Here is a 72,089-nt window from a genome sequence, read left to right as displayed (position 1 = left end):
GTTTTCAGTTTTCTTGGGTACATACACTTATTTGAATCCTGTGAGAACAGTAGTCTGGTGGTGCAGGGGAGAATGGAAGCACCCATATCAATCCCTTCACGGGTATAGGGAGAGGCTCCTACACCCTCCCCACTGCCTGGGGCTTCTCTCCCCAGGCACAGGAGCTCTGCTCAGATGACAGTGTCAAATCATCACTCACTCCGGAAAGAGTTTGGAATTTCCAGCCTCGGTGTCATTTGATGTAAACACCATACAGTCATGCATTCTTTAGAAGCCCAATTGAGATAAGTGGTCTGAGGTTTCTGAACTGTCATATTTTTGAGTAAAATAAGGAAAAAGATTTGCAAGCAAAACTTTTGTCCCTGGTGGCCTCCCACTAGCGCACCCCGACGCTCCCTTGTGCCAGCTCGGCTTTAAATTTCTCCTGAGACTGAGTTCTGGGCAAGTTGCTATGCCACTTTTATTTCATGTTCTCAGTGTGACCAGCATAGTGTACAATCACACACTATATATTTGGCAATATTATATTGAATTATGACTGAATAGTGTCAAAACACACCATTAAAAAATCACATTGATTTAATAATCACTTGAAGCACAGTCTGTAATGTACATATTTTTGTACCTGTCGTGTGGAAGTCCCATATCGAAGTCACCTTAAAATCTGCTGCAAAGCTGACCTTACTTTTTCTGAGTTTTACCTTATTTTCTATATAATGGGACTTTCGTATTTTTATCTTAATATCATGAATCTATTTCAGTTGGCCTATTAATCTACTAACCTAAATTCCTCATCTTAGATGCACACATTGGCCATAATTTTATTTGAAAAAGCAAAATTGTTTTCTGTGGTGTGATGTAAGGAGCACCTATACCATACTGGAAAGATATATTGAAGTTGTTTCTGCCTTACTATTCAGGGCTTTCTATAGAGCATTGCTTCCCAAAGGAGCAGAGAGGAGCAGTCACTCTATGGTATTAGCAGCCAGATGCATCAGACAGCTTTGAAATGTATGCATCAATATCGAACGCAACCCAAGTGAAATCACAGGCAAAACTCCTTATGATAGAATACAGCAACCTTTTTCTAAGTAAGTGCTATATAGTACTTTCACTTTTAAAAAAAGAACCAGGATATAAGGCATTCAAGAGTCAGCTAATGTTGTGTACAGATGGGCATTATGGGGATGATGTTTCTGTTGAATAATTTCTTGGTTTATCAAAGCCAGAAACCTAAAGTCGATGAGTGATCTTTGCACTCCTCAACCCCACCTCATTGCTCGTGCCCATAGAACCAAAGATTTACCAATGACTTCCAGACATTGTGCAGTTGGTGGTGCAGTTAGACCCACTTGGGGTGCTAAAGCAGATTGCACTCCTTTGATGATGGATTTACAGAAAATCTTTGACATCAAGAAATCATTTTCTTCATTACTCAGTTTTGAAAATAAAGTACTTTTAAAAAATTTGTTTGATGTGGACCATTTTTTAAAGTCTTTATTGAATTTGTTACAATGTTGCTTCTGTTTCATGTTTTGTTTTTTGTTTTGTTTTGTTTTGGTTTTTTTGGCCGCAAGGGATGTGGGATCTTAGCTCCCTGACCAGAGATCAAACCTCCACCTCCAGCACTGGGAGACGAAGTCTTAATCCCTGGACCACCAGGGAAGTCCCTGAAAATAAAGTATTATAACAGTAAATAGAATGTGGAATAAACTGGACCTCCATTTTTGTCCTGACTTCCAAGCTTCTGAGGAAGTGTATAATAAAACACAAACAGTATTGTAAGGGCAGCTCTCTTGAAGTGCACAGTAAAAATGAACAAATTTAAGCATTATACAGCAAAGAATATACTCTCAAGTAGCTCTTTAAACTTGGCATCTTATCATTGTTCAGAAAATAGGGAAAAATGAAGATCACAAATACTCATTGGATAATTATTACTCTAAATCCTTATATTTTATTTTTTATAAAGAAAGAAAAAAACATTTTAATTAACAATTATACACTCCTTGGAGAGTTTTAGATATTTTAGAAAAAAAGGGTTGTTTTTTATATTTTTGTGTGTGTTAGGAATGAATTACTCTTTTTCTAATTTAAATTAACCTATCGATGACTTCTACTATCTAAAGATTCACTATACAATAAATATTTGGGAAAATATTAGATTCAGGTAAGTGACTTTATTAGATCCTATTTTAATCATATTTAATCACTTCAATAATCATTCAAGCCAATTTCTCAAAAACAATCTTTGAATGTATAGAATTAACTGATGGTTGTGTTGGAAATGGAAGTTGAAAGCTAAACTCATTTTATTTCAGGTTTCTTATCATGGTTTCTCCAAAATCAGTTACTAAAGCAAAGGAATATTAAGTTTCTAAGTTTCTAATCCAAGTCCATACATTTAATAAGGACCAAGATAGAAATGGAATTCAGATTAGCTGATTTCTAACTCAGTGCTCTTAATAATCAGTCCTTAGGAACATTTTTATCTAATTGAAGGAAAATATATTACAACTAATAACAGTTATCCCTGCTCTTTGTAATTAATTGGTAGCCCTGTTGAAGTCAATGCCTCTAGAAGTCATTGAAATCCACAGTGTAGTTATATGTTAGAGTTTCAGAAGACTTAGGTAAGAAGACATTAAAAAATTTGTTATGCAAACCAAGAAAATAAGGTTATCCCAATCTCACAATTTAGTGCTCACTTGAGACCCAGGGAGACAAAGCATTTGTCACCAGGGAGATCAGAGGAGTGTACTTACAAATTAATGTTTTCACAATATTCATGTAAATAAGACAATGCCTCCTCAGACATTTGGTTACGTATATTGGGGTGAATTTATAGTTGTCTAGGACAGACTGTTTAATGAAGTTTACACAGACAAGTGGTAACACATAATCATTAATATTAAAGATTTTAAAGATATTTGCAATAACAGAGGATAAAAATTTTCCCTCATTCCAAAGTAATTGCTTTGAGCCTGTGCTCCTTTTGGGATAATTGTTGGTATGTTGCTTCTTATTAGAAGCCTATCACTTGTTTTTCTGATCTTTCTGACACATTTTATGACATTCAGGTAATGCTTGAAACAGATGTACACAAAAATATTTCCTTATGAAATTGACTTCCTTAGATTAAATATTTAAATTGCAGCTCCATTTTGGAATAAACAGTTTTAGAAAAGTAATGTGCAGACATTAATAATATTAAAAAACAGAAATGTGAAATAAAAATAATTACAGAAAAGTACCTCCCCACCTCATTAATCCCGCTTCACAGTAGTAATTACAGGTAAACACTTGGTGTATATCCTTCTAATTTCATGACAGTCTATCCATCCAACATTTTGTGCATCAATGAGATAGATTCTGTACTGTAACCTGTTGCATTTTGTTGTTTTGGCGGAGTAGGGTTGGTATGTGTGCTGCTATTGTTTTTCCTTTCACCTCAAAGCTTCTTTTGGACATATATTAGTGTAGGTTCACATACAACTATTTGTATTTTCTTTAGAGATCGTTGCAACACATTTTGGCATACATTTCCTTCAGGTGTATGTCCTTTACTATTGATAATTTGCCCTTGGTTACTTTTATTTTGTTGTACTCTATTATCAGGATAGAAAATCTTCAAATTCAATTTGAGTAGCTTTAAGGCTGCAATAATGTCAATACATAAAATTGCAGAGCCACATATATTTTTTATTCCTGGTTTTCGGTGCAGTCATCATAGGAGGGTTACATGAATATCGGCCTACAGTGGTTTTCCAAGATGACTTGAAAGAAAAGACATCTGATCTGAAATGTAGAGGACTCAAATTCTTAGCCCTGTCATTAAATTATCTTTGTGAGCTTAAGCCTTGATTATCTCATGTGTAAATTAAGGGTATTAAACTAGATGATACCTAAAATAATATTATTCTATGATTGTGTTTCATACAGCTAATCATTAATTTTCTCTTTTTTTAAAGTAATCCTTTTGCAGATGTGCTTCTGCAATGCCAGATTGTATATAATTTTCTTTACTAAGGCACTCTGATTGTTGAGAAAGAATATAATATTATGTATTCAAATAGATAAGCTTATTAAAATACATATGCAGTAGAGATTTAGATTCATTATCTTTAATTCAAAATGTTCTTTTATTTCTAAAGCAACAAAAGCTGTCTGGTTTACTAGAGCATATTCTATATATACCTAACTCTTCCTGAAAATAAGGTTAGCAAAGTTTATCAAAAATAGTATTTAATCGTGGCTTCCCTGGTGGCGCAGTGGTTGAGAGTCTGCCTGCCGATGCAGGGGACACAGGTTCGTGTCCCAGTCCGGGAAGATCCCACATGCCGTGGAGCAGCTGGGCCCGTGAGCCATGGCCGCTGAGCCTGCGCGTCCAGAGCATGTGTTCCGCAACGGGAGAGGCCACAACAGTGAGAGGCCCGCGTACCGAAAAAAAAAAAAAGTATTTAATCTAATCACAGTCAAAGGTTTCAGTGCCATCTTTACCATCTGTGATCATTCGGTGTGATGTCCAGGACTTCATTATGATCTGCTCTCAGGATGCTTGATTCAGCAGAATCTGCCTTGATCATAAGCCTGACACCTCACTGATTTTGGAAAGATGCTATGTTATATAAGTTGATCTTAAATCTGCAAGTGTTACTTAATCTTTCATTATTCATCTATATACCACAGATGTTTTTGAATGGGTTAAGCAGTAAGATACAAAAAGACAAATTCTCAATGGTTTTATTAGCCATAGAGAGTATTTCCAGGAATTCTTTTAAAATATGTTAGAATCTGGATAAATTCATAAAGGAAAGTTATGAGGGCCTCCTTTGGGATGAGGCAGAGACAACTTTATCTGCTATAATTATTTGTTGCCCATTTATCTATGCCAACTGGTAACTCCCAAGAGTCAAGAATCAATGCATTACATCTATTCTGGATATCATGCCAGCTGCTCACAGGATGGAATGCATGACATATTAGCCAAGAAATGTTGTGTGAAAAAAGAATGATGAACACAACTGCTTAGAGAAAAGTGTTAGAACTGATTTTATCATGATGGTCCTAGTTGTCACACAAAATTAATAAAATCTAGGAAACCCAACTCAAGCATGTCCTATGTGCAAGGCCCTTTAGCAAGCAGTGTGGTTAGGAAAAAAATTCAATAGAGCATTATCCAGCCACAAGAGATTACAGTCAAGTAAGTCCAATAAAGCTTATACACACAGAAATATTAGACAGCACTTTGTAATCCTACATAAACGGCACTTAGAGAAATACTTGATAACTGAGAGAGGTGAAGCCTTTGAATGACACATTGTGTCAGATGTCTGTAATTTAACATATTATGTAAGGACATGCTCAAGTGTTTTTCAAATAATTCCCAGTGGAGGTGGTAAATATCCTCTGTGTTTACGCTATTGTGTGTTTAGTTTTATTTATTTTGCAGCATGGTATCAGTAAATTTTCTGTCTTTGCATACCAGTACACTGAATAAAAGCACTGGAGAATGACTTTTTCCAAGAAAGCTGTCATTGAGAACCATTAATCCTAATTGTACCTCACCCTCAAACTGTGAAAGTAAGTGATAGTCGGGGATGGTTGTTTATAAGCAGTTGTTTTACCATAATATGAAATGCAGTGTGTTTTACGTGTACATTATCTTTCTCTTTCAAAAGAATTTCCAATTTCCTTTTTCCCTGTGAAGAATATTGTAAGGATATGCAAAAATATTAAAATGTATTTATCACCCAGGTTCAGAATTATTATTTCTTTTATGTCTCAGACTTGACCCTTTGATGTGTACACTGTGGCCATTTTAGCAAGTACACTTACTGTATCAAATATGTATTTTTTTAAAAACTAAAGAATACATCTATATCCATATCTAGAATTAGATCTAGATCCACATCTGTATCTAGAACTGGATCCATATTATTTAAAGGAAATACATATCCTAAAATTATATGAACCTAACTAAAAAGCTTCAAAACACATGTAGCAAAATCTTATAGACTTGAAAAGAGAAACAAATCCACAACTATATTTGGAGGCTGTCGGCACTTGTTCATAATTGATAAAACAAGCCCGTAAAAAAATCAGGAAATGTCTACAAGGTTTAGAGAAAATTATCAACAAATCTGACTTAATTTATATACGTAGAACTAGCCAAGAAACACAGAACGTTATAGTCGTTCTTTCCAAGGGTACATGGGACATTCACCAAGGTAGACTATATGCTGTACAACAAAACACCTTCAAGACATGTAAAATATCAATATTATCCAAGCGTATTCTCTGACCACAACAGAATTTCGTCAGTTATCAATAATATGAATACATTTGAAAGATCCTCAAATATTTGAAAATTACAGTAAAAAATAACAACCACTCTGAGTAAGCCAGGAATTAAAAAGAAATAAGGAAAATTAGAACATTTTGGAATTGAATAAAAACATATCATACCAAAAACTTGAGATATGTTTTAAGGTTAATTTACTGTTTTACAAGCTTATATCAAGAATGAAAACATATATATATATATATATATATATATATAATATATATATATATATATATATTTTTTTTTTTTTTTTTTTTTTTTTTTTTTGCGGTACGCGGGCCTCTCACTGTTGTGGCCTCTCCCGCTGCGGAGCACAGGCTCTGGACGTGCAGGTCCAGCGGCCATGGCTCACGGGCCCAGCTACTCGGCAGCACATGGGTTCCTCCCGGACCGGGTCACAAACCTGTGTCCCCTGCATCTGCATGTGGACTTTCAACCACTGTGCCACCAGGGAAGCCCGAAAACATATTTTAAAGCAACGATACAATCTTCCACAGTTAGAAGCTAAGAAAGAGCAGCAAATTGAACCTAAAGTAAATAGAAGTTTAGATATAACAGCTGAAAATATTGAAACAGTAAATAGATAATAACAGAGAAAATTAATGAAATGTAAAATGAATTCTTATAGAATACCAATATAGAAATAAAACTTTAGCAAGAACATTAAGAGCAAAAATTAGAAAAGAATTACCAATATTAGGGATAAGAGATGAATAGAATAATGCATTCATTAGAATAATAAAGAATATTAATAGAATAATAAGAACTAATGGAGTAATCAGAGAATATTATAGCCATTAATGGAGCAATAAAAGAATATTATTTAAAAAACTTCATGCAGCAAATTTGAAGACAGATGAAATGGACAGATTCCTTAACAACAGTTTACCAGAACAACTCAAGAAGAAAAAGAAAAGTGAAATATCTTTATATATATTTAAAACATTAAAAATAATCAAAAACCTTGTGATAAAGAAAATTTCAGGGCCCCATGGCTTCACTGTTTTTTTCTACCAAATGTTTAAAGGGAAAATAAAATGATAGCTACAGAAAATCTTTCAGAAAATAGGTTCTGAGGTCAGTATTATTCTAAAACTATAAATTTACAGAGAGACAACAAATCTGAATTTTTATAAATGTAGACAAAAGATCCTTAGTAAGATATGAGCAAATTGATTCCTGTTATTTATTATAAGATCATACATCATTCCAAGTTCAGCTTGGGGCCATCTAACATTAACATTATCTATCCTAGATACATCAAAGGAAGTTGAATGGAGAACTAAAATTTACCTCAAGTGAAAATTAAATATTCAACCTCGAATTCATACTGCTAAGTCTAATTGCTACTTAGCAAAACATTGTGGATTAGAAAACTGAATTTTGGTGAACTCCCTTAATTTTGTTTCCTCCCATCCATGACTGTTTCAGCCATTAGTATGGGCCCTCTATAACCCTTCAACACTGGGAGTTTGTTCAGGGAACGGTCTTCACTTCCAGAGCCTTCATGATCTTAGCCCCCTCCTCCTGGATGTGAGCTGAACATAATTCTGTATGGGCTGAAGAGTACAAATACAAGAGGAGCAATCTCCACATGTTGTATTAATGTCCTTGGCAAGCACATGCATTAGTGGTTTTAATAGATCTGCTCACATCATTCAATATTAGTTTTAAAAGAACTTCTAGATCTTTGTTTTGAAGCCAAGATACCTCCAATCAAAAGAGCTTTTGATTTTGATCTTTTGAAACTTAGAGCCTATTAAATTTTATCCTGCTATATGAGAGTATTGTTATACTTGATCAATGTATTTTGCATTATAGCCTCATATCTGTAATAACTATCCCTACCAACACTATACTGTTTATTCTATGCCAAGTTTGAGAAAAATGGAAGTGATTTTCTTCTAAGTTAGAAATGATTCATCAATCTACACACTTTGAGTATAGCTGTTCAACCAGATTTATATATATATATTCAATTTGATATACAAATACATCACGAGGCATGGTGCTAAATGGCTTAGTACAATTAAGATAAACCATAATGGCCACAGTTGGGAGCTGTATAAGCTACATAAACAATTCTTTCCAAAAATAGGCATCTGCTAATAGTTATTTTGGTATTTCCATGGTGAATTTCATGTTATAAATAATAAGCGTATTTATCTTTGCCAGCTTCTGAAAAATTTGGGAAATTCCCATCACTTGTTATGGACCATTCCAAAGGCACTAAAATTGTCTAATGATATAGCTTGGAATGAGTTGAAATTCACCAGTGTTCAGTTATATGCATGTTAGACAAATACAGAATGATTTTCTTTCCATTTTAATTTTGTTATGAAGTTGAAATAGCTGCCTTTAACACTTCTCAGGAAGATGTTAATTGCTTTGTGATCAACCTTTTAACTGGTTTCAATCTTGCTTTGCCTCTTGTTCCAAATTCTTTTTCTATTATTTCATATAGAGCCTGGGTCTCAAGTCATCATTCTTGGGATTTACTGGAAAGTGTCAGCCAACTGGATTTCTGTGAAAATCAATGTCTCAGTCACAGCTGAAGCCAGGAAAAGAGTTGGGAAGAAGAGAGTGACCAAGGTCTAAAGATGGAAGCCATTCAAAGGAGACAAATTCCTGCAGAGACATCTCCTCCTCACCCCATGGACTCTCCACTGTGTCATCAGAGAATGTGTGACATGATTGGCATTTGACCTAGATTCAACTATTGCTGAAAAATAGCTCTGGCACAAAGTAAAGAGTGTACAATAAAATGTGATATTTGCAGCTGACATTTGACTTTGTTCTCTTGTTATTTTATGTGTCAGATTTAATCATTCTCTGGTACTTTGCAATTGCAGTAACCAGAAGTGGTAGATCTTACTAGCCTTTAGGGTTGACATCATGTCGTATTAATACTGGGTTCTACCATCACATGAACAACTGTGTGTATTCCCAGAAAGTTTTGTATATACACAACTTTATTCTTTGGGCTTAAGTTTATTTTTAAGTGATAATCCAAGGTCATTTGCTTCAACTAAATTGTTCCAAATATTCCTGGGTACTAAGACTGATTTTTTTGTTAATTCATCAGCTGTATCTTCATAATCTTAAGAATCTGGAACTGTGCTGTTCAATACAGTAGCCAGTATCTACCTGTGATATTTAAATTTAACTTAATTAGAATTAAATAAATTTTAAAGTTCAGTTTCCCAGTATCCACATGTGAATAGCAACTATTTATTGAAAATAATATTTATATCACCATGGAAAGTTCTATTGTACAACACTGGTCCAGAATACTTCTTGGTATGTAGAAATTAATGGACCTTATTCCCATCTTATTATTTATTTTAATTGTAAAAAGAATGAATGGAATCCTTGCCATTGGGGATAGAGTTCTCTTTAGCTAAATCCTATCAACTGCATTATTCAGTGAAAAGGTATGGAAGCAGAAGAACAGGTTTCAAGTCAATATCTCCCACCTGAAAAAGTCCCTTAACCTGTCTGAGCCTCGCTTCTGTCTAAGGAATTAATATTATCTGCCCTGCCTACTTCATAGAATTCTCAGGAAGACTTAAGTATCCTAAATGACAATCAGTGATGAAGAAGAGGAAGCTAGAAACAGGTAGCCATTTCTCTAGCAAAGTACAGGACTAGCTGGAGTATAGACTCCAAGGCAGTTATCTGGCAATACAGCTTCACTTTCCAACTGGAAGCCAAATCTTCCTGATTTGTTACAGATTTACTCCTTAAGATGTCTGATCTTTTTCACTGAACAGGTATCTCCAGGTGGAAGAAAATGGCATCTCCAAGTGATCTTAAGTCATCCATCTGTTTGGGTAGATCCCAGCCAGTACTAAATAAAAGGACAGTCAGACATGGAATGTTGGAGCCATGGTCAAGTGGACTCTACTGCAAAGCAGATCTCCTGGTTTGTGTCAGTAGGTATCAGTCAGAAATCTAGGCACACAGACAGGCAGAGCAAAAACAAAGGTGGTGGAAGAGGAGAGCACATTTCTGGAGACATGCAGTTCCAAAGATTACTCAGACACATCAAATATTTGTATGTAAGTATATATATATGTCACATACCTATGATCAGGCCACCCAAGATGGCTGTTCTCTGGCTTTCTGTACATCCCCTGCCCGACCAGTCCCTGCTTCACCTACACCTGCTCACATGATTGACCTTCCCTCTTAGTCATAGCACCTAATCAGTAACTGCCTACATAACTTGCTCCTGGTCCCATCTGTAATTATTCTGATTTTTAGACATGTAAAGGGTGTTGCTCCAGGAACTGGCTTCAGACCTTTAAGCTCCCCCATCCATTAAACCATTAGTGTCTCTGTTGCTGACTACAGGCTCTTTCTTAGGTCTTGAGGCTGGGCAAGTACAGGGCTTGCAGGCCTGTGGCGTGCAGTCTAACAACATGCAAGTGTGTGTGTGTGTGTGTGTGTGTATACATATATATGTAAATATATATTCACATACAAATATATATAAAGTAAAAAATCTTTTAGAATTCTAAATAAAGGGGTAATAATAATTTTACTACAAGACTTTTTAGTGTTTGCAATACATTACTATGCTAATATGCTCTGTATATCTTCAAGAAAAGGAGAATATTTATAATGTTTCCCAAATACTTTTTGAACCTAGAATCCTTTTTTATCACAATGATCCATAACACATACCTTGCTACACACTTAGCACTTATTTAAAACAATAGACTAATTTCTTATGAACTTCTGTTATTATTGAGGCTTTTCAAATAAACGTTCAATGACTCATTCATTAAGGGATAGACACATTATTAGAATAAAGGCCATAGGAGAAGCAGAATAAAGTGGTTCAAAACAGTGCAATAGATCAAACCAAGCAAATGAAAACCTAGTCACTTTACAGACTTTCAGAGAAGGAAACGATACATATTACCCCTTGAAGGTGGTAGAACAGAACAACATAAAACCAAATTAAATAAAGTAAAAACTACTTATTAATCTATAGTAGTAAAAAATGGAGGGGAGAGAGAGGAGATAGAAGGAAAACAGGGAAAACACTAGCAAGGAATATATGAGTAAGTCAGAAAGAAAGACTTTTGTTTTATTAAAAACAGAGAAGGAAGGAGGGAAAGAAAGACATATGTACAAAAATTGAGGATAAATGCAGAGAAACCTATATAAAATGTGTAGTTTTTTAAAAAAAATTATAAAACTGTATAGTGGGCTATAAAAAGATAGAGATTAATATAATCTGTTTAATTCTGAAGATAACAGTTTTGCTGCAGTTTCAGTCAAAATCTCTATGAAGACTGTTTTGTTGTTTAGTTTTGGAACTTGATGAAAAATTTAAAGTTAATTGAAAAGAATAAAAAGTTAATAATAGCCTTTTCTTTCTCTTATTCTTTTTAATGAAGAACAAGGTATGGGGACATTTCTTTTCAGACAAAAAAATTATTATAATTTTGATTACATGCAAATAGTCTTGATAAAATAGTCAAGAAATGTACCAGAGATCCAGTAACAGTTTAAGAATTTACAACATGATAAAGGTGTGATGATAAATCACTGGAAAAACAGTGGTCTTATTCAGTAAATACTTCGTCAAAATTATGTTGTATCTGAAGTATAATTAATCCTTAAGTTGCAAAAGAGATAAAATACATTCAAAAAGGATGTACTTAAAAAACACCTTATAACAATTAAAAGATATCAGTAATCTGTATTTAAGAATGGGGGGCTTTCTAATGATAAAAATTATGGAATAATATATAAAAAAGGAATACACAATACTTAGTGGTTTTAATATTCTAAATGTTAAAATGCTTTTACCAATTTAAAGGACAAATAACTCACTGAAATTTTTTTCAAGACATTTCACAGTGAAATGATTCATTTCTTAATATGTAATACATGCATAGGAAAAGAGAACCAGAGAAAAACTTATATAGGACTCAGGAAAAGACACGCAACTTAACGGAAAAATGAACAAATGACACAGACAAAAGAAGAGATACAGATGACTAATAAATGTGAAAATAGGTTCAATCTTACTTCTTAATAAAAATGTAAAACAAAACAATAAGGATCCAGGGAAATGTAGAAAATTTATGAAGTATAATTTCCAAGTAGGTTTCAAGAATTAGAAAAATCATCCTATACACTGACCCAGCCATCCTGCCACATGAGAGTCTGCTAATGGGTCTCAGGTCCACTGTCCCAACTCCCTTTTTATAGCAGAATCACCCACCAGCAGGGCCAGTTTCAACAGGGCACACGGCCACCACCCATAGACTGCATTCCCCAGCCTCACTTGGGTGGTGTGGCCATAAAACTAAATTCTGGCTCATTGGATGGAAACAGAAATGGCATATGAAAATTACGGGACACATTCTTAGGAAAGGAAGACCTGGGTCCTCCATGCCCGCTTACCATGTGATGTGATGACAAACGGAACAGCCAGTGAGGACACAGAACAGGAAAACTGTGCTGACAGATCTGCCTGCCACTCTAGAGCCACCATCTCTGCACGCAGCTGAGAGAGAAGTAAACTTTTATCTCGTTTAAGGCACTGTACTTTGGGGAGTTTTTTTTTACACAAGCTTAGTCAGTACCCTAATACAACATCCTAGAAGATATATTGTAAGGAAAAATAGAGTATTAATAAAAAATATTGACACAAACATTACTATAATAGAAAAAATGGTGGGGCAGGGAGAAACTGAATCAAATTACAAGAGAATGTTTAAAAAGTGTTTTGTTTCCATAGAATAAAATTTAAGAAATTGAGATTTTTAATTCTTAAAAATAAGATAAAGGGTCAATATAATATTAAGGGAAAACTCCAAATAAAGCTATATATTTCTTATAATCCTTACTTACTAGCAGAATTATACATACATATTACAAGCAATTTGTATGATTGGAAGACAACACACCAAAATAGTAAAAAGGATTGAGGGTACGTGATAGGATTGTGGGAACCCTTTTTTTTTTTTTTTTTGTGGCCTCTCCCGTTGCAGAGCCCAGGGTCCAGACGCGCAGGCTCAGCGGCCATGGCTCACGGGCCCAGCCGCTCCGCAGCATGTGGGATCCTCCTGGACCGGGGCATGAACCCGTGTCCCCTGCATCGGCAGGCGGACTCTCAATCACTGCGCCACCAGGGAAGCCCAGGACTGTGGGAACTCTTGATCTTCCCGTTCACTCTTGCCTTTATTTTGTATATTTTCCCTAATGAACTTGTGCTTGTTTACTATCAGTGATGTAATTTTTTTGGCCTTCCTCTGTGTCTTGTAGTTAAAAAAATGCAGAAGCAGAAAAATAATGTGCTTAAGAGCGAGCCTCAGGGCACCTGCCAGGAGAGAGCAATGTCTCCCTTTAGTAAAGCACCTGATGCACCAAGAGCTGGATGGGCTGGGAGTGAGAGGAAGAGACAGTTAAACTGCTCCTGGTGGAAAATGGTAACCACGCTGGGGACTGGGGGTTTAGGGGTCTTGCAAACTAACAAGGGGAGGTCCAAGAAGGGAAAAATGAGAGCTTGGCAACATGGTGGCAGCCGGGCACGGTAGCAGGACCAGTGAGCAGCTCCTGGAGTGGCAAGCAAGAAAGGGCCACTGAGAGGCAGTGCCCCTGACTCAGGGCATGATTCTGCTGAGCTGCAAGGCCTGCGGCCCAACCCCCAGCCACCTCACCCCTCAAAATCAAGGTGGTGGCACTTGAGCGACCCCATAGGTGTTCAATGCCTGACGACTCATGTAAAAATGGTCAGTACTTGCAGAAGATGAACTGCAAAAGGGGAAAATTCTGTAGAAGAAGATAAAGAGAAATACGACGGCTGGGAGAAACAAGTTTGCCCACTCCCACCTTGGCCCTCAGCCCCTGCCTGGAGTCCGACAAATGTCAGGAAGACTTTCCTCACCCCATCTGGGAACTCTGTGAGAACAGGCAGGGGATTTGCCTGCCTCTGTGTGAGCTGACACTTCAAATAGAGGACTTGGAGACTGTTGGAGATGATGTATGTAAATGCTTTACAGAAATATATCCCAGGCACCACTGCGCATTGAGTCCTGTGCCAGGGACTGCAGTAACAAAAGGAAGATGTAGATATTTCCTCTGAACAAGTTGCTCACAAGCAAGCAGAGACAATAACAATGAGATTCATAAAGCAATTAGCACATGTTTAAATGCTATGTTCCCACATGCCAAAAAAAAGAAAAAATCTTTTTAGTTACCTTGGTACACAGACACTGTAAGATCCACCTTCAAACAACAGGGACAAGGTTATAGATGCCACAGGATGTTGCCTCTCTGAGTTTATTTTAAAATGTGCCTTCCCCTACCTTTTATTAAGATCATCTCCCTCTTCCTCTCAGGTTAGATGTCTTTTTGCCTGGTCTGGTAATTGGATCACATTAGGCCAGGGGTTGAAATTACTGCTAGAAATATGGGAGTCTGTTAGGTCAATTTTCTACTGGACAAGCTGAACTTGGGGGCTCTTTTGCACATCCCCATAAGCTGCAGGTGCAAATAGTGTCTTCATCTCCGCCAAGATTCTGCTGAGTCCTTCCCAGTGTGGGCACAGGGAGGCCCAGAGCTAAGGCACCCCAGGCTGACCTGGGCAACCAGCACAGAGGACGCATCACCCCGGGGCCTCCTTGCAGAAGGAGCTTCTGAGCACTCACGCGGCAGTAATATTTAGCCCATTTGATTGCAGCTGCCAACCCTGTGGCAGGTTTCAAACGGAGGGGGACCGATTGTGAGGGTAAGGAGGGCGACTTCAAATGGAAAGTCTCTTTTCATTAAAAAATAGTGCCGTACGCGGAGGTGTAAGGCAGGAAAGGATATTTTCCATCCCTTTTCTGTGTCATCCCCTCTTCCTCTGCCTTATTCACTCCTGGATGGTAATAGGAAAAGAAAAGGGCATAGAGGAAGCAATTCTTTGCCTGACAATAGAAATGAGATCTGGGAAATTGTTCTAAAATTAACATTCCTAATAAGAAATAAGGAAGGCTAATTATGTTACTCCTGTTTTATTAAAATTGTGTAACTTTTGAACCTCAAGTAAAATTTTCAAGTTTAGAGAAAATGCTTGTTCTACATTAAATGTGCAGAGAAAGTGAGTTAATTAATATAATCAGGGAGAGAGGCCACTGCCAGCTCTTATTACTCACGGGCCAGTTAAGTCAGTGAAAAGATTTTGGAAAAAATTCAATCTAATATTGTATTCATTACTTGATTACCTAAAAATAGAGTTTCTAAGATTAAAAATGGGGCTGTTTCAATGACATTGGGCCTCCTACAGAGGGAAAAAATAAAGACTAAAAATAAAAGAATAAATAAGAAAGGGTTATTTTGCCTCAACATTTACTATGATAAAAACAGCTCAAGAGTTGCATCAAAACAGACTTGCTAAGGATTGCTGCACTGAGATATTTATATGTTTTTAAAGTTAATACTCATAAGTTAAGATACTGATAACTCTGCTGGGTATTTTAAAAGGTGGTTTCAGTCTCCATGCGTAGATCTGCTGTGAAGTGTGTCACAAGTGTTGTCATAGACACAGATATTTGGAAATGATTGATGCATGAAGTTATACATTAGAACAGATTCAGATTTTTAAGTGATCTCAAAAACATTCTGATAAGCTTTCTGAAATGGGAGAAAATGGATAATATTAGCACCAAGGTGGCCAGGAATTGCCTGCAGGGGAGGGGTGTCACCTGTACCAGGGAGACTTCCTCAGAGGTGCAGTTGCTGAGAGATTAGGAGCTGTGGCTGCACTTGGTTGATTTACCTGGATATCAATTCTTCTCACATTATTCTCGCTGCACTTATCTGTAGTGACTATATGGGAAACTCTCTGCCATGGGAAGCTCATATTGTACATCACACATGTTTTACATTGATCTAGGGAACAGAGAAGGCCCCTGAACGGGTAGTGTCTCGTTACTGACATCCACAGGACGCGCCAATATCCATCGAGGGTCCAGTGTGTGTTATCCAATCTCCTAGGCACTGGATATGCGTCATTTTTCGGCACAGAGATGTGTTCTTTGTTCACTGGAATCACCTTTGCTTTGTAATGGAGACAGACCAACATAAACAAAACGAACAATCAGACCCCCTAAGAATGGTGCCCAGAATGTATTAGAACTGCTGGTAAGCATAATAAAGAAACACCAGGGGCCTGGAGACGGAGAGAAATATAAACACAGTTTCGTAGTTTGGGCAGCTTCTCTGAGAGATAGCACTTTGTAAAGTGTGAGTTGTCAGTGACTTGGTCAAGAGGGGGGATGTCAAGTAGACAACTGAATATACAAATCTGGAATCACCAGCATACAAATGCTAATAAAGTCCTATGAACCGATAAGTATCCTCCAAGAAATTAAATATAAAAATAGCAGAGAAATGGGTCCATAATTAAACTCCAAGAAATGCCATCATTTGAAGGATAAGAATTGGCAGAAAAGGGTGAGAAGAAAATACCCAGAGAGGGAAGGAGAGGAAAATAGATGACTGTGATTTCTTATAAGCACCAAGGAAAGATTGGGTGTCCGGGCAGAAGAGGGCTCAGCTCAGTCCTGCCAAGAGAACAAAGTGAGGCCAGTCAAAGTACCCTCTAGACAGGGTCCCATGGACGATGTGGTGATCTTGGCAGAAGTGTGCTTGTGTGCGTGCCTGTGTTTGTATATGTGTATGCATGTGTGTGGTGTGTGGTATATGTGTATTTGTGTGTGGATATTTGGCTGTGAAAGCAAGCAGAAAAATCGGTGGTGGCTGTACATGGATTGGAGCAGAGGAAGAATTTTATTTAAGATGAGGCATAACCGTAACATTTTGCATAACGACAATAGGATCCTCCAGAGATGTAGAAACTGCTGGTGTCATAAATATGGGAGCCATTTAAAGGTGAGAAGATGTTGGGGAGGATGGGGGATGGGGCGTACTTGAAGGGTTTGATCTTTCCAGGAGGAGTGATGCTCCATTTAACAAGAAGCAGAAAGGAGCTTCTTGGTGTATGTACAGGGGGAGTGTGTGTTTGTGGGTGGAAACATATGGGTGTTGGCTGTTATCCTCTGATGGCTGCTCTTCCTATTTCTTTGCTGAGCATGTTGGGCTGTGTTGAGTGTAAACTCTGAGGCTTGAGGAGTCCTTGCAGCCTGTGGGAGCACAAAATAATTGAAACATACTGAAAGTTTGCCAAGCAGGGCTGAGTTCCCATTTCAGATGTAAATCATAAATTACAGCCCCATTCATGTGCATAAATGTGTAGTTTTCTCTGCAATGCTGCAGATCCCAAGAAAGTGAATAGTTTGGTCTTACCAAGAAGAGAGAATCTTGAAAAAAAAAAAAAAGTTGTGATAGAAATCCTGTGATTTCCTGAAAAATTAAAGTGCACATTTTGCAGAAACGAATAAAATCGAGATTTCACTAAGTCTTTTGTTGAGGATCCTACATCTGTGAGTGGCGGATGTGAAGCTAGAGCCCGGCTTGTTATCCTGCTTCCGGAGCAGTGCTCATGGGGGGCGGTGTGGCAGTGTCTTATCTGTAAAGGAAGTATCACAGAGACAGGGGTAGAACATGCTTCCCATTAAGTTGTTGATGGAAAACAAAATATTCAAAATTGGATGAGGACACTGAGAGGGGAAAAGAATAGAAAACTTGAGGCATTTTCTCATCAGACAATGACAGGTCAAAAAAGTAGTTGTTTCCTAATGGGATGGAAGTAGGGTTAAAAAAGGGGCCTTCCTTATGGACTGGACTAGAGCTTAGCTGCAAGTTTGATTTTCTTTTTTCCTGACAGGCCTCATGTAAATTCATCTTTCTCCTCATAAATTGAGCTGAAATAGCAATAGCTGGAATAGCAGTGAGGTGCTAAGCTTGATAGTTTCTTTCCACTGGGTGAACAGAAGAGATGTGGGGAGATTTTACACACCGTGTTTATTCTAAATGATCTCTGGAGCTGAAGTCTCCCCTGCTCTTCAGGCTTCTAAATTCTACTTCAAGGAAAGGAAGAGGAAGTCTGTGGCTTTTAGATATGAGACCTAAGGTAACTGGTTAGGAATGTCTGCAGTGACTGATTTGACCCACTGAGTAATCAGCAGGGACCAGGGAGTTGAATAATTATTTGTACCGTGCCGTGAACTGAGAAGGAATTCTTCAAATGTGTGAGAGTTGAATCCACTCCAGTCAAACCTTACATATGCCTAATGGCCCTTTCCACTTAAGTGCGTTGCTCTCACCTCAAGAATGAATCTAAAACCAAATGATGTGCTCCCTCCACACCTTCTTCCAGTCACTTCTTCCTGATTTCACATTTACTGTCATCGGTACCACCTTTCTCCAAGCCTCCCAAAGGCACAATTTCAGATATTAGAATTATGCCCGGCACTGCTCTCCCAGAAGATCACTCCAACATTGTGGTAATTCTTTCTGTCTTTTTTTTTTTTTCAAATTCACCATTTTTTTCACTCCTATTGCCAGATTTTTAATTCATGTCTCCTAACAATCCCGTTGTTCCCGTGTTATCCTCTCTACCCACACTGGCATTATTTCTCAAACTTGAATTTCGTCAGGTGACTCCTGTGTCTCAGAAACCTTCAGGGCATCTCTAACTGTCCACAGGGGAGAGTCAAATCTTTTTAGACTAGAAAAGCAGGTCTGTCCTATTCTCATTTTCAAACTGATGGCCTGTGAGTTCCACAAAGAACTCTCAGATCTGCTCAGGCCTGCTTTCCTATCCACAGAGCATGCTCTATGTTTTTTCACCTCTGCTTGCATGCTTTCCACCAGCAGAATGACCTCTCTGGGTCTCTTCCCTATTGATGCAAACCTTTTTTTGTTTTGTTTTGTTTTTTGCGGTACGCAGGCCTCTCACTGTTGTGACCTCTCCCGTTGCGGAGGACAGGCTCCGGACGCGCAGGCTCAGTGGCTCATGGCTCACGGGCCCAGCAACTCCACGGCATGTGGGATCCTCCCGGACCGGGGCACGAACCCGTGTCTCCTGTATCAGCAGGCGGACTCTCAACCACTGCACCACCAGGGAAGCCCCTTGAAACGTTTTCTGAATACTCCAGTCAAGAGGGTCTCCTCTGCCTCTGATTTCTTTCAAATATGGTATGTTTCTTTTATATAATACTGCCCCATCTAATATTTTTATTAATTTTCATCATATGTACATCTTTTTTTAAACCCAGGTTTTAAACTTCATAATATTAGTGACTGCATCTTTTGAGTTCCACAGAATTTAGTACCCATAAGAGTTTAAAATATGTGGTCATATTTTTATAAGCCAATGAACTCTTCTTTTGTAATATACAATTGAGACTGAAATTTAAGTCTCCATAAAAAAAAAAAAAAAGATTTTAGCAAAAAATGTGGTCACTTGCAACAGGAAATTTCAGGGAAAACCATCCTCAGACCTTGGGTGAGATACCAACATTTAAGTTGTTTCTCAGTGTTGGCATTCCTACAAACTCTTGCTTTTCAGATTTACCCTTTCATTGCATCGTATCAGAGGACAAGGTCATTTTGCTTTTCCCTGGTAGATCTGAAAAAAAACTTATATAAAATCTGACTGAGACTCTATGAATTCTCATAAAGGTTGTGAAAATGAGTTCACCTGATCTCCCTCAACCAACACCGTGACTAAAAACAGCATATGCTGTAAAGGAAGACCTGGTAAACTTTGGCCAAAGTTCAACAGCTGTCACACAAAGAATATAGGAGAGAATAAAAGTGAGAAAATTGAGAGGATGAATCCAACCATCCTGGACCTTCTGTTCCATGTTAATGATCAGAATGTTTAGCAGAGCTCTGTTTTCCTAAGTTAATGGAATGGCTCACTGTGATTGTGATGAAAATTACTATATCCACGAGTCTTAATTGTACTACACTAGAACTGAATAAATGCCCTGTGTAATGTTATACTTGAAATGTTATGCACATAGTCTTTATTTATGGAATGTGAACATCTTACTGAACTAAATCTTATGCATGAGTGTAAAACAAACACAAAAACCTCAGGCAATGCATTAATAAAGTTGGAAAAATTCGTTCCACAGCGAAGTATAGAGTTTGCTGTAATTAATATTTATGACCCTCAATAACTAAAATTTTTATTTCCTTTTATTTTCTTATGCACTATAATTTAAAAATTATATCATTCTAATTATTATTCCCCTGCTAATTGACATTCTATGGGCATGTGTTAATTTTCTTCAAATCTGCCTCTCAGATGGATTTCTTGACTGTGTCAGTTTGGTGGAGTGATGACATATATATGTGTGCAATGCCAAACTTTTTTCATATACAGGATATGTCAGGGAGATTTAAGATAGGACCTCTTGAGTAACTACAAATAAGAGATACCCAAAATTGTGCTTTTAGAGTACAGTATTTAAAATAACTAGAAAGAAAGAGAAGATATAAAATATTTAACAGTCACGCTTAATTGGTTCACACCAAATTAAATATTTCAAGTGTAGAATTCAAATGACCATATCCTTACAGCTGAAATACCCACCAAAACAGGCTTCACTGACATAAGGTGGTTCATATAACACAATTAAAAAGCATTGAACTCTTTATAGAAATTTCTAAAGGGACATGGAACCATGCAGAAGGAAGTGAATCATCTAATTGGTAGTAAATTATAGGAAAAGGATGTCAGAAAAGACAACTAAAAAGTCTAAATTTACCGTGTTCTTCAAATCATTGCTTCAAGTCTATGTTTCTGCCCCACAAAATGAAACATCACCACTGCTTTTTAATATCGAGGTTCTATACTTAAATTGTAGAATATTTGGAACAAGAGCTTAGAAAGCAGGTTACTGTTTTTATTTTTTATTTTTCTCCTGAACATAAACACTGCATCAGCTTTGGCAAATTAGAGTAAAGTGAACTTTACAATGGAGGGTATAATTTAAGCAGCCAATCGAAAGTGTAAAAGAATATTTCTGAAATATTTGCTATGCAGTATTCCCCTGGCAGGTCCCAAAGATGAACTCCCCACAATCAATGGAAGATATAGATCATTATATGGACAGAAAGAGGAATGCTGGTATCATAATCAACATAAACGCATACTTGAAATTTTTCTGGGTTCTCAAAAAACAAAAAAAGATGTATTGTTCTTCACTGATTTTAAGCTTTCAAGATGGACATAAATTGGTCTGTTTCAGCTACTTCAAAATTAATCAGGGGTAAGTGAAAGAAGCCAGTAGGAAAGGGCTGTATGGTATAGAAGTCCAACTATATGACATTCTGGAAAAGGAGACATCGAAAAGATCAGTTGTTGCCAGGGACGATGAAGGAGGGAGGAATAAATAGACAAAGCACAGAAGAATTTTAAGGCAACAGAACTATTCTGTATGATAATTATAATGGTGGATACAGACCATTATGCATTTGTCCAAACCCACAGAATGTACAACACCTATAGTGAACGCTAATGTAAACTATGGACTTTGGGTGTTAACGACATGCCAGTATAGGTTTCATCAGCCCTAACAAATGCACCCTCTGATGGGGGATGTTGATAACTGGGGAGGCTGTGCATTTGTGAGGTGGAGGGTATATGGGAAATCTCTATTCCTTACTCGGAATTTTTCAGTGAAATCTGTTAAAAAAATTAATTGGGGGCATTGTGCCGCCACAGCTGTCCTAGGAATCCGTAGATGTCCCTCTGGTCAGGCTCTCCCTGACATCGTGGCCCAAATATTCCATTTCTCTCAGAAGACTTTGTATTCCTGTCAACAATGAGAATGTTTTCCGTTCATTTGGAAAAACCACTCATCAGCTTTATTAGCCTTTATTTATTTCACCACCTTGACTGCAGACCTCATATATGTTCTCCACAGTGCCCCACTTGCGTTTATATTTTAGAAGTGTTTTTTTTTATACTTCTTGGCTTTTCAAAACTTCCCCCACACTCTCCTCATGAATTCCTTGACCTAAACTCAGTTGAAGAAACAGTAACAAAAGATTGCTTTACCTTTAAGCCAACAAAACTATAATTCATCTGCATTGGTCCTCTTTCTCTTGGGATAATGAAGGAAGTGCCTTTCTCTCATCAAAACTTATCTTCACTCATGTGCCCCAGATTCCATCCCTGTACCTATTTAATGCCCTCTGTTCTATGCATCTTCAATTTTTAACCTCTCCTCAAGATTATTCCTTTCAGTAATCATATATGCTCTAGTTTTCCCATCCCCAAAATATCAAATAAAACAACTCATTTCTTGACCTTATATCTTTGTCCAGCTACCTACCTTCTTATAGTTAAGTGATTCAAAATTGTTGTATATACATAGTGATTCTACTTTTCACCTCCCATTATTCTGCAAGGCATCTGTACAGTTTTGTTTTTTTCCTGTTGTGTTTACCATTGTCAATTGCTGGGTCCCCCAGATATCACCAAAGCAACCTACTGCTCAAACAAAGCTGAATCTTTTTCTAACCACGGTAAGGAAGAACACTGTCTTCAGACTTACTAACATCCCTGGGAGAGGGGTGACCACAGTTGGGACATTCACGGACACTTTGCTGTGTGGTAGTCTTTCAGTGTAGAAGCTTTGTTAGGATCAACTAAGCATCATGATATAATAGGATCGGTGAACAGAGCAAGGCAAGTTTTGGGGGTAAGGAGTTCAAAGAATCTTGGGGTATGATTCATTCTATGTTTTCTTGAAGGTTGATGGATCTGTCAAGAAATTTATGGAATAACCAGTGAAGTTATTTGCAACTTTTATCTTCCTGGGAAAAGTTTCCTGGAATAGCCAAGCCATGTTGTTGAAGAGAGTGATATATTAAAATCATGTTAATGTATGCAGTTAGCCACATAGAAGATTTAAATTCTCACCATAGTTGCCTTCCATCATTCATCCTTCACATTAGCAAGGGCAATGAATACTTACTCTCCTCATCTATTCAACGTATCAATGTCTTTAAAATTAGTTAACCATTGACTTACTGAAATCCTTTCATCTTTGGGCTTTTATGGTGGAATATTCCCCTCATTGTCCTTGTACCTTCCTGGTTATTCCTTCTTATCTTTCTTTTCTGGATTCTTCTTCTCTATTTTATCTCTAAATTTTGGAGTTCTTTTGCATGCAGTCATGGGACCACTTCTTTTTCCTTCTGCATCTTTTCACTGAGCAATCTTACCTATTCCATTAACTTTAAATAAAATCAATCTGAATTGATGTCCAGAGTCAGATCAGGAGAAACAACTGAATTTCATTTCCATCTTATAGCTTCTTTCGATTTAATATGTTCAAAGTAGAATTATTAAACCTGTGCAAATCTTTTCCTTCCCAAATTTTTATCTCAGTATATTTTATTACAGTGTACCCTGTTGCACTAGCCACTACATTACACAACTCCCAGAGGTATCATTCATATTGTATTCTAGTATTGTGAATGATAAATGGTATCTTTTGGTCTTCGGCCACGTCTTTGGTCAACTATGTGTCGTTGCACAGTTAAGGTTATGTGTCTGTTGCTAAGTTCATTGTTAATTTTGTGAAAGATGAATCTATCTTTGCAGTCTCAATTTTTTCACTTCTCCTTTCCTTCTAAATTACTACAATCAAACCTATATCCTGGTAACTCTACTGATAATATATGGAATTCTGGCAAACAGCATCAGCGACATTCTTGGTAAATCCATTAGATATGTTTCATTCACTCTCTTATTTAATGACTTTGAATTATTCAGTGTCATTGAAAACTCAGTATTTTTAGAATTCTCTCTTCTCTGGGTTTTTATCCATAGTGGGCTACACTTTGCCCTAAATGTTGGTCTTCCATAGGCTCTCTCTTTTTACCTTTCCTTTTTTAAAGACACCATTTATTTTGAGCAGTTTTGGGTTCATAGAAAAATTGAGGAGAAGGTACAGAGATGCCCTTTATAATCCTCACCCCACAAGTGTATAACCTCCCCCATTATCAACATTCCCCACCAGAGTGGGACATTTGTTATGAATGATGAACCTATATATCATTATCACCTAAATTCCATAGTTTATATTAGGTTTCACTCTTGGTGTTGTACCTGTTATGGGTTTGGAAAAATAGATAATGACATATACCACTATTATAATTTCATACAGAATAGTTTCATTGCCCTAACTTCCCCTCTCCAACCCCTGGCAACCAGTGTTCTTTTCACTGTCTTTATAGTTTTGCCTTTTTCCAGAATTTCATATGTACTGGAGTCATAGAGTATGTAGCCTTTACAGATTGGTTTCTTTCACTTAGTAATATGCCTTCTTGGTTCCTCCACATCTTTTCATGGCTTGACAACTTATTTCTCTTTATTGCTGAATAATAGTCCCTTGTGTAAATGTATCACAGTTTTTTTTATTCATTCACCTACTGAAGGACATCTTGGTTGCTTCCAAATTTTGGCAGATATGGCTCTTTTCTTTTTCTAATTATCCATCTCTTTTTCTGACATAGTATGCCCTCCCTCAGCTTCAACTACCATCACTGTAGTGCTTGTCAAATCTTGATCTTTAGTTGAGAAAGCATTAAAGCCATAATTTTATCTTATTGCTAGACAAATTATCTAACAGCAGCAAAAAATTTCAAACACAGAATGTACCAAACCAAATTATTATTTTTTCCTTCAAACCCAAAACCAATTCTTTTTTGCTGAGTTTATCTTATATCATTTCATTATCTTTGACTTTGTTTACCAGTCTAGAAGGTGACAGTCATAATCAATTGTTCCATATTCTTCCTCAGGTGTCATATTTGAGTAGCCATTGAGTCCCATAAAAATATTTCAGAATTATCTCAGGATATTTTCCTCTTCTCTAGTAAACCAGCCACTCCAGTGATTACCTCTCTCATAGAGGCAAAAAAAAGTGATTTCAATCCCTTTTAACTAGAATCTCTGCTTTTAGTTATTACTTTTTCTGGCCAGTCTTCTATTCTACTTACTGCTTTATTTTATAAAATACAAATCTGACCATAAAATTCCTCAATTTGAGGACCTTTGATGGTTCCCAACATGAGATTCCTGTCTAGTTGTAATGTTCTTCCACAGGCTTATTTCTGACCACTCCTTCCCCAGACACATACTATAGTATGTGTATAGACACATACTATATAGACACATATATAGACACATACTATATATACACATAGTATAGACACAATCTATAGTCATGCTATGGATCATTTCCTGAACTTGGCATATGGCTTAATGCTTCCAAATTTTGCTCACTATTTCTTTCCTTCTTAAATACAATTCTGCTCCTTATCTGTTTGATAAACTCCTACTCATTGTTAACAGCTCATCTAATATATGTTCTCTGGGAACTTACCCTCTACTCATCTAGGTTTTCTCGTTCTTAATGCTCTCATGTGACTTTTTCCTCTATGTCAGTGCCCATTTCATTGTGTTAGAAGTATCTATTCACATATCTCTATCCCCTATTGACTGTGAGCTCATATGTTCACTAATCAGGTTGGTAATTTTCTCAAAGGATATATTGGTGCTCAGTAAGTGCAGGATGATAATAATAATACAGGTAATAAGTTTAAAGTAATGGATAATAAGGATTTCCCTGGCAGTCCAGTGCTTAAGACTCCATGTTCCCAATGCTGAGGCATGGGTTTGCTTTCTGGTTGGAGAACTAAGATCCCGCATGCATCACGGAGCGGCCAAAAAAAAAAAGTAATGGATAATAAGTAAAAAGAAAAAGTTCAGAGATGGACATAGCAGAACACCTCAGAGCCAGGCTGAGTATTTCTATATTATTACAGGCAGTAGTGGGTCATTGTATGTCTTTGAGCAGAAAAATAACTGTCATTGTGTTAATCATTATAGCATGTGATTGTTGGACAGGAAGAGAGATTTGGAGAACAGAAAACCACCTTGATAGATATGTAAGCAAAACACTTTAATTCCTTAAAGAATGCAAGAAAAAAAAAACGGATTGCTTTGAGGAAAATACTTGTGTCAACACATTCATGTCAATGGCTGAATGATGGTTGGACTCGCTCAGGGAAACGTTATGGTTTGGAATGTGCTATTACTGTGCTAAGCACAGTGGGATAAGTGAAGAGTTGAATACATAGGTCCTGTTCAGGTGCATTTTAGTGTCTAGAGTTTGCCCGTTCCTGTGTTAAAAACAGTGGAATAAATAGAGAAAGAACAGGTACTGTGATGGTCACTTTCCTGGGTCATCTTCACTGGGTGAAGGGATGCCCGGATAGCTGGTAAAATATCTTTTTTAGTTGTGTCTGTGACAGTGATTTGGGAAGAGATTAGCATTTAAATCTATAGACTCAGTAAAGATCGCCCTCACCAAGTGGGTTGGCAACATCCAATCCACTGAGGGCTTGAACAAAAAAAAGATAGAGGAAGGACCAATTTGTTCTCTCTGCTTCAGCTGGGCCATTGGTCTTCTCCTGTCCTGGGACACTGGTACTCCTGGTCCTTAGACCTTTGGACTCAGACTGGGACATACACCATCACCCTCCTTGGTCTCAGGTCTTCGGGCTTGGACTAGAGCCACACCACTGGCTTTCCTGGGCCTCCAGCTTGCAGTCAAGAACCCATGGGACTTCTCAGCCTACATATTGCATGAGCCAATCCCTCTTCATAAATCTCTGTCTATACTTCATCTATCTATCTATCTATCTATCATCTATCTAACTATCTATGTATCTATCTATCTCCTATTGGTTCTGTTTTCCTGAAACAGTGTTTGAAGTGCTATTAAAGTACAAACAACAAAAGGCATCTAAGTTTGACTATGGGTGCATGTTAGATAGCTGGACACCAAATCACTCATTTTATCCAATGACTGCTTACATTTCAAAAGCAAAACTAAATCACAAATGAAACAAAAATAAGCAGTCTCAAATATGCATCTCATGATGATTCAAATGAAAGTCTAAAGAGTTACTTTCTGCATGTATCTTTCTGCTCAGAAAGACATCAGGGAAATGTGCTCAAGTAATAACAGATTGCCATTTTGGTGCATCTGGATCCCTCATAAGTACCCATTCATGAAACTCAGATTTTTTCTAAAAAGATGCTGATTTTGTAATCTTTTAAAATGTGTAGCACTTCTTTTATTTGAGCTCCATTAAATTTTTCTGCATTCCCTTTAGCTTTGTAAATTAAGGTCTGAGTATGATGTTTATGGAAGCAGGTATGGTCCAGTAGCTATATATTCTTAAAGTCACACTGTTCACACACAATACTTAAAGCATTAGATTCATAGATGTGTAGTTTTAATATCCTGTACAAATTGAGTTCCTTTCATTCTCTGTTCCTCAGAGGAATGAAGCCATAGGTCTAAAATAACTGAATATTACAAAAGAGGTTGATTTCGTCAAAATTAAATAGGGAAAAGTGTATCTTTGGGAGAACTCTGAGTGGATTTTCTGAAGGCACACAGATGTGGGTTTTCCCCAAAGAGATAGACAAGGAGATGGAAGAAATAAGAAAAATAAGAATGTTAAAATCATTTGGTTTGGAGGAGGAAGGATAATTTTAACACCTAGAGACTGCATAAGTTTCTTTACCTTCCATCTGTTTTATACCTGACAGGTTTGTATTTAAAATGTTTTCTCTACCACATTTCCCACCAGCATCAGTGCTATGCATAAGAATGGTTAAGACAAGGCCTACCTACATCCTTGAATGTCAGCTGGGTTGCTGTGATCTACTCTCAGAGTGAACCAAGCATACAGAAAGGGTGACTGGTAATGGATTAGCAAGACTATCGCTGGTGGAGCCTCATAACTTAAAGGAAACACCTTGAATGATTATAGAAACAAAATGGGAAGCAGGCACGAAAAGAAACTGGAGTGCACTGGCACTCCTCCAGCCTTATTGGATTATTGATTTTGTTTGTCATCTTAGTTTATTTGGGGAATGTGTCTTAAGCCCATAATCACTTGGGAGAGAGTGGAAGTGTTATTTATTTTAAATAATGAAAAATTGTAAAAAATGTATGAATCTATATGATGGAGTGGGGCTTATTTCAGTATCACAAGTACTGAGAAGTCTTTCTCACTGAACTTTATTTGAACCTCAAAGAATGTGGAATTAATTTACATTTCATTATAGGCTGGTAATTCCCTTGGCATATTATAAGGTGGTTCCAGAATGAACAAACTATGTATATCCTTGGGCTGCTGCAAGATCTTGTGAGCACCAATCTTAAAATCCCAGCCAGAAAGGTCAAACCTGAACTGTTTAATCAATAAAAGCCTTACTCTCTACTTTTGGAGAGAGTGAGCATTCTGCAAAGGAGAAAATTTCAAAATCAATTACTGGATACTTCCCATTACATTGGCAATTACTTCTGACCACCCCCCCCAAAAAAAACAACAATAAGTTAGAATATGTACTAGTTCATCATCTAGCAATTATTTCATTAGCAAAGTAAAAGAAATTTGAGTTGGCAGTAAAATAATTATATTAATATAATCACATGTCACTTATGCTCTCTACTACCTATAATCTTAGCTATCACAGGAGGACTGCTATGGCCTTAATCTTACTTGGTGAGCTTCTTTTTAAGAATTTGCTGTCCTTAAAGATTTCCCATAGCTATTTACATTTCCACAGTATTTCTAGGTTGTTTTCTTTATCTCCAAAGATTCACCAAATTAGGTTTTGACATTCTAACTTGTAGATGACAATAACTGATATGATATAGTATTGACTATCATTTGATGGCACAGGAGCATATATTAAATTATAATTTAGGCAAATGACCTGACAAGACATGTTTCCATATACCTCCATCTCTGAAAATCCTGGAGTTTAATTTCCTTAACCCAGCTTTTAAGGGTTCTAACATATCTCTTCAAGAAATTTGACTTGAAGTTACATTTGTGTAAACATCCTTTTCATTTTACAAATTGTCCCAGTTTGGAAGGTTTGCCCTCTCCGATATGGAACTGAAAATTGTATTATATACTGAGATACAGCCACATCAATGTTCCACTTAAATAACACTTAAAACTCCACTGAATTCAATTTAATTGTTGAGAGATAATATATAAAAAATTAATCAATATTATGATGTTACTTTCTGTGGTACATTGTCCTTTCAAAAAATAACCCAATAACAAATCCCATCCCATAAGCTATTCAACAATGTAACCATGACCCTCCTCCCATTAAGAGGAGGAGTCTATGTCACTTATCTTTGAATCTGGGCTTATGACTTACTTAAACTAATACCTTATGGTAGAAATGATGGTGTAGTATTGCTGAGGAAATGGGGTGCAACATTTACCCTGGTGTTTGGAATTCTCATTGTGGTGACCTAAAATCACATGGTAGGGAGTCTGACTCCTCTGAACGCACTCAGCTACACGATAATCCAAATATGCTCGTTCAGAAAAACCATTTAGAAAAGTCCTGAGACTCCCTGAAGAGAGAGACAGAGGGAGAGAGAGGCTTGGCCAGCTTCCAGCTGCTCCAGCTCCACCTGCTGTCTTACTATAAATTCATAAAAGACCCCATATCACTATGGGTAGGAAGCAGGGTAAGAAAACTACCCAGTTACTTGCTTAGAAAAGGAAGGTTCTTAGGGAGAAATCAAAGACCCAGAGAATCAATCCCAGAAGGCAATACTGGATCCTAATCAACTATAGTGGGCTTTCCAAAGCTCACTTAGGAAAACACTATTAAAATTTTACTACCTTTCTTACACAATGAACATATATTAATTTTAAAAGAGAAGTTAAAACTATAAAATCATCTTACTTTAATTCCACTACTCAGAGATAGTTGCTTGTAAGTAGTTAGGAATCTCAACTGTTGACAGTACAATCCACTATAGGTAGTTTAGGCAAAACTTTTTTGAAATAAGACATATTTTGATGGGCTAAAATATATTGCTTTTGATTTATTATTTTGAGAGGTTTCGAAGCTCTAGAGGTGCCCACTTACACTTCTAAATATTCCTTGCTACCTAGGTCAAGGAGTCAATATGGGATTTCCACCAGTTTGGTATATTTATTGTAATTATATACTCATGAACTGGAGAAATGACCACAGGTTCTTTACAATAAGTTTTGAAATCAAGAATTGTGAGTCCTCCAATTTTGTCTTTTTTGAGATTGTTTTAGCTATTCTAGGTGATTGTACTTCCATATAGAATTAGTTTGTCAACTTCTATGAAAAAAGCAAGCTGGGAATTCAGTAGGAACAGCATTGAACTGTAGGTAAATTTGAGAGAGAATTGCCATTTAACAATGAGGTCTTCTGATTCGTGAATATGAGATATCTTTTTATTTATTTAGATCTTCTTTAAATTCAACCATGTTTGTAGTCTTTAGAGCACAAGTATGAACTTTTTGGTTAAATTTATCCAAGTATTTTATTTTTTAATATGTTGTGAATTGAATGTTTTGCTGATTTTACTTTCATGTTGTTCACTAATGTATATAAATACAGTTAATTTTTATAAAATGATCTTTATCCTGAAATACTCTGACATTCTTTATTAACTCTAATAGTCACAGCTTTTCAAAGCCCTTGGTGGACATCTCAATTGACAGATCTTTCTTTTAATTTTCTCCCCAGGCTCTTTTTGGCCCAAGCTGGTATTGCAGGCTCAGGCATCCACAGTGGTAAACAATTGCTGCTGATGGTTTTTCCAAAGCCCTGTGGAAAAGTCTTTGCCTGAAAAGACCACTCTGAGTCAATTTAATGAACAATAATGGAGGTTTCTCTTAAGAAGCTCTAAATATTCAACCCTAAACCTAATTCTGCTTGTTAATAATCACGGATCTTGCTTTCTTTTAAGCAATTTGATAGGCAATAAAGCAAATACTTACAATAAAGCTAAGAAATATTAAAGGAATCATAGCAGTATATAGCAAAAGTCAATATATTAGTTTGCGGTGGAGCTTCAGAGATTTTAAGATTTTCTTAGAAAAAAATGTAATCTAGATACAATTCTGAAAAATGAGAAGGAATAATTTTGGCAACATAGAGGGAGAGTATCTTTTAGGCAGAATCCAAAGGCCTAAAGGTGAAAGAATTATTCATGATGTACGGAAAGTACAAAGCAGAGGAATGTAGCCAGAGATTGGGTTGGAGAGGCAAGAGGAAGTCTGGAGTGACACAAATGAGCAAGCCTTTCAGAGGAGCAGCTGAGGGTAGAAATTGGGCAAGACTGCATCCAGAAAAGTGAGAGTGTAAAAGGAGGAAGTTTCAGTAACGCTAATGGAAAACAGCATTGGTCTTGGCCCATGTAAGGAGTCTAAAGTGAGGATATAGACGAGTAGACCAATTCAGAGAAGCACAGTCAGAGAACTTGGTGATGAGTAGGCAGTTGAGGACAGAGGAAAGTCAAAACTGAGTCTCGGGGCTTTGGTTTGCAAAAATTGAGTTGATGGTCATTTCAACCACAGGAAAGCAGAGTTTATTTTTAGGGAAAAATTATATTTATTCCCTAACATGTATAACTTCTGGCACAGGTGAGGCATCCAAATTCAGATACCCAGTGAGGATTTTGACAAATAAATTGGGACCTCAAAAAAGCAATCTGGGCTAGTAATAAAGATTTAAGAATCATTAATATAAAATTGATCATGGGAACCATGGATATGTATGAGAGGATGCAGGGAGTGAAAAAGAGGAGATAACACTCAGATATTAATACTGATAGCTAGAGGCAGCCCAGGGCAAGAAGCCTGCAAGGGAAGTTGGAGGAGTGGCCAAAGATGAGTGAGACCAGCCCTGGGGGGGTGAAGCATCATGGGAGTCAAGATGCTTAGAGGGAGAGACTGACTGTTTCGGATGCTGCTGAGGTTGAGTAAGATCAAGACTGAAAGTGTCTTTTGGATTTAACCTCAGTGTTGTTGGTGATTCGGTGAGAACACTTTTGGTGGAATTGTGGACATAGAAGATAAATTTCGGTGTGAGTGGGATGTAATCATGTGGAGAGGACAATTGTAGGCAGATCTCTTAAGAAGCTTCGCTGTGGAGCAGAGGAGGAGAGGGCTACAGACAGCTAAAGGGAGAAAGACCAGCATTACGTCAACTCAGAGGTTATTTTCTTCTTCCCTTCCTCCTCTTTTCCTTTTGGATATGTATTGGTTTTGTTGTTTTTTAAGTATGAGGAGATTCGAACGCATTTAAAAGTTGATAAAAAGGAACACTAAGAGAGAGAGAGAACTTGAAACTGAAAATACTGGAAAGAAATAAGTTGATTCAAGGATGACAGAGACTATGGATAATGGTCTTTGCATTCCCCTGTGTTCTTCACCTGAGCTGACATTATCAGAAACATAGAAAATAATGGGATAAAAATCATCCACAGTCAATTAAAACCAGTTTAACCAAAGTCAGTTGGTCTATTCACCAAAAATCTGGGTTTTCTTTAGTTCTGAGTTTCCCTAAGGGAAAGAAAATGCCTAATTCTGGAGATCCAGGAACACTGGGCCATTTTCTTAAAAGACATGTATGGTGAGTAACCAGGTGCTTGGCTCTACCCGCCAAGTGTCTTTCTGGTCAGAACAGCATTCAGGACCAACCAAGGCCAGCAGATTCATGATGTAAACTTAAAGCTTCATTAGACTCTAATTCTCTACCTCAGGACCTAACTCCCAGGAGTTAGGAGAAGCAGGTATCTGTCATTTTGCTTGTATTCACAGGCAATCTGGCTCATTTTCTGATACCAATACTTTAATATGTAATCAATTCTCACTCCCCTGTAAGTCTTCCCTACTCTTCAAGACTTACCTGTCATACACGGTAGCTCTTTATTGCAAATGGTATCAAAGGCAGCTTAATCCACAGGCAGCTACATCAGCTGGTGCAGCAGTAAGATCTTCTGTGGAATGACTATAACCCCAGCCCAAGAAGCTGTATTCTGCTTGTCTCCTCGTGTCTCCTCTGAGCCAATCTGTGAGTCTTCTAGTCTGTCAGCTCTTGATCTTTTAGGCTCCGAAGTAAAATGAGTAAAAAGCTATCCCTGTGAGAACCTTTAATTAGCAACATTCTCAGCATATCACGGGATGAAAGCAGCAGTCAGTGTAGGGCCACCACTATCAGAATCACCCGGCAAAGTCACCCAGGAAACCACGGAGTCCCTGCAGGCTAAGGTCTCATCAACGACTGTCTTCCGTGGGAGACATTCTGCTGGCTCTGCAGAGGACAAAGAAGACAGGAAAGAAGAAAATGAGACAGCAATCAGAAAGGAGAGACGCATGTTGAATCTTGCTGAACAGCTCAGTGAGAGACCATTTATTTTTAATGCTTTAGGAAGAAAGCTGAGCCTTATAAAGTCACTTTCTTGTATGGCTTACATGGAGTGTCAGAAAAGGCTTGGAAATGTTTGCAGCTGTGTCAAAATAAGCAGGGAATGAATTGTGAGCACACCAAAAACAGGACGGAGTTTCTCAGAATGATGCAGTGCCTCTGCCTCTTCCTGTAATCCTTAGACCTCGTGAGAGATGGCTGAGCAAAAACAAGTGACATTCTTAGTGTCTTGCTTTGAAATCGCTCAGCATAGGAGATAATTATGATAATGTACAGAACAGCTTTTTCTTCTGTCAACTTTCCTCTTCATCAGTCTATTATTTTCCCCAACAAAATGATGGGTAGTAATATGAGGCCCCATTATTTCTCTCTTTTTAATACCATTAATGCTCACCGAACCACATTTAATTAAGGGAATGTATATTGATACACATAGCTTAATCAGGTCAGGGAGTGGAGCTGAAATTGATTGAGGACAGCTCTCTCACACTTATCTCAATTTATGAATGAATGCTCAGACGCAGACAGATAGTGAAAAGGGTTTAATTTCCATTTGTGTTGTTTGCACATTCTTTATAATGTAAGCATTAATTGAACATTCTCAGTGTCAGTGTGCATAAATCAAGCATATCCATTTTTCATAAATGAAGGTCACAGGTCGATCTTGAGCAAGTTCCAAGCAATCTAGTTATAGAAATGTATTTGTATTCGATCAACTATGACATGAAAGATTGGAGATCTGGAAAATTAACACCAGGAAAGCAATGCAGCTTCGGCTGTGGAATGGCATCTTCTGGGAAGCAAATGCCAAAGGTCTGTTACTTTTTGCCTCGGAATGTGGTTTGAGTGCTCATCCTGTGTTTCTGAGATGCTCTTTATTTTGCTTGTGGATGTCGGTTGTCACAAAAAATGAGTTCAGACTACTGAACTTGGGGGAGGGGATTCTTAGCTAAGAGTTAATTTGGTGAAGAGGAGGTTGCTGACACAAATCCACAAAGCATTCTGCCCATTTATTCCACTAATATTTCAATAAGCGCTGTGATAGGCACACTTTAGGTAAGTTGGATAAAGTATTGATAATTTCCAGATGAGTGTATGGCTAATTTTTTCAAATGTATGAAGATGTCAGATATTCATTTAAAATGATGGATTTTTTTTGTCATTTGCGTTTTCCCAATTTGACTTTAAAACGGTTTTTTTTTGTTGTTGTTTTTTTACATTTGCTGTGGATTAGATTATTTTGTTCATTTCTGGGATTTTAGCCTAAAACTACAATTTAAAATTAATTCATATATTTCTTAAAACATAATCCAAGTTCTCATATCTTGATCTAATAATCCTGTCATAAAAATGGATCACACTTGTGGTTATTGTATAAAGATGTGCATGATTTCTCATATCTAGAATAATATTCCCCATATATTAAGCTCACAGTAATAGGAAAAGGAAGTGGAGGATGCTTTCTGAAATTCATCTTCTCTCCTGAGAGTAAGCATTTTACTCACATGAGCAAACTATCTATTTGTGTCTTTAACAGCAAGTGTAATTTTGCTCATTGCTTCAGAGACGTTAAAATATACACTCCTTCTTGAATCTTCTTATTTTGGCCCTAGAATTTTCAAGCGTTTAATGTCCAGGGGTCTTGTATTTTATATTTTGTCCTTAAGCAATGTGTGGCCAGTTAAATAGGCCACTAAAATTTGCATGTGATTTCAAGTTTTCAATCTTCTTAGTGACCCAGCTGAAAAGTTAGAAGGAATGATTATTGTTATCACAAAAGCTATTCATATCCAGTATTTGTATCTGGCTTGACCCAGAAAAAAAACCAGGAAAAACATTTAGAAAAAGTATAGTCAGACAAATATTTTAAATGTTACCTACTAGTTTGATTACAGAAGTCAATAAAAGGAAAATAAGAGATATGAGTCATGAATTGAAGAAATATGGAAAAAAATGTAACTTACATTCATAAAACCTATATTCCAAGTTGATTTTTCACCTTGTGAAAATTAAGTGAACCAACCACACCTTAAAAAATACCCTTGAAACAGGATCCAAAAGGAGAACAGTTAGATCTATGGGAAATTTTCATTAAAGAGTGTATTTGTGGGAATGAAAGTATTTTTGGCCCCCTTCCCTAGCCTAAAACATAACTGAAAAGAGGGCAAACACCTTAAAGTTATTTAAAAACAAAAATTACTATTAGAAGGAGGAGTTTGGTGTCATTATTAGAAGAGACTCAGGATCATCTAGTCTTTCTTAGGGAGTTCCATCCCCTTAGATAAACATCAAATATTCTTATATTTATTCACATGAATGAGGAAATTCTCTGACCTCCTTTGCTCATGTGGATTTCTGTAATAAATTAAGGTTCAAGGTCTTTAAATTTCAAGGAATGAGATGTTGTAACACGTACTAGAGAAAACATGAATATAGTTATTGCTGAGAGGTTAAGAAGGAAAGCCCTAGAGACAAGAAAAAATAGATGACCTAAATGTTACAGCTCAAAGAGGAATAAAAATGCACAATGGATGTGGTTCTACTGTCTGTCAGCCCGAGACTCTCACTCTGAGAAAGAAGAAATCCTTAACCTGACAGATTTCAGAGGGAACCATTGTGACAAATTCTAATTGGAAGGTCCTTTGTGGGGAATAATATGCACAATGCCTCTAAATATCTTAGATGGAAAAAAATATTGTTGATGGTTTCCTCCTGGAAAAATGGAGCAGTGGAAGGAAACTGTATGAAGGAAACATATGAGAATTGTCCTAAGGGGAATTATTAAAAGCTAACTAGTATAGAAGGGTCCTTTTGGCTGCTTTTTACTCTGGAAAAATGACGTGTTTCATCACATATATGAGCTACAGGTCAGAGGCACAAGACTTGAATTCCAGAGTCAGAGAGGTAAGCAATGTTTTCTTAGAATAAAAGATAAACAAAACAAAACAAAATGTTAAATGAAAGATGATACATAAAAAATGAGAGAATAGGGTAGCAAAGATTAGAAGTTTTAAACTACTTTTTTTTTCCTTTTGGTGGCAAATAAGCAGAAAAAAATACATAACAGACTTAATGTTTCTTTGTGGTAGATGATGTAAGGTTAAGTTAACCACTGGATGTTAACTTAAGGCTTACTGGATGTTTCTTATTGGATTTTGAAACTATTGATCAATATAAACTATTTGCCTTTCCAAGCTATGAAATTATTGGAATTTGCCTATCTTTCCTTTTCTTTCCAGCTATTAGTTCCCTAGAGAAAAATAGTGATGATCAGTCAAGGCCAGAATTCTGTTTTCCTAACATGTATGACCTTAATTTTCATTGATTTTGAATGTTTATGTAGAGACAACGTTTGGAACAAAAGACAACTGATTTTTATAGGAGTCACTTAAACTCATGATTCTCTCTAGAAATATACTGAAAGAGCATGTGATTTTATTTCCAAAATACAGGCAGTAACCTATCTAAAAAAAATTACCAATTGGATGTCAAGTTTTATTAAACCAAAAGAAAGAGAATGTAAGAATTTCTCTTGCAAAAAGCCTGAATCACATTTGTACCTCCTAATCTACTAAATCAGAGGTTTGAAAACTATAGCCTGAAGGCCAAATCTGGCACTTGGCCTGGTTTGTAAATAAAAGTTTTACTGGAACACAACCATGCCTGTTCATATACACATTGGCTGCTCTTGTCCTACAATGGCAGATAATTATGACTGGCCATATAGCCTTCAAAGCCAAAAATATTTCTATCTGGCTCTTTACAGAAAAAGTTTGCTACCCTCTGTATTAAATGCAAAGGGTTTTTTTGCCAGATTAGTTTTGAAAGGTATGAGATTTCTGATTTTTCTTTTCACTCTCCATCATTAAACTACAGTAAGCATTAATTTTGAGTGAAGCTTTCTGACAGTACATGATATATATGTTCTTATGTATCCCTGAGAACTTATCCGTGGAGATTTTTTTTTTATTTAAGACAAAAAAGATTCAGATAATTTAGGAAGATTTTCCTGTCACACAGCTAATAGCAGGAACATTTAAAAATATTTTCTGGTATTTTCAGTGAATCAATATTCAATTCACAGAAGAACTGACTATCAAAGGTCAAATCCTTCCCACCCTGTTTTGTTTGCTTTTTGTTTGTTTTGTTTTGTTTTATATTCTTTACCCTCCAGAGCTTTATTGTGAACACTGAGAATTTATTTTAGCTATTGCATCTGTTTCTAGATAAACCCAAACCTCCTGTTTCAACCTCTATTCTGTGTATAGAGACTATAATATGCAATTCTGAATCAGTCTGACATGTTTCTTGTTTACCAGTATGAGTGTTTATAGGTATATAGTTATTATCTTTCCAATGTTTTCCCCATGAAGTCTTTCTGCATGTATGTCTTCCTGTAGATTCTATATTAATGTTTCTCACCATCCCTAATTTTGTAAAACTGCCATTTCAGGGAGGGGTGAGAGTGGATACAGATAAACCTTCTAGGAAGTTACACGGAGCAGGAGAGGGGGAAATCAGGTCATTATTCTGCACCATCACAGGAAGGCATCCACCAGGATAACGGTTATTGGAATATAAGCATGGACTGATGGAAAATAACCAAGAGGCAGAGACAGGATAAAAAGCTAAAAGAATGAGAGAATATTTAATTAATTAACTTCCTAGCAACCGTGAAATCAAATACTGGGGGAAGGGAAAGAAGAAAGAATCTCTGTGTTAGACTGGTGGAAGGGCTGGAGAGGTATATGTACTGTCATTTTGAGTAGGGGAAGTTGGGGGACACCAGGTCTGGTCAGCTCTGTTTTCCTTAATGATGGAAGAGTCGGTTAGGACTGGGTTAAAGTGAATTGTAAGGTGAGTTTGAAGCAAATGTTGAAGGTTTGGAACAATCTCTGAGAAAATTTGTGGAGGAGCTGGCCAAGGATAAGTAAAAGTTTTCTGAATAAAAAAAAAGAATTTTTTGAAAGTCTTAATAGTTTAAAATATTTCCTTCTCAAAGAAAGGAAATTTGCTTTTATTCTTGTGGAGAGGTACTATTCTGAAATGCTGTTGGAGGTATAGATCCCTGAAGTTCCTTTTATTGCTTACCTTCCCCAAGATAGGCAGTTGGGGCAGCATTGCCCAAACATTAGTCATTTCCTCCCCACATACATTATTTTTTACCATCTTGTTGAACAACCTATACTCTTATTGATGTATTTTTTCCCCATATTTTCTTGTAAGGTCATTTTGATGTTTAACAAATATAACACTATAACCCAGAAAATAATATGGTGTTGCAAAGCATGTAAATACACCCATGAATATTTTATTTATTTTAATTTTTTAAAAAAATTTTTTACTGGAGTATAGTTGATTTACAATGTTGTGTTAGTTTCAAATGTACAGCAAAGTGAATCAGTTATACATATACATGTATCCACTCTTTTTTTAGATTATTTTCCCATATAGGCCATTACAGAGTATTGAGTAGAGTTCCCTGTGCTCTACAGCAGGTTCTTATTAGTTATCTATTTTATATGTAGTAGTGTGTATATGTCAGTTCCAATCTCTCAATTTATCCCTACCCCCCATCCCCTCGTAACCATAAGTTTGTTTTCTACATCCAATGTATCTTTTAATAAATAATTTCATGGAAAATTATTTCAAAAAGGAAACTTTATAACCCAAACTGAAAGGGTAAACACATCTCACATTGCTGTAAGGAGAAGTTAAGCATAAAATACACAAAATGAAAACAAAGTTGAACTTATTAAGTTCTGTCTAAATTCTATTCCCTGCGAAAGCCTGAGCGTTCCCCTAACCTCTGTTAAAAAGAGTGGTAGTGTGTGTATCAGGGTGATTTTTTGAACATAAGTGTACCAAGAGAACATTTTTCTCTTTGATGTAATCAGGAACGATAGAGAATTTAAAAAGAATGATTTTTCCTCAATGTGATTGGGTGCTACTTAATGGCTTGAGTCCGAATCCCTTCTGAAGCTGTTTAGTATCACACATGATACTTGTCTCACACTTTGTAAAATCTGAGTGGGGAATTCTGCATTCATTTCCTTGGGGAAGGGAAGAATAGGCAGAAATTCAGAGAGAATTATGGAGATGAGTACTGGCCTTTGACTGTCAGATTTGGGTACACATTTTAGGAGTTAGATTTATAGTCAGGGCAGGGCTGCCCACAAGGCTCCCTGCTGTGCCCTACCCCCCCCCCCATACACACAAGACAAAGGGCAAATGGGTCCCAGGGTTGAGGAGGAGGAAAGTCTGAAGGGGAGTCAGAAATGTGCAGATCCTAAAATGCTTGAGAGATGGCCCAGCATCCTGGTGTCTCCAACCGGACTGAACCCTGAGGGAAGGGATGAGAGGGAGGAAGCCCAGGTCAGTCCAGGAATTGTAGCTCTGATGGACCTTGTGGGCCCTTCCTCAGAGAAGGGTTCTGAACACATAGCAAGACTCAAAGCAGAAATGGCTTTGTTGTCAGGAGAGGCCAGCATTCCTGGTTTCAGCCCCTGGGCTGAAAGTATCTGTTTGTTTAATCTTGATTTTTTTTTTTTAAGGAATGTAAAAAATAATAAAACTATTTTTATTTGTATAATTTTGGATATAGAAAATCCAAAGAAATACATACATATAAACAAACACAAACGACTCTCTGAACTAATAATGGGGTTCAGCACTGTGTCAGGATCCAAGATCAATTTGCAATATCGGCTGTGTTTTTATATACTAGCAATGATCGTGTTTAATCTTGATTTTGACCCCGTTCAGGTTCGCAGTCTCCTTCTCACTCTGTCCCCTCACTCCTGGCATCATCATCACCCATCCCTACTACCTCACATGCCCACTTGACCTGTCTTGCTCCTGGAGGCAGCTGTGCCTGTTGGCTAATGGCTTAGTCAACAAGCCCGAAAGAGCCTCAGGAGCTTCCCAGGGTCCCAGCCTGCCTGGGGGACAGAGAAATGATTATATGAAACCCCAAGAAAAGGGACTAAATTGAGATTATGCTTCTGCCACCAAGCAGCATGCATACAGGAAGTAAAATGAAGTTTACTTCTGGAACATTGGAGCACTTTGTTATTCTTTTCCACATGGTTTGTGTAGGTGTGAACCGTGAATAAGAACGTGACTAGTAACGAATTGCAGGGCAGATGTTGAAGGCTTATTTTTAGATGGGGCTGATTGAGACAGGACTGAAAGTCAGAGCAGGTCCTATGCTCAGATTCACTAGAGCAAGGCCAGGGTGACTGTTGCCTAGTCACCACGGGGTTGTTTTATTCAATTAAAAATTACGTCTTGAGGACCAGATGGTGATGGGGGACACAGACTGCCCGCAGTTGTCAGAGTCCCTGAGGGAATAGAGATTGGAAACAGACCTCAGCATCCCATGGAATGGAGCCCACCTGAGAACAGCTGTGCCAGCTTCTGACCCTCAGCTGGGACCACAGGATTCCTGTCTGTCTCGTCCATCATCCCCAAAGCCTGGCACATCCTCAGCTGGACACTTGGTAGGTGTCCAACATGTATTTGATTTGGACAAAATGGATAGGCAAATATGAGGAGAAAAATAGAACACTGAGTTATTAAAATGTGATGGTATAACCAAAAATTTAGGGATGGGGATAACACAGTTCTACTTAAACCCTAGAAGAAAAAGTTTTACTCAGCCTAATCTTCTTATGAGGCCTACCATGATTGCCCCTTATTTGAAGTTGCAAACCCGCTTTTCTCCTGCCCCGTTTTCAGTCCCCATTACCCTGATCAACTTCTCTTTTATTCATATTTAACTTTTCATTTTCTCACTGTCATGTGTATATCTGCTAAAATGTCATCTCCACTTTGAGAGTGCCTCAGTCAGGAAACGCTGTGGAAACGAGGAGCACAAACACCTCAGCATCTTTCAACTCATGTTTCTTTTCCTGCAGGAAAATCAAGTAAGGAGACTGTGCTCATTAATGTCAACCAGAGATGGAAACTAATGGCGACTCATTGCTGATCACACTACCCTGACCTCAGATGCCACGGAGAGGAGTTCACAGTAAACCATCCACGGTGGAGTGGGAAGTGTGATCCGCCCACAGAAAGAGCAGTAAATGTTTGTGCACAGTAAGACAATCTCCACCAGAGCAGGAACTGGTGTCTTCTGTACATTCATTTAACCTAAGTGCATACATAGCTTGCATGAGGCAGGCTCCATAGCTATTTGCTTCTGATTTGTTTCCAAATTTCCAATTTTTACAGGTATCTGTGCTGAAGAAAAAGCTTTTTCTGCATCAGGGGGCAGCCTGTGTGTGTGCTGTTGTTTACCTGTGGTAAAGATGTCATAAGAAAAATTATTATACGAGAAGATTCATTGTGCTGTATAATATACATCTCAGGCTTTATTACCCAAGGTGAAAAGGCAATAAAATCACTTTTCTCTTAAGAACTAAAACTATTATGATAATCATTCTCATCTTATAAATGAGCTGGAAATCCAGTTTTTATCTAGGATCTTCCTTTCCCAGATCACAAGGATTGCTTAAACTTGTTCATGAATTCCTTTTTGAGTACCAGCCAATGTCAGTCAGTGAAGCAGGAGCTAGGTGGGCTCCACAATGGCTGAGCTCAGCAAACCACGTGGCTGGCCTCCACTACCATTTCTCCCACTCACATGACACTGGGCTATGGACCCTGAGGTCGTGACAGCCATGTTGAAGCTGGGTGTCTTCCTCAGGCAGGGTCTGGCCAGCTGCCGGCTGGCTCTTGCTGACAGTATGCCCTGCTCTCTACCTGATCACCTCTGCAGATGTTGCCAGCTCGCCCCGACTCACAGTGAGAGCATTTTCCTCTCAAATCCATGTTCAGTTAGGTGTGTCCTACAGCAAAACCGCATGGGAAGCAAGCTTCAGTTTTTAGGGCTGCACAGTTTTCAGTGCTGTACTTTCAGTATACCTGGAAACAGCATTTTCTCCGGAACATTTCCAAACACAGCAAGGAGAGGTCAAGTAGTGTCGGGGTCCAGCATCAATAAAGCAAAAAAGTGCAAAGAACCAGTTTCCCTCTCCCTGGCCTGTTCCTGGTTTCCTCTTTCTCTTAAGGAATTTTTCCTATCGGCTCTCTGGTTTTCCTTCCCTGTCATATGGTCTTCATTGGAGCTACTGGCCCTTAGGTGTGTCCTAGTATCTTTTCATCACAAGGAGAAGACATCAGTGTCAGGGTCACTCTGCTCCCGCATGAGTCTGTTGCTCTCGGGTACATACCTGTGTGAAGAGGCAAATGTTGGGTTGGAGGGCCATTTGCCATGTGCACGGACAGTTCATAAACCCAGGTCCCTGACAAGTTTAAGATATGCTTAACTCTTCACAGCCAAAAGGAACACTCAATTCTGTCTTCCCAAAACAAGGAGTATGCTTCCTCAAAGTACAATGCCAACCCATGACCAGGAAGGCAGAAGCTGCTTGAAACTTTTTAACTGGCAACTTTCCATCTACAAAAATCTGAAGGTCCAGTCTCTACTGACACCCTGTACATTTTGAGTATATCCTCACTTCCTGGGGCCACTTATGACAAGTCATGCCAACAATTTCTATCTGTTGGGGATCATTGAAAATTATTTAGAAATATTTGTATGTTGGAATGAAACAAAATCAGATAATGATTCCAGATACCTGTTTCTGATTTCAGGCAATGCATTCCCCTACTAGGGTCTGTTTCCTCTCCCATCAAAGGAAAGAAGGAAATCTGAATATCTCTGAGGTTACATCTCTATGCCATTTTATCATTCCAGTATTCATAAACTTATGCAGAATTAGACCTTGAAATACATAGGAACTACACAATTGCAAAGAATAAAATGAAAACACTGATGATGTTATTAGAAGGAATGGGAATAACATTTGCGTGTCCTATAAGAAACTGTTCCAATGATATTGGTAGCTCAAAGGGAATGAAAAGAGTTATTAGATGTGCAATGCACAGGGCACTTTTATATTATAGCAGATAGCTCATCTTTCAATCCATCTGATTTTCAATGAGATGTAGGCACCAGTTGTAGCGACTTCAATTCTAAATGGGGAAGACAAAGTTAATTAACTAAAGCCTTTGAAACTCTCTGAAAACTATCATTTTCTTGCAATTGTCCCTTGCCAAAAAAAATACAGAGAAAAACAGATATTGAAGCTATGATAAAGTGTGTTCTATTTGAATTTTCTCATTAGTGCCTGGATTTCTACTGAGAAGATGGGAAATATGATCCATTGTTTCTCTCACTTTTGCAGTGAGTAAAAATTTCATTGTTTTAAAGACTGGATTTAAGGTTTAGTTCTCAGTATATTTGATTGAATTATTGTAAGATATTTAATTAGACAGAAAGTTTGCAAATCACATTTCTGATATAGGACTTGTATGTAAAATATATAAAGAACTCTCAAATTCAACAAAAGAAAAACAAAGAACCTAATTAAATAAATTAAATAGATACTTCACCAAGGAAGGTATAGTAAGGATGATTAATCATATAAAAATATTCTACAACATTAGCACTAAGGAAATGCAAATTAAAATTAAAATAAGATCCTTCTAAACATCTACTAGGATATCTACTATTAAGTAAAAAACAAAAACGCCAATATCAAATACCGGGGAGGATGCAGAACAACTGGAACTCAACTGTGTGACTGATGGTACATGAGGCATCATTGTACAATGTTTGAAAATGTTTGTATACCTAAGTGCAATGCAATATAAACTTTTTTAAGGGAAGAAAAACTTGCTTTAGTAATTGCTGATATGCAAAGGATTGTCATAATACTCAATTTTAGGAGTAAGGTAAAAGCTAATGATGATAAAAACTAAACAAAAGAGACAAAACACTGCAAATGACAGCATCTCTAACGTAGGAAGAGAGGTCAGGAGAAAGTCTTCTTGTGCTCAAGAGCACGATGTGTTTTCTGTTATGGGTCTTCTCATGTGCAAACTCACACTTAGGGTAGGGGCATACATCAGATTGTAGAAAAAGGACTTATACTCATGTTTTTATACACTTGCCATTAAAATAAATGTTATACGATGACAGCCAAATAAAAAATGTACATCTCTTTGGGTAGTATCAGTTTATTTGTTTTCCTTAACCTCGTGGGTCAGGTTGTTTTATAGAACAGCTGTATCACTAGTAATAAAAGTTCACAAGATTTGTTAAATATTGTATAGATTTTATGTCATCATGACCCAAATGAGATTTTATTCTGAGACCTTTATATTTAGTTAAGTCTCATACAATGTTGAATTGACTAAACTGTTTTAATTCATATAGTTCACAAAAATTTACTTTGCCATTAAAAACAATAAAGACATTTCCAGAAATAGAATGTTTCCATGCAAATATATTAAAAAATTAAGTTAATTTCCACATTTATTCCCTCTGCAAATGTTCATTGTTTGAAGATAGCATTAGTTAAATCATCATTATTGTTTCTTACATCAGTACACCCCTAAAAATTAAAAGTAAATAAAAAATTTTAAATGTGTAACAAATAAATGATTGGTTTTATAAACATAAACACCTCAAAGATATTCCTGAATACCCAGTGCTGTCTCTCCTTTTTAAACACATTTGTAAACATGTATAAGATAAAGGAAAGGACTTACCATAACAAAAGTTAAATTAAAAAGCTGGAAAAATTGCTTAATACCTGACAATTCAAGTAATATTGTTGAATCTTCATGTAGTATTTAAAAGTACCAGTGAATGCATTTATGAATTATATTTCTAATGGAATGCTAATGGAATAAAATGAAGAAGACAGTAATTAAAGAATTGCATATTTACAAATAACTTTTAGCTGACATCAAGTTAAGCATGACTATGTAAGAAGTTAGTGTCATACAAGAAGAATGCAATTTTTTGAAGATACTCACCTCCTTTCTCAAAATCAGGACAAAACACAAATTGCCCCAGCAAGCTAAGATTCCAGTATTTCTTAATAGAAAGAAATGGCAAATATATTTTTAAAATGTGTCCTTCTGTTAATTATTATAAATTCTATCATAAAACTCCATGCATTTTTGCATATCATATGAGAGATGATCTACAGTTCCTTTGAATCTAATATCAGTTAACTCCATTTTCCCATTTTTAAAGCTGTGAAGAAACTTTTTTCTTTAGTTTTCAAACATCTATTTCTAGTATAGAAATGGCATTTGTGAGATCTTTATGAAATAAGCATTTTTATCCTATTTTAACATATTGTACTAGCGATGAAAATCATCATGGGATCTCATGCCCAGGACTTTTCAGAATCAATGAAGAGGCTTAGATGGAACATATGCTTTTTATGCTTACTCTGAGCTTTGTTTTCATGAGAAACTGTGACATTCATCTAAGATACGCATGCTAGTAAGCACCAAGGTTTAATTCAGCACGACAATTAGAAGATATTTTAGTAATAAATTGATATGAATCGGTAGCTGAAATTTTAAATTTAAGCAAAAAGAAAGAAGCAAGAACAGAGAGGTCAAGAGAACAGATTTAAAAACTCACAATCCCAAGTATGGAATGAACAAAACCAAAGGAAGTTAGAAAAAGTTGATGGTATCAAACTCAAAAGGAGTTTAACTTGCGGTATCTCTAACAGAACAATTCTTATACCAGATTTATTTTGAAGAGACTAAAAACGTGAAACTGTGTCAAGCCATCACTTTTAATGTGAGGCAATTTCCTTAGAATAGTTGCCATTTTGGTGTTATTGTACTTCTACACTGTAAAAGTGATATTGCCTGGTTCCACTTTTACATAGCATGTAGAAAACTGCAATAAAATATTGTCCTCACCATAACAATGGGTAGCAACCAGATAAACCATAAAATTATAACTTTTTTAACCCATAAGAGACCGAAGTCATAAAGCAATAAAGTAAACTTAATCCCAATACATGACAAGCCTCTCAGAGGACAAAAGGGACATATAAATTGTTTCACCTTTGTGGAGCATGAGAGGAAGTGGTAGTGACTATAATATCAGGCAACAAAAATTCTTCAACGTTATCAAATTTCTAGAGGCTGAGTATGTGCCTGTGTGATAGTTTAGAATCTGTGGGAATCCCAGACATAAAGGGAGGGAAACCTACTTGACGGCTTTTTTCTACAGCCACAACTGGGTGTTTGTGAGAAAGCTTGAAGACCCGCTCTCCATTGCATATACATACAGATGGTGACCAGCCACTGCTGAGAGACAGAACAGAGCTGTACACATGTGAACCTCTGTATCATAGCAAGTAGCTACCATTTACTCCTGGAGAAAACCAGGAAGTGCTCCTGCCTCATAGTCTCAAAAACAATGGTCAGCAGCTGCTGAAAGAGGGAGGAAAACCTGACATCTCTGTGCTGCAAGTACACAAAATAAAATTTACCTGCTACCAAGGGAAGCAGAGGAAACCCACTCATGAACACAATACTGCATTGAAACAGAAGAGCATCTGGCTGAGAGTGGAGAGGGACAAAAAGGTAACTTGCGTTCAAAACTCCCACTGACACCAAGCGTGGTTTTGTAACCTTGTGGAGGAGGGGATGGAATAGTGAGAAAGCCCTACTTCTGAAGCTCAGATGCAAAAGGACGCACCTGACAATGACCAAGGATGGACAGGAGCATACTTCCGCACACACATGCACACACACACACACACACACGCACAAGCAAACAAGGAAACCAAAATCCCTTCCCCATTGAAGCTTTGCAGTAGTAAGCAACAGTGGTCTACTGTGGGAAAATTATTCCTGTACAGATTGGGACTTTAAGCATTGAGAGAGAGAAGCTATTAAAAGGTAGACATGCTGGAAAAGATAATGCCAGAGATAAAAAATTTCTTTGACACGCATGATGAAAAACAAGACACAGCAGAGGAAAAAACTGATGAAATTGAAGAGAAACCAATAGAAATTTTCCAAATGAAACAGAGAGAGAAAGAAGAAATAAGAAAAACAATCTAAAATCTCTGTCCAAAGGTGTAATCTGCATTTAATTGGAATTTCAAAAGGAGAAGAGGGAGAAAATGGGAGAAGAAATATTGAAGATACAGAGGCCAAGAAATTTACAGAATTAATAAAAAGGAACAAACCACAAAACCAAAAATATTAAGAACCTCTAGCAGAATTTTCAAAACATCAAGCTTACTGAAGTCAAACTACTAGAAATTAAAGATAAAGAGAAATATGTGGATGACATCCAAGATGAAATAATAAAAACGTAAATACATAGAAACAAAGATGAGAATAATAGCAGGCTTGTCATCAGAAACTATGCAAATCAGAAGACAATAGAGCCACACATTCAAAGTTCTGAATGAAAAACCTAAAAACATATAATCTTTCACCATATCATGTGAAAATATCTTTCAAATGTAAAAGCAAAACCTTTCCCAGAAAATCAAAACTTGAGTGATATCATTGCCAGCAGATCTACACTACAAGAAGATTATAATATAGTTCTTCAGAAAGAGTATGATACCAGATAGAAAATTTAAAAAAAAAAGCACCATAAATAATAAATATGTGGGTAAACATAAAATACATTTTTCTTATTTGTAATCTCTTTAAAAGAAAAATGAGCATCTAAAAAATTAATAGCAACAAGACTTTGCTGTGTTTACAATATGTAGGATTTTAAAAAGAAGAGGTATGGCAAAAAGGAAACGTGTACATTTGGAAGTTTCTTATACTCTACATGAGGAGGTATATGTGTATGTAACCTGAGATAAGTTAGCAACATATATTGTAAACCATAGGGATCAACAAATGAAAAATAATAATGAAACAAAATGCTACGTGAATAAACCAATAGTTGAGATGAGAATGAATGGTAAAAAGCATTCAGTTAATTCAAAAAAGGAAGAAAGCACATGCAGAAGAAATAAATACATTTAGAATAAACAGAAAACAAATCCTCAGCCATTATCAAGATTTCTATTAATATGAAAGGTCTAAACTCTCTAATTACAAGGCAACACAATAATATTGGATATAAAAGCGATATCCAACTAGATTTTTCTATACGAAATCTACTTTAAAGAGAAAGATATACATAAAAGTAAGAGGTTGGGAAAAGACATATCATGCAAATTCTAAGCAAAAGAAAGCTGGCGAGGCTCTATTAGCTTCAAACAAGGAAAAAACGTTAGAACAAGAAATATTCCCAAAGATAAAATGGGACATTCCATAATGATGTAGAGATCAATTCACCAGAAGAACATAACAATCTTAATACAAGTGAAGCAAATAATAACGATTCAGAATATCTAAAGCAAAAGCTGATAAAACTAAAAGAAGAAATAGAAAAATCCATAGGTATAGTTGAAGACTTCAATTCTTTCTCAGTAATTGAGGGAGGAATAAAGAACTGAGCATAGTACATGTACTAAAGACATTAAAAGGATAATAATAGACTATTATAAAAATTTTTTCCAATAAACTTGATAATTTTGATGAAATGGATAGATTCCTTGTAAAACTCAAATGACCAAACTTTACTCAAAAAGAAATAGAAAACTTTATATCCTGTACAGGAATTGATTTCTTAGTTAAAATATTTCTCACAAAGATCCTGGTAAAGATGACTTAACTGATTAATTCTACCAAATATTTAAGTAATAATGCCAATTCAACACAAACTCTTCCAAAAAATATTTTAAAAGGAAGTAAATCTTTCTTATGCATTTTATGGGACCTTCATTACTCTGATACCTAAACAAGGTAAAGTATTTGCAAAAAAAATTAAACATAGAAGAAATCTTTGTGATAATATGACAGGCAAAGATTTGTTAGATAAGGCATTCATAAGTTACCTGGCTTCAAAGTTTAAAGCACTGCTCATCCAAAAACACAGTTAGGAAAATGTGAAGACAACACAGAGACTGGGAGAAAATATTTTCAAAATGTATAACTGACATAGGACCTTTATCCATAATAAATAAAGAACACTTACAAATCAATAATAAGATAATCTTAAGAAATGGGAAAATATTTGAATGAATACTTCACCAAAGAAGGTACAAGAATGGAAAATAAGCCTGTGAAAATATGCTTAATATATATATATATTTTTTTTTTTGCTGTACACGGGCCTCTCACTGTTGTGGCCTCTCCCATTGCAGAACACAGGCTCCAGACGCGCAGGCTCAGCAGCCATGGCTCACGTGCCCAGCCCCTCCATGGCATGTGGGATCTTCCCGGACCGGGGCACGAACCCGCGTCCCTTGCATCAGCAGGCGGACTCTCAACCACTGCGCCACCAGGGAAGCCCTATGCTTAATATCTTAAGTCATAACTGAAATGACATTAATATCAAGATAAGATATCACTATACACACACAAAAAGGCCAAAGTTAAAATGGTTGACAGAATCAAATGTGGTATGGAGGTATAGCAATTGGGAAAGCAAAACGGTGTGACTTTTCTTTTGAATAGCAATTTGGTAGGTTTTTGTGAAATTGAACATATACTTATCATATGATACAGCAATCCTATTCCCTGAATATAGGCTTTCCAAAGAGCAATAAAAACATATTTTCCCACACAATGATCTGCACACAAATGTTTATAGTAGATTTATTAATATTAACCCCAAACCAGGAATATCTCAAATGCTCATCAATAGGTTAAAAGATAAACAGAGTAAGCCCATGCAATGAAATACTATCCAGATACTTAAAGCACTGAACTACTGACACATGCAACAGTATGAATGAACCTCAAAACTACAGGAAAGAAGTTGGACACAGAAGATAACATAATGTAGAATTCCATGTGTATGACATTTAAAAAGGCAAACTTATAGAGACAGGAATCATATCAGTAGTGGCCACTGACAGTTAGTGGGAGGAGGAAATTGACTTGAAAGGAACATAAGCTGACTTTTTAGGTGACAAAAATGTTCCAAATCTTGATTGTGGTTGTGGTGTACCATGACAGTACATATTTGTCAAACTGATTTAACTAAACAGATCTGGGTAATGAGCTAATTATGTTTTTAAATTGTGAAGAAATACCTGTACAAGAGATAAGTCAATAAAGCTTAGTAAACAGGCTGATTTGAAAAATAACTAATTAGAACATACAGATTTATAAAATATCTCATTAAAATAGAAAGTGGTTAGGCTAAATGGAAAATTAGAAATGAACAGAGTATAAGAGAGCTAGAAATTGGATCTGAAGTGGAGCAATAAAAACACAGGTGGTATATGTATAAAAAAATCTATAATTAAACCTAGTATAGTGAAACTGCAGGACATCAGAATGAACAATCTTAAAATTAGAAAAGAAAACCTAAGACAGAGAGAGAGGGAAAGAGATAAGCCACAAAAAAGGAACGATTACTCTTCTCAACAGCAGAGTAGAAGCCAGAAGACACTGAAATAATAACTTCAAATTACTGAAAGAAAATTACTATAAACCTAAAATTCTACACAGAGCTAAATAATCATTCAGAAACCAAACAAAAACATTACTGGATAAAAACTGAGAAAGTTTACCACTAACAGATGGGCATAAAAGGAACCTTTAGGGAAACACTTTAGAAAGAAGGAAAATGATATTAGAATAAAGGTCTGAGATGGGGGGAAAAATGGTGAGAAATAAATTAGTAAATAGGTTTTAAATTGAAAATAATTGACCACAGCAAGACAAATAATGTTTTATTTTTGGAATTAAAAACATATTTTCCTGAAATATTAGAAAACAAATTTTAAGCAAGATAGATGGAACTGGAGTTACAGTGTTCTAAGATCCACAGATTGCTTGGGAAGAGAAAGATACAATGATTACTGTTAGATGTTGAGTGTGCATGATAGAAGGTTAAAAACACACACTGAAGAAATGCGATTAGCAATATAATTTCCAGAAGAAAAGAAAAAATGGAATTTAAGAAAATAAAAATAAGACCAAAAATTTTAGAAGCAAAATAAAGAAAAAAATACAAAGCATAAGATAATATGATTAAAGCTAATTTTAAATATTAGTAATGACCATAAATATAATGTAAAAGGAACAAACCACATTTTCTCAACACAGTGGAATTAATATTGAATTAAGAAACAACTCTCCAAATATATGGCCTATTTTTTCATTAAATAACTCACAGATTAAGATGTTACGTTAATAAAAATTTGAAAATATATACATAGATAGTAATAATTATAAAATGATACTAAATCCAAGGTTTGTATAATAAAATTATAGTGGTATTTTAAAATCCTTATAAAATATTATTTATTATTATTATATGTTCTTAAATGCTTATAGTAAAAAAGGAAGAAGGAATATAAAGTATATGAGCTAATCATCCAACTCAAAAAAATTGGAGAAAGAACAAAAAATTAATCCAAAGACATTAGAATTAAGGGGAAATAAATTGAAAGCAAAAGTAGAAGAGATAATCCAAAAAGCCAAAAATTAATTGTAGGCAAAGATTAGTTAATACCCAGTATTTGTCAAGATTGATTTTTTTAAAAGTAGAAGGCAAAAATAGTATAAAAATTTAAGGTGATACAATTACAGACAATATGAGTTATCTTTAAGAGCAAGTGAGTAATACCAAAAAATCTATGATAATAAATTTGAAATGTGATAACTACAGACAAATTTCTGAAAAATATAACAACAAAACTGATATGTAGGAAAGACAAAACCAGGGCTTCCCTGGTGGCACAGTGGTTGAGAGTCCGCCTGCCGATGCAGGGGACACAGGTTCATTCCCCGGTCCGGGAAGATCCCACATGCCAGGGAGTGGCTGGGCCCGTGAGCCATGGCCGCTGAGCCTGCGCGTCCGGAGCCTGTGCTCTGCAACAGGAGATGCCACAACAGTGAGAAGTCCGCGTACCGCAAAAAAAAAAAAAAAAAAAAGAAGACAAAACAAGCCAAAATTATAATCACTTAAGAAATTAAATTATTATCCAGAAGCTAACTCATTAAAAGTAACAATCTAGTTTTACAGGTAAGTTCCACCAAGATTTCATGGAAAATAAAATTTCAATATTATACAAATTCTCTGAGAATAGGGAAAAATATATTTCCTAAATAATTTAAAGAATCTAGAATAGTTTTAGTACTATAATTGTTCAAAGGCAGTTAAAAACAATATTCCATGCAAATTTCATTTTCATGTGTATATAAATACTTAAAACAATATTGGCTGGTAAAATCCAGTAAAGTACTAAAAATTATGTACATCTTGACCAAGCTGAATTTACTTCAGGAATGCAAGCTGTTTCAATATTTTAAAATATTCTAACTTACCATTATGTATAGATAATATGATTGCTTATTATTCACATTTTTAAAAACCCAGGATTTTTTGGACTTAATTTTTTAGATTTAATGAAGGAATTTAACAAGTTTCTGAATATGAGCACAATATAAAACCAATTTTATTACTATACTCTGCAACATATATTTTAAAAATAATTGTAATTAAAAAACAAATACTGTTTATAGTAACAATAAAAGTATTTAGTACCTAGAAATAAGTCTAAAATGGCACACATTTCCTTTAAGGAAGAAGTCATCAATAAATAGACCTAACATATCATGTATACAATGTCTTAATATATCATAAAGGTGTCAATTTTCTGCAAACTATAGGTTCAGTGAAGTTACAAACATACTCTCAAAAGGATTTCCAATAAAATTTATTAAACTTATACAAAAACATAATTTAAGTACCCAAAATAGCCAAAATTTTGGGGAAAAAGAAGATAATTAGATGATTTAAATGCCAAGTATCTAGGTTTAATATAAAAATATAGACAGTATAACAATTACTATAGGCACAGGTATAGACAAACAGACCAGTGGAATAAAATTAAAAGCCTAGAATCAGGGTACTAGTTCACCCAGAACAAGGAGAAAGATTCAATTCTGGAAGAGTACATCAGTGTTTTCAACTGTATTGATAATGTTTTATTATTCAATTTGGATAATGACTATATCGATTTTATTTTGTTGTTCTTTTGTACATTATTATATGTTTTGTTTATGTGATAATAAATTACAAACACAAAACCCAATTATTTAATTATAGCCTCCTCATATTTAAGAAAAGTTTTGTCAAAGGAAAAGCATGCTACCAGTTTCTTTTCTGGTAGTATAGAAACCTAGACTACCAGCTTGTCAGAAGTTTTATTTAACCCATAAGACCTTTAAACATTCATACTTGCCATTTTAATTTCATAATCATAAAATCCCATATAGAAATTCAGGCAGCTTTATTTTCATTATGCAAAATTGGGTAAAAAATTTTACATGAACTGCAAAGCAATTGAAGTCCATAAGTAAAAAGAAAGTTCAAAAGTTATTTCTCAATGGTTCACAACATTTGTTCCTTGAGTACTCAGAATCCTTTCATGTTGATTGTAATTGGTGTCTTAAATATGTTATCAATCTTTTAAAGAGCCAAAAAGAGAATGCAAATTTATCAGCATTAAGATTACATAGAATAATTAAAATTTCTTCTTTCTTTGTTTTGTCTATTACTATATAAATTCAGTGAGAGTAACTCATGATGTTCATGCTAATTAGCAAATTTAATTGGAAATTATAAATGTCTCTTTGACAATGAGTAATTAGTTCATAAATGTAGCCTGTTTAGTAATCAGCAAATTTTTTCCATAAGGTCCAGAAGAGAATATAGATTAAAAGTTTGTTTGGTGATATCAGTTTTGAAAATCACTGAACCATCAATCACAATACACAACTCTTAATTCAGTAACTAGCAAGAAAATTAGTAAACTATCAGTAACTTCCAGTAGGAATAACTTGAGAGAATTTATTTCTGAATCTTCCAACCTTTTCACAGAAAACATGTAAGACAAGGGGACAAGGCAGCAAGAGCAAACCAGAAAAGGCATGTTCAGCCTAGGAAAGAGAGAAAACAGAAATTACAAACAATATGGCAATATCATCAAAAGCAAAAAACAGCATCAGAACTGGTAAGAAGGCATAAGAAAAATAACAGAATATTGGGACAGAGAAGAACTGGGAAAAGGGAGGGTCCATAGTAGTGAAAGACGGCAGTTGTTTCCAGATTTACAAAAATCTGAGAGCTCAGCTTTTATTTGGAACTGCTATGAGTCGGGCTAAGACTGAACAAAGGGCAAGTACTTGGAGAGCACAAGAGGAAAGTAATAAAAGTGTTCAGATCCCCACAGGTGACAGCTCAAAAGGTGAACAAAAACACAACTCCTGAAGCACATGGGTCACCTTGGAAGGCAGTGAGTACTCTACGTGGTAACAGTGAAAGAGTAGGTACACAGGACTGATGGTAAAGACCTCCAAAATTTGTAAGGTTCTAAGAGATTAAGTCAGAAAAGGTTTCTGCATTTTTAAAAATAGTTGTCCCCTGAGGAACAAAGTTTCTGCCTCTGGAAGAAAGGAAATAAGCAACATCAACCACAGAGTACACATATATGAAGACCCACAGTGACCTGTGGAAGGGCAAAGAAAATGTTCTCTCATCCTGGGGAAGTACTGAAAATCATCCTGAACCCAGGCAGTTAGAGATCCTCCATCACTGGGGAAGAAGCAGGATGACTTAGAAAGCTCTATCCCTGAAACCCAGAGACATAGGATGCAAGACAGAGGCTGAACCAGGAAAACAGAATCCCCTGGCCCCATTGCCAAGGCTACCAAGCACCAAGTAACCAAGATTTTCTGTTGCTGAAGGAGGGGAAGGAATAAGAAACTAGACTCTCTCTGAGGTATACGTGCAAAGGCAACACCTGAAGCTGTGGTTGGAGAGGTACATTGAGGTAAAACTCTCTGGAAAATTATCCAGAACCTAAGCACAAGGTAACACTGGGGGAATTTGATGCCAGTGGCGTACTGAAGGTAGACATGGAAACAGCAAATTCCAAATCCAGATCAATTCCGGACATGATTTATTCAACTTCCCATTACCACCAATAATGACATAGCTAAAAAATAAGCATGCGTATTTCCAGGCACAAACACTACTCCCCATATCTATAACATACTGTCATATACACTATGAACATCAGTCAAAAATTATAGGATCAGAAAAAAAAAAAAAAACTTCTGATAAATAAAGCTGTCAACAGAATCAGACACAAATAATGTAGATATTGAAACTATCAGTAAGGAATTCAAAATAAGTATGAAAAATATGTTCATAGTGGAAAAGGCAGTCACCATGCATGAACAGATGGAAATTTGAAGAGAGAGGTAAGAACAAAAAGACTCAAGTGGAAATGTAATATGTATGAGTTTATTGCTGCTGCAACGAATTATTGAGAAATTGGTGCCTTGAGACAACAGAAAATTATTATCTTAGAGTTCTGGATGTCAGATCCAAAATAGGTACACTGGGCAAAAATCAAGATGTTGACAGAGTTACGTTCCCTCCTGGAAGCTCTAGGGGGAGAATCCTCATCCCTGTCCTTTGCAGCTTGCAGAGACTGACTGCATTCTCTGACCCCATGCCTTGTTTACAAAGTCAGCAGTGGCAAACTGAGTCTTTTTAACATTACATTGCTCTGACCTGGACTCTTCTACCTCCCTCTTCCACACTGCAGGACCCTTTGGCCCACCAAGGTAATCCAGGATAACCTTTCCATTTTAAACTCTACTAAGTTTATTAGCAACTTTAATTCCAACTGTAAAATTAATCCCCATTTACCATGTCAATATATGTGCTCCCTCCACCCCAGATTCATATGTTCAAATTCTACCTCCGCAATGTGATGTTGTTAGAAGGGGGGACCTTTGGGAGGTAATTATATCATGAGGGTGAAGACCTCGTGCATGGGATTCGTGCCCTTATAAAGGAGAGCACAAAGAGCTCCCTTTCCCCTTCACACATGTGAGGCCACAGTGAGGAGATGGCCATCTATGGACCAAAAATTATGCCCTCACCAGACCCTGGATTTGCCAGGGCCTTGATCTTGGCTTTCCCAGACTCCAGAACTGTGAAATACATTTCTCTTGTTTCTGAGCCACCCAGTTTATGGTAATGTGTTATAGCAGCCTGAACAGGGTAAGATGTCATGTAACATTACATATTTACAGGTTCCAGAGATTAGAATGTGGATCTCTTTAGGGGACGTTATTCCGCCTACCACACAAGGAATAAAAACACAATAATAGAGATGAAGATTGCCTTTGACAAGTTCATCAGTAGACATGACAGGAGGAGGAAAGTATCAATGAGCTTAAGGATTGTTCAATAGCAACTGCCAAAGTTGAAACACTAATGGAAAAGAAGAGTATGTCCGGGGGGAGGGGGGAAGGGCGTATAGGGGAGAGGTAAACAGAAGATCACAGCATCCATATGCTACGGAACTGTATCCAAAGGTATAATTTATGCATAATGGCAATCCCAGACACAGACGAAAGATCAAATTGGCCAGAAGAAGTATTTGAAGAGATAACAGCTGAGAATTTCCAAATGAAAATATAAAACACAGATTCAAGACACTTAGATAACATTAAGCCAGATAAATTCAAGACAAGAAAGAAAAATATCTGAACACTTAATATTCAAATTTCTAAGTTTGCCAAAATTAACACATTACAGTGACTAAAGATAAAAATAAAGCAGACTTTGTGTCATAAATTATACAAGCTAGAAGAAAATGGTAGGGCATCTTTAAAGTGCTGAAAGAAAACTATAATTGTCAATCCAGAGTTCTGCACCTAGCCAATTGCATTTCAAAAGTAGAGGACAGGTAAAAACTTTTTCAGACAAGCAAAACCAGAAAATTCATAAATTATACCTTCACTGTAAGATATGTTAAAGAAATTTCTTGAGGCAGAAGGAGTTTTATACCAACATAAACTTTGATCTACAAAAAAGAAGAGATGATTCCCAGAAATTATTAAATGATGATATATACAGTATATTCTTTGTATCTTAATTAGCTATAAAAAAGTATTTACTCTCTAAAACAAAACTGGTACCAATGAATTGTTGATCAATAGCATGAACAATAGTAAAATAGGACAACAATAACAAACAAGAGGAAAGGGAGAAAGGATGACTTTACTATTGCAGGGTGCTTGCATGACATGTGTAGCCATCTGTAACTATTTGAACATAGGATGTGGTTAATTAAACTTTTTATATTTTTACCCTAGAATGAACATTTAAAAAAAAAAACAGATTTCTAAACATCTATAAAAAATAAGCCAATAGTGGAGATAAAATGGATTTTTAAAAAGTACTCCCTGTTTCAGCCAGAAAATATCCTACCTGATAAAATGATGACAAAAATAAGAAAATGAATGTGGAACAAGCGAAAGAATAGAGTTTATCCCCCTGGAGTGGCCACAACAGCAGCAAATAGAAAACCTCTGAAGCTTATAAGATACGCTTGCCCTGCAATTTTGACTCTTCTCACATAGACTGAGACCTCTTGCTCTGTTAGTATTTGTATTCTCCGCGCCAAGAATAGTTTCTGGCTCATAGAACATACCTGATAAATTAATGAGCTGTTACCTTCGAAAATTTAACACCTTCAGGCTTTCTCCTCACTCTACCATATGACATGTTCCTTCCAGAGTTCCACACATTTTATTATATGCTTGTATGTTTTCTCCAGATTGGAGAATCATCAGTTATAGCTTGGTTCATTGAGCCATACTGTGTCATTACTCATGGTTAAATATTTCCAAGAGAGGGGTTACAAACGCAGGTAAAATTTGATTTATTTGTCCAGGAATAAAGAGGATAAGCCATAGTGGAACAATCAACAAAATATCCTTTCAGAGGATTCGTAACATTAAGAAAACATAAAAGTAAAGTGCTTAAATTTTGCATTAGAAACTGTAATACTAGCACTGAAAATATCTATCGTCAAAAGTGATTTATTGAACAAAGGTTTACATGCAAACTCTATATCATTATTTAAAGGAATAGCTAGATTTGTATAAAAATCATTCGGGGAACCTCATTATAGGAAAAAATATACTGGCAGTACAGCATCTCAGAAACATAACTCTTGCCAGGAATGTACATTAATCAGAATCCCCATAAGTTTCAAAACATTAGAAAAATACTTCCTAGACTTTGACTGTCTCAAGAATTCTTGGGCAGAATTGTGAAGCTGCAGAAGAATCCTTGAAGAGAATGGACAAGGGGGCTGGGCTAGAGCAAATAAATAGATTGTGTTTCAGTGCTAAAGATCTTGCAGAGTTAGAATTCATGGAATGATTTTATTAGGGCATTTTGTAAATTGATTAGCATATTAGTTAGAACTCTTTTTTTGTTGAAACAAATAGAAATCAATTCAAGTTCATTTAAGCCCACATGGGGACTTTACCATGAGGATACACTGTGTCTCAGAAACTAAGGCAAGAATGCAGTGAGATTTCTGGGGAACCTGGGAAAGGACGATTTTCAGGGATTCATTGTTCTTTTCCCACACTCAGCTGCGATCTCTGTGCACCTGCTCTTTTTGCTCTCACTGTTCCCCAATCTGCACGACCATCACAGCCCTGAACTATGCCTGCTACAATTCAAATCCCATGAAAAGACTCTCTCCTTAAGGTGCAGTTGCAGGTTAAGGAGCAGAATTTACCTCAGCTTCTGTGAGAGGTCCTCTCATGGCAGAAGACCTGCCATGAGAAGGGAAGGGGTAAAGCGCTGAGTCCCATTTCACAAAATGGCTCAGGGACTACCATTGGAAGTGAGAGGAAGAGTTAAGAGGGACCCTACTAACAGAATCTTTTAAAGTGGAGTGACACCACTCACTAGTAAACTTGGTGGCATCTGTGTCCTGCTGTACAGTGAATCAGACTGACCATCACCTGTGGAGGCGATGAAAGAGAAGAGGGGAGGGTGCTGGCGGAGAGATGGCATAAGGACTGTGTCGGGAAGAAGGGACCTTCTCTCCTAACTTCCCTTCTTCTTTTGCATTTGGCCCCAAGAAGAGTATCCAAATAAATATTCCCAGAAAGGATACTTCTGGAACTCTAAACCGTGTATTCACTTTCAAAAGTTTAATCTAGGCATATGCAATATGGCACAATGACCAGAATCACTCGCACCCAAGTACAGATCCTGAAACTCCCACCGACTGGTTATGTGAACAAAGATGGGGTTCAACCTCTGTCAGCTTCGGTTTCTGATCTGAAAAATAGGGGCTATGAAAGCCTAAATGATAGACAGCATCTGTTTGAAGCCCTCGCCCAGTGCCTGGCTTGTGGTAAGTGTTTCCACGCTGCTTGCTTTAATGAGCGTTAGGCTACCAATGTAGGGAAACTGTGGCTTTTATTTCTCTGTATATTGTCGTGCACTATCAATTACGGTTTGGAAAATTGCTCAGATTTACATTACCCCTAATTATGTTAACAATGGAACCTGGAAAAATATACCAATACCTGAATGACCCTTTTTGGATGACCTGTCATGTAAATAAGTAGGTTTAGTAAGCCTAAAAGGATCGAGGCGTCTACAATTACTTTGTTCATCTCTGCCAACAAATGGAGATGTATGAACAGCTAGTAAGGGCACTTATATCCTCAAAACTCAGTACACTCTTGTTGGCATGCTTTCTTTTTTTTTCCTTTTCAGGGAATAATAGCTTTAGAAGTGTAATTATTACATTGTAGGGTGAGGTCATAGAGTGTTCCCGGGAGCAGGGGGTATAGGAGAGCTGGAGTGTCTTTTACTTTTACTTCATTTGATGTGCAAATAATGTGTGTGTGTCTTTAAGATTGGATTACAATGGGTGTTTTCTCCAAATACAAGGATAATACAGGGATTCCTAGCATGGAAAGCAAAATTTTCTGTACTGAGAAAAGAAGCTAAAGTATATCTATATCAATAGCTATTGTGACCTCCTTCAAAGAAGAAAAAAATCTATTGCCCTAGAGACTTTTCATTGATAGGAAGAAAGTGATTCTGAGGTCTTAGGCTAAGAGTGAAAGGAAAGTTAGGACTGGCCCAGGGTTGTGAGGCCATATCAATCATGGGCAAATGACTTTCATGGGAGAAAGGCAAAGGTCTCAGAATTTGAATTAGAACAGATTTTCTTCTTCAGTTTGGAGGCTGCAAGGTCATTGGAGACGGGAGTTCTGCTTGGACAATTTTCTCCGGGATTCCAAACCAGATCAGCAAGGGGTTCAACCCAGGAGAGTGGTAAATCCTTTTCCTGATGTCTTAGCTTCCAGCTCCCATCCCCTAAACTACAATCACAAAAGAGGGCCATTTTCCTATTTTTTATTGATATCTCAGTAGCCTCCCACATCAATCCCTTAAAATAAAGACCAGATAAATAATTTCTTTGTGTGCATTTCACTAGCTGCTCAGGAAATAATAAGGGAAGTAACCACAGATTCATAATTAGAGAATTTTTGAATGGTCTTGAGGCAGGAGGTAGATGGGCTCCAGGTTGGATATTTACAGCCAGCCTCCTGTTTACACTTCCAGATAAAAATAACAACAGGAACAGGTTAAATAGCTTTGCCTCTGGTGGACTCTTTAAGATAACAGTACTGGCATGGCAGAGAAACTGAACCCTCCCCTCATAAGAGATAAAGGGACCACATATTCCTCATTCTCAAGGTCAGGGAGACCTTCCCAACTATACATGCGCAGAAAGGCTCCTCTGGGGCATAGTAGGTTATGTCAACCATCCAACAGGCCTCTTCACTAGAATCCATCTTGGTTAAGAGATGCACAGGCACACATGGGAGGACCCTGAGACAAACCAAATATGAACTCAGAGCCAGGCAAAGCAAGGTGATTAATGACCAGAGGAAACCTGGAAGAAATGCCCCATGTAAGTGATTCAAACTACCACAAGGGCGCGGCTCTTTCTCTGAGTCCATCCGTGTGTCTATCCACACGTACCATTTTTCCTCCTAATAAACACTTTACTTGTTTCACTACTTTCCGTCTCTGTGGAAATTCATTTCTACGCGGCTGACGGGCCAGGGTTTTGTCACCGGCCACTGGTCTGGAGGCTAGGATTCAGCATTCCCCCTGCCATGGCCTGACTTCAATCTTTGGCCGGGGAACCAAAACCCTGCTTCCAGCCACTGCAGGCCGAGGCCACCTGAGATCAGTCTTGACTAGCCTTTGTTATATATGAATTTCTAAACAGAGGAAAAACAATACATTATTCTTTCAAATTTCTGATGACTCTGTTTAGTATATACAAACTCAAACAAACCCACATATAATAGTGGTTTTTGTGTTAGATGTTCCACAAATAAATCCAATCTTTGATAGTTTTTGTACCTCCAGGACTATCAGTGATGTGTCACATATGGTTTAGTATAAAAAGCAAGTCTGCTTTTTGCTTTTGGCATGTTTTCTTATAAGAACACTGTTTATAACAGTCATTATTCTAAACTTTAGGTCTGGAGGACATAGTATTGGGCAAACCATGGCCATGAGCTATGTGCCTGTTTCTGCCTGTTTCTGTCTTGGGAACACTGCCCTTTATGCATCCTCTATGGCTGCTTTCACATTACAATGGCAAAGTTGAATAGTTGCAACATGGCTCTATAAGAAAAGTTTGCCAATCCGTGCACAGCAGAGATGGATCATTTTTTTTTAATTTCACATCTTTATTATATTACTCAAATCTTCAAATTAGCATTTGAACACTCATTGAGTACAAAAGTTCGTTCTTGGAACCATAAGTCTGATGAGTGTCCATTGAGATAAATGTCATGAAAATATCCCATTAATTGCTTTTCCGTCATCAGTGCCTCAGCACTTCGTAGTGAATGGATGACCAGAGTAAGACCATCTCTTTACCTTTTAATTACACTCAATTGCAATGATGTCTAATCTAGTCCTAAAAAAGCTCAAGATGCTATCAAGTGAGTGAAAAATACAGTTTTCCTTAATTCTTTTTTTCTTAGCACCTTCTGTGAATAAGTGTGTTATAAGTTTAATTGGTTTAATTACACTGAACAAAATCTATAAGGAATATGGTAAATGCAATTAAAATTTAGATTGCATATATGTGTTAGCATACGGTATTTAATCAGTTTATGTAGAGCAGATAGAACCCAGGTTTCTTCAAGCCAAATAAGCTCGAAATAATACTGTTGACCCTCTCAGGACATGAAAGGGTTTACATATAATGTGCGCAATTATATTCTCAGTTAATGTGCATAAATGCGAAAATAGGAAATAGTGTGCTGATTAAATCATTCAATTCAACTAGCTTGTGTAGCTCAGGGAAATCATTAAAAGCGGGGACACAGGTAGGGGGAAGGGTAAGCTGGGACAAAGTGAGAGAGTGACATGGACATATATACACTACCAAATGTAAAATATATAGCTAGTGAGAGGCAGCCGCATAGCACAGGGAGATCAGCTGGGTACTTTGTGACCACCTAGAGGGGTGGGATAGGGAGGGTGGGAGGGAGAAGCAAGAGGGAGGGGATATGGAGATGTATGTAAATGTATAGCTGATTCACTTTGTTATAATGCAGAAACTAACACATCATTGTAAAGCAATTATACTCCAATAAAGATGTAAAAAAAAAAAGTGGAACTGGCTGTTGACTAATGACATATATTTAACACTCATAGGGGACTTAACATTTTTTTCACCTTATTGCATACTTTGGTGAAAGTCATTAACTTATCTATGGAGCAAGCTATTTTAAATATGTGACTTTCTAAAGGGTTAAATTAAGAGTTTACCTGTGTATTTACTTACACACTGATGATTAGAAGACTCAAATCATACTTCTGAGTTTGCCAACAAGTTAAATTAGTTCATTTGTTGAATTTTATACTATATAAATCAATGAAGCATTTATCCCAAGTAAAAAAATATATATATTGAAAGCAAAATCATAAATTCCCTATCTTTTTCTAAGCACTGATTAACTATTAGATAATTATTTTAAAAATAGAGGTCACCTTAAAGCAGGCATCAGCATAGTTGGGATATAATTATGTTTTGACCCGGACCAAATTACTGGTGATAATTATAATGATAATTATTTTTCTTATTATATCTCTTTATTGAGCCTTTAACATAATTTTTAAAGTAATATAAGCGTTGAAAAAATTAAAAACAGAGATGTGTTGCTAGATTGACTCCTTTTACTCTTAATGCCACCACCATGAGGCAATCATTGATAACAGTTTGATTTATTTGTTGCACAACTTTACCTAAGCCAGTAGTTCTTAAAGATGTTCCCAGAGTCCTGGGGTTCCCGGAGGTCTTCTCAATGGTACACAAAGTCAAAACTGCCTTTATAACATACTGAGATGTCATTTGCCTTCTTGCTGTGTTGACATTTGCAATGATGATGAAAAAGCAATGGTGGGTAAACTGCTGGTGGCTTAGCATGAATCAAGGCAGTGGCACCAAAGTGAACCCACAGTCACCATATTTTCATGGCTACAGCACTGAGAAAAGAAGCAATTCTCACCTAAGAATATTCACACTAAGAGCAGTAAAAATTAACTGTATTAAATTTCAACTCTTATTTACATGTTTTTAAAAAATATTCTGTTTAAGGAAATGGGACTTCTGCGTAAAGTATATCTGGTACCTGCCAAAGGATGGCTGTCCCCAGGAAAAACACTGGTGTCATCGTTTCATTTGCAAAATGAACTACTTGCTTTTTTCACATACATCATTTTACTTGAAAGACTGACAAACTATAATTATTCAGACATGAGTGTTTGACAGATATTTTGTCAAAAAATGATGAAAGTGAGCCTGTTACATACAGGAAAACAATTGACAGCATTTGTAGCTAATGATAAAATTCAAGCTTTCATGTCAAATTCCAAATTTTGGAAAAATTATATTCACCACTTTTGAGCTCAACAGCTTCTCAGTGTTCAAAGTCCTTTCTGATGAGTCTGCTGACGATATTAATGTATCTTAGCTCTCTGATACTAGCCAATAAAATCTGGCAACTTTTACAAGGTCTACATTACTCAAGAAATCACTAATTTCCAAATGACCATTACATGATGTTGCAAATTTACACATGGGTAAAGCATCCTTTGAAAATGTAGCTACGACCAATGGATTTTAATGTAACAGAGTATGAAAAAAATCATTGACATGAGAAGGTGACTTAGCAGAAGGCCAAAGAAGAACATATATCATGAAAGTAATTTACAAAGGAAACAGAGTAAGAAGCAAATAAATCTCTGCAATATTAAATAAACTGTAAAAATATTCATGTTCATCATTTAGAAAGTCCTCAAGAAAGTAAGATACGTTATGGGAATGAAAAGTAAACCAGCAGAAATGAGGAAATAATGGAAAAATTATATATAGAATCTTTATAGAGATGAAAACTGCAGTAGAAATAAGAAAAAAAGTATAATAAACATGCCAGGAATACGGTAAGTTAGAAGAAGTAAGTGCTTTGGAAAGGCAATGAACATAAATATAAAATGATTTTCAATAAGGTGATTGGATGTTAAGAAGTTCACAAATGGTACATACAAGTAATGACAGTATAAGACATAATAGTAGGAAACTCTCCTGGTATAGAAAAGAGACAAATCTGTAGATAGGAGAGGCAAAGATGGTGCTCGAGGAGAGAATGATGCAGATAAAAAGAGTAGCAAGATAGTCTAAGGAAGTTCTGAACTCCATTAATAAAAAAATTATATTAATAACCATAACAAAAAAAAGTTTCATAAAAAAAGTGATTTGAAAAATTTATACCAGTCAAGCTATCCTTTAAATAAAAGACAACATTTAAGTAATCATGAGCAATTTTAGAGAAAAAAAAATCTCTAATCTGATGTTCAGCCAAAGAGAAAGTGAAATACAAGTTAAGAGAAATAAAAACAAAAGCAAATGTGGTAAAAGTGACTGCTACTGATAATTGAAACTCTTTAAACATAAAACTTAAAGAAATTCCATTTATTTTCCTCTTTAAAGTCAAATGAAATTACAGCTGATAATGTCCTTTTAAGAATCATACATATTATCATATAATTTTTGTAAAATGATTTCATATATCTAACCTTTCAAATGCATGTAAGAGATCTATATCTGGAATAAAGTTTGTAAAATATTAACAGTGTTCATTCTCTGGGTGATCTGATTTAGGAAGATATTCCCTTTTTCTTTCTTTTTCTCTATTGTAAACTCTTCTGTGTTGGCTGAGTTATTTTTGTAATTGTTTTTTTTAAATAAATTTGTGGTTTTTTCAAAAAGAAGCATATTTCCTGGAAGTTCTCATAAACTTTCTCACTGCTCACCTGCTTTACTCTCAGGATATTCCTTTATTGAACTATTGCCAATATGAAATTCTAACACATGTGACATATTGGCCTTGGGATAGGGCAGGAGGCAGAGGCAGGCAGGGAACAAGAAAACTGTTACCTGAGGCTGGAAAAACACTAAAGAGAAATGACAAATGTTGATCTGCTTGTCAAGCATTATTCCACTAAAACAGTGTCTTGATTACTGAAGCTTTATAATATTTTTTGAAATCAGATATTGTGTGTCCTTCAACTTTGTTCTTGTTTGCTTGTTCGTTTGTTTGGCTTTTCAGAGTTGTGTTGCCTATTATACTTTCTTTACTTTTCTATATAAAAAGAAACGAAATTGAGTTATTTGTAGTGAGGTGGATGGACGTAGAGTCTGTCATACAGAGTGAAGTAAGTCAGAAAGAGAAAAGCAAATACCGTATGCTAACACGTATATATGGAGTCTAAAAAAAAAAATTTGGTTCTGAAGAACTTAGGGTCAGGACAGGAATAAAGATGCAGATGTAGAGAATGGACTTGAGGACATGGGGAGGGGGAAGGGTAAACTGGGATGAAGTGAAAGAGTGGCATGGACATATATACACTACCAAATGTAAAATAGATAGCTAGTGGGAAGCAGCCGCATAGAACAGGGAGATCAGGTTGGTGCTTTGTGACCACCTAGAGGGGTGGGATAGGGAGGGAGGGAGGGAGAGAGATGCAAGAGGGAAGAGATATGGGCACATATGTATATGTATAGCTGATCCACTTTGTTATAAAACAGAAACTAACACACCATTGTAAAGCAATTATACTCCAATAAAGATGCTTAAAAAAAATAAATAAATTTTAGAATCTGTGTGTAAACTTTTACAAAACAAGGCTGCTGGTATTTGACTGGAATTGCATGGAATTTATAGCTTAAATAGGGGGAAATGGCATCTTGACAATATTGAGTCTTGACATTTGGAATATATATATATATTACAACAAACATCCTTGGCTTATTTCTGTCTTAGTGAGTGTATTAGTTTCCTAGGCTGCCATAGCAAAATACCACAGACTAGGTGGGTTAAACAACAGAAATTTACTTCTCACAGTTCTGGAGTCTGGAAGTCCAAAATCAAGGTGTTGGAATATTTGCTTTCTCCTAAGGCCTCTCTCCTTGGTTTGCAGATGGCTATCTTCTTGTCTTCTTGCTGTGTCTTCTCTGTGCTCCTGCATCCTCGTGTGTCTCCTTAAAGGCCCTATCTTCAGATGCAGTTACATTCTGAGATACTGCGGATTAGGGACTTCAACATATAAATTTGGGGGCGGGGAGGCACAGTTTAGTAAATAATAGGGAGAAAGCATTCACTGTTTTACTATTATTTAGGATGTTACAGATTCTTTTTATCAGATTGAGTAAGTGCTCTTCTATACCTAATCTGATGAGAGTCTTTAAATCAGGAATGGATGATTGATTTTGTAAGAAGCCTTTTCTCCATCTATTGTGGTGATTTTTCTTCTTTAATTTGTTAATATGATGATATACGTAGGATTCTAATATGTTCCGCAAGATTTTCTCCCACCCTCTTCTCCAGTGTAGATGCCCTGCATGATCCTGAGGATTGTGAATATAAAGGATTTTACTCCTCTGATTATGTTCTTCTCATGGCACGTCTGACTTAAGAAAGGGAGATTATCACATAAAACCATTGAAAGGTGAGCTTCTTCCAACTGGTTGCAGAAGAGGAAATCAGAGATTTGAAGCATGAAAGGGTTTGACTTGCTGTCACTGGCTGGAAGGTGAAAGGAGACATATTTAAGGAATATGAGTCATCTTTGGAAGCTGATTGAAGCCAGACTGAAACAGGGACCTCAGACCTATAGCCACAAGGAACTAAATTCTGACAACAAGAACTGTGGGATCAGAACCTCCAGATAAGAACTCAGACCACCCAACATGTCTATATCATCCTTGTGTTAACCTGAGCATAGAGCTTTGCCACACCATGCTGGACTTCTGACCTACTGAATACACATTAGTAAATAGGTGTTGTTTAATTTTTGGGGGTTTTTTGTGTTTCTTTTTTGCGGTACGCGGGCCTCTCACTGCTGTGGCCTCTCCCGTTGTGGAGCACAGGCTCCGGACGCGTAGGCTCAGTGGCCATGGCTCACAGGCCCAGCTGCTCCGCGGCATGTGGGATCCTCCGGGACCGGGGCACAAACCCGTGTCCCCTGCATCAGCAGGCAGACTCTCAACCACTGCACCACCAGGGAAGCCCTCAATTTCTTCTTAAATGAGATTGGCTAATGTATGTACTCCAAGGAATTTGTGCATTCCATCTAATCTTCAAATTTATTGGCATAAAGGTGCTCACAATATTTTCTTATTATTCTTTTGATACTTTTAGAATCTGTTGATATCACCTCTCTCATTCTTGATATTAGCAACTGTGTCTTCTCTTGTTTTTCCCCTTGATTATTCTGGCTAGAAGTTTACAATTTGATTGATTTCCTGAAAGAACGAGCTTTAGGTTTCATTGATTTCCTCTATTGTTGCTCTGGTTTGTGTTTTATTTATTGTTGTTCTTGTCTTTATTTTATTCTTTCCTCTTCTTATCTGTTTTTTTTCTTTTTTTTCTTATCTGTTTTTAATTTTTTTTTTTTGTAATTTGTGAAGTTAGAAACTGAGGTTATTGATTTGACACTTTTCTTTTTTTCTGATATAGGTGTTTGTTGCTATAAATGTTAGCATAAACCCTGCTTTAGAGGAATGCCACAAATTTTCACATACTATATTTTTATTCTCATTCAATTCAAAACACTTAAATTACCTTTTTAAAAATTCTTCTTTGATCATGGGTCATTTTAAAATGTGATTTTTTGTTTCTCAATGATGATTTTTCCAGAGATCTTTCTGTTATTGATTTTTAACAATATCATTATGGTTAGGGAAAATAGTCTGTATTACTTAAATCTGTATTTTAATCTTTTCAAATTTATTGAGATGTGCTTTATGGCTCAGAATGTCATTTATTTTGATCAATAGGCACTTTAAAATGTTATTCTACAGTTTTGGGGTGGATTTGTATAAATGTCAGTCAGGTTGATGGCATTGTGCTGCAGCTTTCCTATTTCCTTTCTGATTTTCTACTTGTTCTATCAATTATTGAGAGGTGCAGTGAAGCTTCTGAATCTAATTGTTAATTTGAACATTGTCCTTGCAGTTTTATCCATTTTTTCATGTATTTTGAAGCTCTATTATTAGATGCAAAAGTGTTCAGTACTGTTACACTCTTTTAATGAATTGATGTATTTTTCATTATAAAAAGACTTTTGAAAATTATTGGTAGTATTCTGTTGTTAACTTCACTTTTTCTGATGCTAATGTCACCTCTTAAACTTTCTTTTGAGTAATGATAGTTTTAACATAGTATATTTTTTTCCATATTTTATTTTTACTGAGGTATAGTTGACTTACAATATTTTATTAGCTTCAGCTGTACAACAGAGTAATTTGGCATTTTTAAAGATTATACTCCATAAAAAATGATTATAAAATATTGAATATATTCCCTGTGCTGTACATTATATCTTATAATTTGTTTATTTTATAACTGGTTCTCTGTACCTCTTAATCCCATTCACCTATCCCCCCTCTCCTTTCCCCTCTGGTAACTGCTAGTTTGCTCTCTGTATCTGTGAGTCTGTTTTGTTATATTTGTTTATTTTGTCTTTTAGATTCCACATATAAGTGAAAACATACAGTATCTTTCTTTCTCTGTCTGACATATTTCACTAAGAATAATACCCTCTATGTTGTCACAAATAGCAAGATTTCATTTTTTATGGCTGAGTAACTTTCCATTATATATATGAGATAATTATATACATGATATATATATATATATATATGATAATTTCTATTCTTATGTCTCAAATGCAATATTCCTTTCTCCAACAATGTCTAATCACTGTTAATCTCATCCAGTGTATTTTTCATCTCACACGTTGTAGTTTTATCTCTAGAACTTCAGTTTTGATCTTTTTCATATCTACCATAACTCTACCTAACTTTTTGCAGATATGAAATATAATTCTGAGAACTGTTTGCTCCTTTTGGATCTTGCTTTTAAGATTTATTTAGTGGGATCAGAGTGAAGTTTAGACTAGGGTTAATCATTCCCTTCTACTAACACAAGACCTTAGTTCTTTACTCAAGCCCCATAAACTATGAGTTTCTATGGATGCTCACACAGGCAATATTCCCAGCCCTGTGTAAGTGCTGGATATTAATTCTTCTAATCTTTTAGGATGGCATTTTCTTGGGCCTTGAGCACTTTTCTTACACACATGTGGTGATTAGCCCTTTGCAGAATATTCAACGGGGAGTCTCTGAAGGTCGTTGGAGTTCTTTCTCTGTACAGCACTTTTCTCTCTGCTAACCTGTCCTCACAACTCTCATTTTCTTGATCTCTGTGAACTCTCAGCTCTGTCTTCTCTATGTAGGAAGTCATCTGGGCTCAGCCTGAGCTCCCCTCCCTGTGTCATGCCCAAAACTCTTTCAAGGCAGTTATCTGAACAATTACTGAGCTTTCTTGAGTAAAACTTTAAGTGATCTTGTTGACTATATAGCATAGTTGAATTTCAGGAACAGTTTCAAGTAAATTTCCTCCACTATTTTCACATTAATTCCATTCCACATCCTTAACCACCCACATAATGAATTTGACGAGAGAGCAGTGAGGATGGGCAAATATAGTTCATTTGAAGTATCATTACTGGGGGAAATTAGAACTTCAGCTTTTTGTCCAGGTTCCTTATCACACCATTTTAATTCCAAGTGGTCCATTGGAAACTCTGAATTCTCCAGACCAAATCTTTAAAGTCCTAAATTTATATAGCAGATGGGAAAATAAGAATTCTTCATCATTTCCACCTGGGTTTTGTTTACAGAGGGTTCTATTTATAATTAAGGAAGCATTTCTTAGGATTTGACAGAGATGTTCTAAGGAAATTCCAGAAAATTGAAAGAAGAATAAAAACAGCACCAAGCAGATGTCTGGCCACTCAAAGCCATTCTGTCTTGATTGTTAGCAGAGAGAAAGGTTGCCCATGATTTTACATTTCCTTATAATGGCTATCAAGCATAACTATCTCAAGTAATGCCTGGCAGACAATCATAGAAGCAATCAACATTTATCTCACATTTGATATTTAACTGAGGAAAGAATTTCTATTTAGAGCAGTCCAAGTTGTGACATAAAAACCATGACATTGCCCAGTTTGGATAGAGGCAATTTGGGAAGACTAAGAAAAGAAAAACTGTAGCCTTTTACTGAATGAGCAGAGAAAGCTAAATTTTCTTTGGTTGTAAGGACTGTAAACTCATGGGAGAGATTATCCAGGCTGGTGGTGCAATTGCTTTTCCTGGAGAGAAATTTCAAAATAGACCAGTCACCCAAGTATTCTGAACAATTAAGGTGCAGGTGCAGCCTCACCTGCAGAGAAGCATGAATACAAGGAGCCCAAAGAGAGCATCCTTAAAGGGTCAGCAGTTGGTATTTGATGTTGGATTGAACTTCTCTACCACCGGTGAGTTTTATAACAAAAAAGAAAATCCATTTGAATAATTCAAGACAAGCTTGTAAGTCTACAGCTAATCAACAAAGAACGAGTTGAATGACTAAGTCAACTTTCGATTGCAAACAAGAGAAGATAAATAGGGTGCAGCCGGTCTCTGGCAAAGTGTAATTTACAGTAGAGGGACCATCTGCTGAACCAAAAGAACTTGATAACTGCCCATGCAGGTATATTTTCAACAGGGACCCTTAAACAAAGCAGAGGAACATCTTGCAGATGGCACTCTCTGAAAGGAGGACTCAACATGTCCTTTCAAGTAGAGCGGTTGTTTACTACATTTTAAGAATCCACGGTATCCTGGAATAGGGTACAGCTTGAGTGTCTCAGTAGAACAGCCTGTATTTTCACTTAAGGGATAAAGCATTTCTAATGTGAAGGAAACTGCTCTAGTGACCCAGGGGAGATGTCAGTGTTCTCTTAATGAGGGCAATTAACCACAACATGTTTTTTTCTAATTTTGCTACAAGTCTTAACTGATTTAGAAAGTAGAATACAAACTTTGGCCTAATAGAATTAGGGACAGATTGTGTATGGGGAAAAGTTCAGTGGCATCACTTACCCTCTGCAGCAGGAATCATTGAGAGATACACAAATTCCACAGACAGCAGGCTTGTATGGATCTGGTTTAAGCTACGTTGGGTTTCAGGGTGTTGGGTTATCCCTGAGACTGATGTTTCATGTTGAAC

This window comes from Delphinapterus leucas, chromosome 12 (assembly GCF_059928025.1).
Source record: "Delphinapterus leucas isolate spDelLeu-1000000601 "Yukka" chromosome 12, BTC_Dleu_Yukka2, whole genome shotgun sequence".
Classification (NCBI taxonomy): domain Eukaryota; kingdom Metazoa; phylum Chordata; class Mammalia; order Artiodactyla; family Monodontidae; genus Delphinapterus; species Delphinapterus leucas.
Note: the sequence above shows the minus strand (reverse complement) of the source record.